The sequence below is a fragment of the Apium graveolens genome, chromosome 5 (assembly GCF_009905375.1).
Source record: "Apium graveolens cultivar Ventura chromosome 5, ASM990537v1, whole genome shotgun sequence".
Taxonomy (NCBI): Eukaryota; Viridiplantae; Streptophyta; class Magnoliopsida; order Apiales; family Apiaceae; genus Apium; species Apium graveolens.
This window is the reverse complement of record NC_133651.1, coordinates 189,848,387-189,920,475: the sequence shown is the minus strand read 5'-3', so window position 1 is coordinate 189,920,475 and position 72,089 is coordinate 189,848,387. Positions and strand designations below refer to the sequence as shown.

General features: G+C 36.4%; 1 non-coding gene across 1 annotated transcript; it reads left to right on the top strand.

The window, feature by feature from the left end:
* The first annotated feature begins 40,061 nt into the window (after nucleotides 1-40,061).
* On the top strand, nucleotides 40,062-40,168 carry LOC141663241 (small nucleolar RNA R71). Its single transcript, XR_012551319.1, has one exon. It is a non-coding gene; the product is annotated as a small nucleolar RNA R71 (small nucleolar RNA).
* Nucleotides 40,169-72,089: the final 31,921 nt, after the last annotated feature.

Here is a 72,089-nt window from a genome sequence, read left to right as displayed (position 1 = left end):
TCTCCTTCTGTTCGGTTAGTCTGGCCTATGATCATTTTCTGATCATATTCGAGAATCTTTAATCAATCTCTTGAACTTTCCGTCCGTCTGCGCCCGATATACTGAGTTCATGGCGTTTGATGCTTCGAAATGTCCTAAATCTATTCAAAAACTAAAAATTAAAGGAAAATCTCGGCAGTTGCATTTAACTCACCACTTTGTAGTATATCTCAATTTCTTTTCAATCACTATCAAGTATATTCATCAAGTGAGAATCTTTTACTATTTGAAGGGAAATATATTAATTTGGAACGGAATGAATCAGAACTTTATTCAAACCCGAACTCTTGGTATAATAATCATTTTGTTGTCATATCAAATTAGATATCAGTATGAACTTTGATGCTCACAACATTCCATACGGAAGTCAACATCAATCATCTATATTAATACCACCTTTGATATCCAACAACAAAGTAAGTATCAGTATAATCCAGAAGTCGGATCAAAACCTGTTCTCAATTTCTAACTTTTCCAATTTCTTTATCCATTTCCTAGCAATCTTAGTGACATTCACTCTTTTTCTTCTACTCTAGACATCTGTCTCTAAATGGATCTTGCTTGGTTGGTAATTAACTATACTTCCGTAGCTCATAATCTATTATGACCAGAGTTCGCACCTTTAAAACTTCTAACGCAGTTGCTACTTTTCAACCCTCCACAGGCATATGTTCCGACATTTAACTTGGTCTTCCTTAGTCCTTGAATGGGCGAGGATGTTATCAATAGATACAATTACACTATCCAACTATTCCTGATACACTATGTTCATTGAATCCCCAGACTTACCACTTCTGATAATCAATGCATAACTTCATACCTCTATTCTCTTTTTCCCATGATCACTTTTGTGCATAGCCTGAAACACTTCTTATTTTATTATTCCTTCATTCTACATTCCTGGAGTTTCTTTAACTCGCCCAATTATCCTTATTGGGTCATATGATACAGGGCTTTTGACACCAGCTCCATTCTGCGCAATAACCAACAAGATTTTTTTTCCTACATTCCTTGAGGTAACCTTGGTAAATCATTTGTTCGAACCTTCGGGAGTTCACTTTAATTCTAAAGAATTCTGACATGAGATTCATTGTAACGTTCTTCTCTAACAGTTTATCAATAATATCTTTGTTTAATCTTCTCTGTTTACACGCATTCTTGAATGAAATTCCCATCTTCAATTATCGGCGTCTCACTTCATTCTCCCATCAGTTCTGGCACAGGTGACATTCACAACTAGCTTATATCCTGGATCATTTTATAAAATTTCTTTATCATCCTTTTGATTCCATTTCTTTTCTTAATTAGTTCTCCATTCTCAGTATTTATTATCTCTTTTAAACATAAGGGATCTCTTTTTATTGACGATATTAATCTGTTCATTATTAAATAAGCCATTTCCGGAGTTCACACTGGAATGCAGGCTTTTATTTATAATATTTAAATTCTTACTAACAGAATTATCAAAATTCATCGGTAGTTATTTTCTTAACCTCACTTAAATCGTCATTGATCGCATATTTGGATTTTCCCCAATTGATTAACATTTCTTTTTCTTGAGTTCACATACGGACTTCGTCAGTCCCTATCTTACATCGGGTACTTGGATTTGCGAGTTTCCCAGTATTTCACAGCATCTTCCATTAAATCATAATTCAATATGGATGTACATTCACGTCCTTCATGGAGTATTATTACAGATGATGACATTCCTTTGCTCTATTTTGGATCTTCAGTTCTTGGAAACGTTTTCTCCACGAATTTACAGTAGCTTCCATTAAATCGTCATTCGATATGGGTATCCTTCCAAGTCCTTCCCGGGACGCTATTACAAATGACAAAATCTCTTTGTTTTTGTCTTACATCTTCGGTTCTTGAAAATACTCTTCTTGTTTATCGCAAAGGTCTATTTATCTAGATAAAGCCTCACACATGTCTGCAGTAACGTCTCGCTAATTCTGCTGAACTCTCAATTTCTGCTAATGCCATCACTTTCTCCAAATTGCTAATTGCTTTGATTTCGGTTCTGAAAATAATGTTAGAGTTTGACTCAATCTAATTGGAATCGATCTCCATTTAACTAACCATTAGTTGGTGAAGTTGATCAATTAATTCTTTTAACTAATCGCAAATATTCGGAGTACCGATGAAAACGACAATATACTTCATTATCCTTAAATGTGGGGTAATTTCTAAAAATTTGGGCAGCACTTCCCCTATATCATCGACTACTAGTCGGACTCAAGCCGATACCATCAATCAATCAAAGCATCCACAATCATACCCATCCACTCTCATCAACCAAATTCATCAATTCACCATACTTCAAATTATATCATTTTGATCAGCATCTGACTGTGATAGCATATATCTTTTGAAATGGGACTAAGGTCTTAAACTAACAATGATTAACATAGCCATGATTTCCTCAGTTTTTTTACAATATTACAAAATATTATTAGTGAACTTAAAATTTATCTCGTTGTTTCTCCAAAATTTCATTTCGCGAGTATTTTTAACTTATTTCTTATCATTACTTATTTCTTGTCATTACTAATTATGTACAGTTAGTTTTAAAAATTATACTGCATCCTTCCACTAATCATATTAATCCTCTATTGTTGACGATACACCCTCAATTTCATTAACTAATTTGTTTATCTCTTGATAACCACGCATGGTTTTCGTTATTATCATCGCAATTTGGTGGAAACTCAATCATCAGATCATTATTTCTTAAAAGGTTCTACAGTTGAGTCACCATTGCCCTATCTCGACTTATGTTCCCGTATCAAACTTTCGTCACTAGTCCGGTCATGAGTATTAAATCCACCATAACCTATTTACTCAAGTTAGGGAACTTCACAATTTATTGAAGAACACGTTCGAAATTTGGTTGCAATTAAGATTCCTTCTATCTTGAATCTTCACGACAAATATCTTCCCGCGACGAAAGAATGCTTCACGTATTAATCGCATGTCTGAGTCATTGTTCAGAATTCCCTTGATCTTCGATTGTCATCCCGACACTCGTTCGCTTTGTCTGATGCATACCACCTTACTTCCTTATTTTATAACTAATTTATTTGTTACGGTTTTCTAACCATTCATTTCATGTTGAAATCCTCTGATTTGAAGTGCATCGCGTTAACGTAATCTACCATACTGATGAGATCCTCGTAATATGAACAACTTTCTGATTTGATATCTTTTTCACGACCACGTTGTCGGTGTATCCATTCTTCCTTGCTCGCAAATGTCCACCATTTATCAACTTACAATCGTACCTATGTTCATTATATGATTCCATGTGCCACACTATTCCATTCCTTTTGAAATCGCCAGAGAACATATTCTACGCAAGAGGAGAATTTTCGAATATGACTTTGATTGAAAACCGAATAAGGAATAACAATGCCACAAACGATTGGGAGAATTCGTAAATCAGGAAATTGAAGGAAGAAAAATGAGTGAAGAATGAGACAACCATATTCGTACTCAAGATGACCAGTCTCTCATACTATATGGAATAAGGCACATGATTAGATGGCATCCCACCAGACTCTTCATCATTTCGACAAAGCATCACATCACACACTATTTGTCTCAATCAAGAATCAATATTTTGAGAAGAGAAATAATTCAGAAGGAATACAATAAATTTTCTTTCATTTTCGCCTCCTACGATTTATCAATAGAAGAAGCTCATACATATTCAAGAATCAAGAAAAATATATACTATTGTATTTGTAAAAGAATGACATTGTAGATCACCGTTGGTCACCATCCACGCTTCATTTATGTATGCTCTCAGGAATTGTTCGAATGAGATATTCACAGTTTCGGTCATATTACAACTTCGGAATATCGTCTGGAAATACCTTTACATCCAATATTTTAATGATTCGACCATACGCGCATCCATATGAAATTTATAATTATTACTTCTGACTTCATCTATGTCGCGTAGAATAACAATCGATCCCGCAACGTCTTAACTTCGTCGATAGGAACATTATTATTCTCCAATCATCTGGAAGATTCTTTCATTTCCTTCAATCATTTGCTGTCCGTTCGAATTACGAGTCTCGTTAAATTTTAATAATCTTATAAATTGGGTAATTAATGTTTTAACATGTTAATTCAGTTATTTATATTGTTAAACAAAATTTTATGTTCGTCTTTCACAGAAAACTTTTAAACTTTCTCCCTGCTGGTTGGTCTACTTGGTTCTTCGAACTAACGTGCTGAGTCGAGATCCATTATCCTTTTAGGTCATTTCCTATTTATAATAACAAGAACTTAAGTAGTAATTCGACAAACAAATTGTAAAACTCATTTCATGCAAAAATCTTCCGAAAGTTGATTAAGAAAATCTTTTTCGAAAGTTTCATTTTAAAATTTTGAAAATCAAATGTTTGGTCGTCATTACTATTTAAGTCACTTGCTATTCTTATAATCCATTAATTAGATATCTAATTAAAGGAATGCCCATGTACGGGTCTTTCCACTTCGGTATGCTCTCTACTTCTCTTTGAATTCTGTTCGTATTTATTAGTCAACGAAACTTTGAGTTACCATTGTATACCATTTTATTCATAACTCCAATCCGATGTTGACGTTTGCCACTGTCTTTGACATTCTCGACGCCATCCTTGACGTTGTACTTACAACCAACCAATGCAATTCCATGTTCCGTCTGTAGATAAGGTCGCATCTTCATACTAGTCTTATCTATACCTAGAAAGGTAGATATCATTCCTCGCGCAGCGCCTGATATGTGCTAAGAATCTTCTCGCACCGGTGGTGCCTTTGTAGCTTGCAGCTTTGACTCTTCATCAGCTTCCATCAACTTGTTGCCTTCGACGTGGAGCTCGTCCTATTACCTAATTCTAAGTTAAATCATACCAATACGCACCTAGCTTCCCTTGCACAAAGTTCTCACAAGAATCAATCGCATTTTCTTTAAAACCACATGAAAAGTAGGGTAACATACCCAATCTCCGTCAAGCTGTCGATTCCTCATTACTATAGGATCTGAGAACTCAATATATCTACAGCGTTGCTATATTCGCCTCAACTTTTCTCGACAATCCTATCTTATTATTTCCATATCGTATCTGCTAAGCCTAATTCACACACAACTCAACTTAACCTGAGCATGCCTAGCTCTTTCCTATCTTATATGGCCTATCACTCCTATCTTACTCTCACCTATTCTTATTTCAGTGACCAATAACCTGTAGCTCTGATGCCAACTTGTAACAACCCAAATCCGGGGTCAAGATTTGGTGTCACTAAACAATCTTTACAAAAAATAAAAGAATATTCAATTAACTCCTTGAATCCGGATCGTTTACAGGTTATGGTATGAAATAATAATCTAACCTTCTACAATTCACAACAACTACAATACAAGTATAAATACCTTTATACTAACGTCCTTGTCATATTTTTCTAACATCTTCATCCTCTCGCAGCAGAGATCTCTCTAACTTTTGCTGTCTAACGAAAGCTATTCACTTTTATCCTTATCTGCTTCTGGAAGAAATAAGAATTTACATAGCAAGAGTGAGCCAAAAATGCCCAGCAAGTATATAATTTGAGTTTCAAGCATTAATTTTAAAGGAAAATTTCCGGACAAAATCTTTAAACAATTTTAAACAATTCTATTTAATTGAATGAGTTGAGCGAATAAACGTTGGCTGTCACCAGCCTTTAATTATAAATCCAAAAGTGACAAGCGATTCCCCGATTCATCTCCTGAATTAGGGTTTTTTCCAGTTTTGGAATCATAAACCTTTCGAGAGAGAATGCCATTAATGGAAATCAACAACAAATTAGACTGGACACTAGTTTGCACCTATATCCTGCTGATCAGCCAGGATAAAGTGCAGATCTATACCTACATATAGAGATTCAGTCGGGTACCCAGGCTCCACGGCCCATCTCAAGGATCCAGTTATGTCCTGGTCCTTAGGATTAAGAACACTTAATCCCACAGATCATCATCATCCAGCCCGTGGAGTATTTTGATGTCAAATCATTTTGAATTCAAAACATCCCAATTCAGGGTTCGCAAATAATCCGAAAGAATGGGTATTTACTCAAGAGAGCAATCGAATTATAGGAACAATAATGAAAAGAACATGCATAATAAGAGTGATTGCAGCGAAATGCAATTATGGTTTGCACCTTCAAAACTCGGTTCAGTATTTAATTTCGGAAAAATACGTAAATTCGTCATTTTGAAAATAGGGTAATCGATTATTCACAAAATATCTTGTCACGTCACGTAAGTAGGTTTCGTAAAATTTAATTATATATCCTCGTTCGACATCTTCGATAATTACAGGTTACGTTCTCGTATTTTCTGAATTAATTTTCCTGAAAATCGAGAAGCGTTTCCTTTATTTATCGGCCTACCCGTCGAATCATTTCGATGTCAATCACAAAAACAAACAATCGCAATCATCCAATTCACAACCAATTTCACCAATCCCCAATCACCGATACAACTTTAATTATTAATTATTGTTCATTTTCGTTGCATAATTAATACCACGAACTAATTTATTTAATTTATAAATGTAGGACTCAGATAAAATCATCACCGTCCATCGTCGGCTCGACGAAGGTCATCGCCAGCGGCGATAAAATTGGCGGGTTCCCGTTTATAACGGACGTCCAACATGAATTTTATCGATTAATTATGATAATCCCGCACAAATTTATTTATATCACAAAACCATAATTAAATATTTCCTGCAGCTAGATAAAATAAATTAATTAATTAACAATTAATATCGAATTACAACTGGACCAAACAGAACAACTGAAATCAAGAACACATAACATAATTCACGCGCCCCCACGTGCGCAACACACACATAAAAATACACACACACATTGTACATACACATACTTATATATATATATATGTATAGATACGAACAATAGAAGCCAGGACGGGGTAATCTCTGGGAACAAACCGAAAATAAGGGCGGTGATCGGAAAAGAATTTGCAGCGGCGACGGTGTTACCACCGGAAAAAGGAAGCAACGGCGAAAAAACGACCGCCTGGAACAGTAGTAGAAACGAGAAAGAAAATGGGGGGGAGAGATAGAGAAAGATTAAAAGAGAGAGAAGAGAGAGTTAGGAGGGAGAGATGATAGAGAAAGAGCAGAGAGAGATCAATGTAGAGAGATGGAGGAGGCGAGAGACAACAGGGGGAAACTTAGAGGTAGAATTAGGTTTTTTTTCTTCTTCTTTTCTTTCTTCATTTTACTTCCTTTTTTATTTCGTTTTATTAATTTCTGACTCGTTTTTCGCAAATTAACGAAGTAACTGTGTGCCCAAAATTTGTCGAAAAAATTTACAATTATATTCCAGAAATATCAGAATATTCAAAAGTTATCAAAAATAAATTTTTCATAATTTTCTTTTTAAATAAATTTGGAACGCGCATCACCCGCATTTAACGAATTAACGAACAAATGCGCGGGTGAATAAAAGCCAAAAAATTCCCGAAACATTTTTAAAATTCTCGAAATATTTAAAAGTTAATAAAATAAAATTTTCATGATTTTTGAAGCATTTCTGAATTTAATATTGATTTTATAATTAGATGAAATCAGAAAATCATTTAAAGATAAATAATCAATAAAATATTAATTTCTACATTTTATAAATTCCTAAAATAATAAATAAAATTATAAAAGAATAAAAATTATTTTAGAAACAATTCTAGCATTTATAAGAATAAATATTCAATAAAATTACTTTAAAAATTAATTAAATTCATACAGCTCGATAATTAATTATAAAATTAACCTTCACATCCAACAAATCACAAACAATTAATAATACAGAAACACATAACTGGCATAACCATCACATATTTTATATATTTAATAATTCGATAATTATATTTACATATCAGATCCGAAAATAGGTTAGTTAGCCGCTAAGTAATTATATAACGATACCATTTTAATACCAGACATGGATAATTATCAAAACAGAGCTTCGTATAAAACACTTTATAGGAAAATAAGGTGATAATATTCCGCCTTTTAAGAATAAGGATTTTTATCGATAAATAAAAGGATTAACGTATCGAAAATTTCACGCCGGGACTGGTACGGGTCAAACCGTATCCCGGATCGAAAAAGTCAAAACACGAAAAATGTTCAGAATTATCATATTAGGTTAGGAAGGAGTTTTTGTAAGAGTTCTGGGTTGTAAAAACGTAAAACGGTTGAAGTGGGACGATTTCTGATTCTAAAAAGTAATTTTATAATTACGTGAAAATAATCATTATTAATTCTATAAATCCTTATAAAATCATAGAATAATCCAAAAATTACCAGATAAATACCAAAACTATATATATTTAATTCTGGAAACATCCTAATTTTATCAGATATCACACCCAAATATTAATATTAATCATCACATAATTCACCAAAATTTACATAATAATCACATAATAATTATATACTGATAAAAATAATTATATAATATTTCCCAGACGTTACACTGGGTTTTGTGATAGGGCCATAATTTCATACATATTGTAACATTTTCTAAGGCAACACTATATAATAACGTGCAAATAGGTCATTTATGGCTTAGTGTTACTATTCACTACTATTCATCATCATCTTTGATGAATTAATTAGCTAAGAAAACCATGGAATCTTCATCTTAAACTCATGATATAACTAAGTTATGAAATATATGATCTAAATGAACAAACCTTGTAATTTTTCATGACCTAGAGCTTGAGTTTTGAATTTCTAATTCTCCATTTTTTGAAAAGGTCGAATGGAAGAAGAAGGAAATGGGGGAGAGCTTTTGCTTGCTCGTCTTGTCTTGATCTTTATGCAAAGAATGCTTAGTTGTGGTTAATTGTTGGCTAAATATCTTAATAAAGTGATGACATCACTTGGATGACCTCACTTCCAAGCCATATGTCTCATTCTTTTGGTGTGAGGGTGTCTTCACTTCTAACCACATGTTTTAGCTTCTCTTGGAAACTTCCTTCCCATGCTACTTGCATGTGCTTTCCCCTTGGTCGTTTATTTATTTTACGGTTCGCTTAACTCTCGTTCTCGTTGATCGTTTGAGGGATCATATCCGGGATCTTATTACTTGGGTTTCCCTAAGCCTTTCTTAATATCTTATATTCCTTTAATAATCCTCTGTTATAATCCTTGAATTTAATTCCTTTTAATCATGTTACCTTATACCTAATTCCTTCGGTATCTGATGTATTTTCGGGAAAAATCAAAGTTTCGAATTCGAATTCTAACGATCTTTACATACACTCATTTACTTTATGGAATACTAATACGATCTCAGAATTTCCATATATACTCCTATTAGTGCGGCCTGATAATTTTCCTTAATTAGCAAAATAAAAAAAGTTACTAATCATCAGGGTTTCAAAAATTGGGGTTATTACACATACCCTCTACCTCAAACACTACACCACAACCCTCTCACCTCATCTCTCAATGGATGAAAGATGCTCAAGCCCAACCAACAACTGTTAATGATCTTTTGGTTGAGAAACTTGTAGGCCTAGCAAATATCACCCAACATGTAATGACTGAGAAATTATGACTGTTTTATGTCATAATAAATGTGTCTTATGTGTTTTATTATATCATTAAGTGTTTTCGGTCGTAAAGTATTAGCTGTTATGTGTTGTTATGTGCTGTATGTGTTCCGTGTAGTTCGAGATATTTTTCGGAAATTTTATTGCAAGTTAAATGCTTTTATATTAAAAGTTATACAGCCCAGACTTCGTTTTAATAGCTGGTGTTTCATATAAAATAATTGGCCTTATTTTGCATAGTATGGCTTATACCATATCGATATTCTAAACATCCAGTTAATTTAGAAAATTTCTCATTTCACGAAAAATGACTTTTCTGGGCCCCTACGGGTGCTAAAAACCCCACAAAAATCATATTTCTATTTTTATAAAATCACGGGACTTTCAAATATTTCATTTCTTAGCATTTTTGAATTATTCACAATTTTTGAGAAATTTTGGCATATATTTTGTAATTATTTGATATTAAAAATTTAAAAATTATTCCCCATAAATTATTAAATAAGGCCTATTAATTTGATTAAGAGATATAATTAGGGCCTTAATTTTAATTGGGGGTATTAATTTGTAATTATAAATAGCCTAATTTTTATTAATTAATTATATAATAATCATTAAAAATCAGAAAAATCACCAAAATTCTCTACAATTAGGGTTCTTGGCAATCGAAGATCAAAGCTTGATTTCACAGTGATTCTGTTGTCCAAATCGATCATGTGAGTAACTGTTGTACACGACATGCCTGTATTATAACAAGACTAAGTCAAATTGACAACCCTGAGTAAGTTGTATGATAATATAAATTTGCATTTTGTATTGTATCACTTAAGTCTGTAAAAGTGTAAATATATTAGACTATAGTATTTTTCTGTAAACAGTCTCAAGCCTAAGAATAAACTCTGAAAGAAGATCATGAAGATCATGCCTTAGAGACAATGTGAAGAAGCTTGGAGTTGAACAAATCTGTTTTTGGAAAAACATTTTATGTCAAGAAATCTACAAGTCACAGATTAAGTCTTATAGATAAATCATTCAAGAACTCCAGAATGACTTATCGAGAAGTCAAGAACAGCTTATATTGAAGTCTCAGAGATATCGACAAGCCAAAAAGAAGGCATGAAGATTGGAGATATCGACAAGTCAAAATATCACTAGAGAACTCACAGATATCGATAAGTCAAAATGTCACTTGAGATCTCTGAGATATCGATAAGTCTAATTATCACTAGAGATCTATGAGATATCGATAAGTCATTTCTTCACAAGAGAACTCAAAAATATCGATAAGCCAAAATGAAGACATGAAGATTAGAGACCTCGACAAGCCAAATTCTCTTATAGAGAACTCAGAGACTTCGATAAGTCAAAAAAACTATAGAGTAATAAGAGATCTCGATAAGCCATTTCACTTATCAAGATGTCGAGTTCTCTATATAACAAACTGGAGATCTCGATGTAAAACTCAAGTACAAAATGCATATCAGTTAAATATCCAAGATTATTAATCAACAAACAAATCAATCACTGATTTCAAAATCTACAAAAAGCAGCTTGAAGTGTACAAGATCAGAGGCCAAGATTAACGGGCAAAGAAAAGTCATACACATGCACAATTTGCAAAGATACACTAAGACATAAATAAAAAGTTTTAGTTAACTTAAAGTAGGGTTTAATACATCTTTTTGCATGCTGTGTAAAACCTGTGTTTACTGTTCTATAATGTAAACACTGGATATTTTGTCTTAGGTGTAACAAATAGATCTAGAAATCTTGTAACTCTTAAGAGAGAAGCTGAGTTCTTTATCAACAAAGAACCCATAAATTTTGTAGCAAGACATACTTGATTTTAATATAAAAATTAAGTGAGTTTTGAAAGATAGTGTGTTCATGTGCATGTTTTATTATTCCTGTTAGAGCATATTATCTCTACAAGATAAATTACTTTGTTCACCTTTCATAAAAGTTCAAAAAGCAGGTAAATAACCTAAAACACATTCACCCCCACCCTATGTGTTGTATTCATTACCTAACAAGTGATATCAGAGCCAAATCTGAAAGAAAACAGATTAAAGATCTTGGAAGAATGAATACACAGAAGCTGAGCAGTATCAAAATCCCCACATTTGACAGATCTAACTACACATTATGGAAGAAGAAAATGCTGCTGTTTATCAGGAGGGTCAATCCATTATACATTCAGATTCTCAAGAATGGGCCTTTCACTCCCATGGTATGAGTTGAGGAATCTACAGATGGGGACATGGTCATTCCAACACATTATGCTCCTAAAGATCCTTCAGAATACAATGAAAATAAAAAATAAAAAGTCTCTCTGGATAGTGGCTTGTAGCTGATCTTAATAGAGTCAATTGACAATGTAATGTACAACAACATTGTCAAATGTGACACAGCCAAGCAGATCTGGGAGAAAATAATGATCTTATGTAAAGGAATATAGGAGGTTAGGTCAAACCAAAGGAGGATTCTGGTTTTTCAGTATGAAGGGTTTATGGCTAAACCAAAAGAAGGAATCACTGAAGTTTTTGAAAGGTTCAATAAATTGATAAATGACTTGCAGCTACATGATAAATATTATGAAGCTGTGGAGGTTAACCTAAAGTTCCCGCTAGCTCTTCCTGACCATCTTGAACATAAAATATCAGCTTTTAGAATCCCATGGTAAGAGTTGAGGAATCTACAGATGGGGACATGGTCATTCCAGCATATTATGCTCCTAAAGATCCTTCAGAAGATAATGAAACTGAAAAAGAAAAAGTCTCTCTGGATAGTGGCTTGCAGCTGATCTTAATAGAGTCACTTGACAATATAGTGTACAACAACATTGTCAACTCTGACACATCCAAACAAATCTGGGAGAAGATAGAGATCTTACATGAAGGAACAAAAGAGTTTAGGTCAAACCAAAGGAGGATTCTGGTTTCTCAGTATGAAGGATGTTAGGACGAAAACACGCGCTAATATTCACGCAAGTATACACGATCGCAAGTAATATATAATTATTTCTAGTTCATTCCTACAGAGACAAGTTTAGGTTAATTTTAATCAATGCACTTAGGCAACAATGGTATGGTTATTATTCAATGCTAAGACGATTAACAAATTGAGATTGTTTTTAACTATAATTAACTAAGAGATTATATTAAAGAACATTAACTAAGAGATTATAAGGAGTGAATAACTAAATGACACAAACATGGAATTCTAACTTCATTACTACTTCATTCAATAGCCTCTTTGTTCTTAACCTTAGCATGCAATGGTGATGACACTAATCAGATAACACGAAACTAGTAAATGCCAACTTTCATTGTACGATTACCATACTACCAGACATCCATAAAAGAGATAGAAGCTGAATAGACACCAATTATATTGGGACCCTATATGCCTATATAATTTGACAACATAACGGTTTAGTGCAAAAGTTATCTATCATGCTTACATAGGGCAAGTAAGATGGCTATAATTACCTACGAATCATGCATAATAAATACATGAACCTATGCTAGCATGGCAAGTTCTAAACTCCTAAATTCATTATCACTTCAATAGAGATTAACACGCTATCGTATAAGTTCGCGATGCTCATAAGACGAATAAGCTCAACCAACACTAGGTTATCATATAATCTCCACACACTAAGGTATCAAAACAAATTAACTAAATAAATCCATAAGTAAATCCGCTAGAACCCCACGATAACGATTAGCCCATAATCGGACTCATCATCAACGTGGGTTCCGATGAAAGCATGGTATAATAAATGTAGTCTTTATACTGAAATAAATAATAAACCAAGTACATAAAACAAGAGTATAAGTTCAACAAATAAGAAAAATAGTATCCAAGATTACAACTTAGAATAAAGAATCACAAGAATAAACTAATTCTTCTTCGCCTTTGTTGAATTGTGCTATACGGTCTTCTTATGCCTTCTCCTTAAGCTCTGGTACGTCTTCTTCTTGAAAAATGACCTTAAGTTGTCATTATATAGTAGCCCATGCAGATCAGAAGTCCAGCAGATCAAAATTGTAGTGAAAATAGGATTCATGGAAATCGACCCGGTGTGGGCGCGCGCCTCACCGGCGCGGGCGCGCTTTACCGGCGCGGGCGCGCTGCAATTCTGTACTTCGGCGCGGCCACGCGCTTCTATAGCGCAGGCGCGCTGACCTTCTGTAAAATCTTTATTTTCTTGTTTTCTTGTCTGGTTTGAGTTGGAAATCCTCGAGCAATCTTCCTGAGCACCATCCTAACACCAATTTAGCAACAAAATAATGCTAAATCTCCCGATTCATTTATTTATGCCTGAAATGCAAAAACACTATTAAAACACATCAAATACACAAATAACCTGAGTACAAAGCGTCAATTCAAGACTTTATAGAGCATTCTAAGTGGACATAAATACCAATGAACATACCCCCAAACTTGAACCGATGCTTGTCCTCAAGCATAAACAGACTCAAGAACAAGAAATAAAAATGCATGAATGCAAACTATATGAATGTAACGATCCTCATATAATAACTAACCAACCGACAAGCAACATCTCAACAAATGCAGTTATTCGCACAGGTTCATTTAAATCTCACAAATCAATTCACAAACCAGAAGCGTGCGTGTGAGAAAATGTTTACAGATAAACTATCGCAACTAGATCAATATTCATGACTCACTACTCATCAAGGAAATCACAAAGTTATAAATAGAATAAAAAGCTTAACTCAAAATGACTTATAACACTTCAATTCTTATATCAGATTTATTATATGGATTCATGCTTTTATTCACAACACATAATTAATACAAATATGCTTATTTGATCATGCAATGAGTGAGGTCTACAAAAGACTTATACAATAATACCCATGTAGCGAATGTTAGGTTAGCGGATCCCAGACTATGAAAAGCCTTAGGTCACTAGGCACAAAGTTCCCTAAGAACTTAATAACTCGAGTATTAAAGATCTCACCCTTGATCAATTATACTTAAACACATATATTTTTCTTTTTTTTTCTTTTTTTTTCAATGATTTCTGAATGAGTGTGTTTCGCTCCATCTCATTCAACCCTAGACTACTCATAAATTATGAGCCAGCTACTAGCCATTTGACACCTAGCCACAATAACTAGCACTGAAATCCATTTTTTTTTTAATTTTTAAATATCAATGTTATTTTATCATTAAGAGAATATCCTAAATTCTAAATATAAACATGTGATTAAACCTCGACAAACAAATAAACCATGATCATGATCTAGCACACAAGCAACCTATAAGACTTAGTGAAATTTATTGCTTCTAGCATGCAAATCAACTCGATAAGACTCAACATCCCTAAATACGACATCACCACACTAGCATCAATATCACAAATCAATCGGAAAAATCATCTAAGGGATCATGTTATAATGCAAATGCATGAACTATATGCAACAAACTATAAAAATTAAAAACCACTACATGACAAAAATACAACTATATGAACTAAACTATCATCAATATGCAAACTATATGCAACTCACACATAGCATACAATCCCTAACTACTACCCCAAACTTAAAATATTCACTTTTCTCAATGAAGGTAATAGTAAGGAATCAGGCATACCTACTCAGAATCAGGGTCATCACCCTCGACGGGTGGAGTGTCTGGAGGTGGGTACACAGAGTCCTCACTGAATACTGGTCACTGAATATCAACTCCTGTGGCTCTAAATGCAGTCCCCAACGCCTGGGTAAGGTCATGTGCAAACCGACTATGGATGTCATGCATAGTATCCATCCTCCTCATCAAGCGCCTATACTGCACTGAACTGATACCAGCACTGTCCTGTGCCTCCTGCTGCTGCTGCTGCTGTGACTGCTGCTGTTGCGAAGGACCAGCCGCACCCAACTCAGCTCTCCAAGCTGCTCTACTCGCCTGAATTGTACCACCAGCATATGTCTGAGGAGCTGGCCTTCCACCTGGCAGATGATCATAAGAATAACCAAGCCCCTTAGGATCGGGCTTACTACCGTACCACTCCTGCATAGTCTGTAATGTCGAACTATTAATCGGGGCACTCAGAAGCTGCAACTGCTCATGAGCGGGCCAATAAACTCCAACCGCCACACACAACTTCATAAAAATGGATCCATAGGGTATAGAACCCGTAGTACTCCCTCACAAAAACCTCAGAATACCCTGATGAATCCCCATCCCGAGGTCCACATAGTCTCCCTAAAGAATCCCCCACAATAACCGTGCACGCTCCACAGTAACATCATGCACGTGAGAAGATGGCATGTTGTTAGTACAAATAAACGAATTCCATGCATGTGCGAACTTGTTCATGCATGAGGCAGGGAAAGTGGCATACTCTTTCGTGCCCTTCTTGAACTTCCAGTGAGTCTCAGGCACACACATTGTAACAATGATCAAATCCAAGTTAAAATCATCCCCCGTCTTCCCATTCCAGTTATCCTGATCTGGCCTCCTCTCAGGCTACTCAATCACCCTATGAATCACCTCAGCACTATACTCCACCGTCAACCCCCTAACCACCATAAAACCGTTCTTTTCTACCTTTGCATTCGTGTAAAACTCGCGAACCACACTCATGGGCATAGTAACGGGAGTCTTGAAAAAAGCAACCTAGCCCATCTCCAAAATCATCTCCAGCAACTTACCATCCCTCCCCGATGGTAGAAAACCTCGCTCCCTGGCTATGGGATTCCAAAGCAGCCTCGTGTACTCCACCTCAGCCTCCGAAGTTGAAAACCTAGGCCTCACACCACCCAAACTCGAAGAATCAGTAGTGCTGCTGCTAACTTGGGTTCGTTGTCTTTTGGGTGCCATTAAAAGTGAATAAGTTTGAGAGAATAGATAAGTGTATAAGAGAGATTTGTGTTTGAGAATTTGAGAAGTGATGGAGAAGTTTTTGTATAAGTGTGTGTATATATAGGAATTTGGGAGAGAATTAGTTATGGAAAAGAAGTGGGAATTGATTAAGGGAATAATGGGAGTAATATGTTGATTGAAATTGATTTGGAGAGGGAAAATATGGAATTGGGAGAGTAAAATTCGAGTTTGAATTGATTTTGTATTAATCCCCCTGAAATTATGTTTCTTTTCTGTCTTTTTTTTTCTAATACAGTGATGCAGCACGGCTGCCCTGCCTGGCAGCGCGGGCACGCCGTGCTACTGGAGTTTCAGCGCGGGCGCCCGCGCATAGTTGGCACTTCATTTTTTTGTTTTTCTGATTTTTTTTTGTGTTTTTCTTCTTGTTTTCTTCTTCCTCTACCTACTAATGTAGAACAAACTTGGGTTACCTCCCAAGAAGCGATTACTTTACGTCGTTAGCTTGACGTAGAAACTGGAGATCAAGTAGACAACAAAACGGCACTAACCACCTCACAGTTTACCGTATCCCCATAGTAATGCTTCAACCTCTGTCCATTCACCTTGAATGCTTGGCCTGGATCATTCTCAAAAATCTCCACCACTCCATGTGGAAACACAGTTTTGATAACAAACGGCCCTGACCACCTCAAATTCAACTTTCCCAAAAAAAGACGGAGACGAGAGTTGAACAAAAGAACTTGTTATCCCGGCATAAATGATTTGGGCACTAGACCCCTATCGTGCCACCTCTTGACTTTTTCCTTGTACATTTTGTTGTTTTTATACGCTTGAAGCCGAAACTCGTCGAGTTCATTCAATTAAAGCATTCTTTTCTTACCAGCTGCATCTAAATCAAGGTTCAACTTCTTCTAAGCCCAATATGCTTTATGCTCGAGCTCCACAGGCAAATGACATCCTATCCCATAAACCAACTGAAACGGCGACATGCCAGGAGGAGTCTTGTATGCTGTCCTATACACCGAAACAGCTTTATCCAGCTTTAAAGACCAATCCTTCCTTGATGGACACAGAAATTTCTCTAAAATGCGCTTGATCTCTCTGTTAGATACCTCAGCTTGACCATTAGTCTGAGGATGGTAGGCTGTAGTAATGCGATGATTCACATTATACCACTGCATCAAAGCAGTGAACTTGCGATTGCAGAAATGCGATCTCTCGTTACTGATTATGACTATTGGAGTCCCAAATCTTGTGAATATCTGTTTATGAAGAAAATTAAGCACTACCTACGCATCATTAGTCGACAAAGCCTTGATCAACCCATTTTGAGATATAATCAACCGCCAACAAGATATATTGATTATTGCAAGATGAGACAAATGGCCCCATGAAGTAAATCCCCCAAACATCGAAGACTTTAACTTCGAGAAGCACATTAAAAGGCATCTCATCCCTTTTAGACATATTACCCACACGCTGGCATCGATCACACTTTAAAATAAACTGATGAGCATCTTTAAACAATAGAGAATCCTACTTGAAGGATACAAGCTGCTGTCTTTTCTCAACCATAGTGTCCTCCATAAGTAGTCGAATGAAAATCTCGCAGGATCCCCCCGTTTCGCTATACATAATACATCTCCTGATGATTTGGTCAGCTCCTAGCCGAAACAAGTATGGCTCACCCTCATGTACCACTTCACCTCATGAAGAAACTTCTTCCTTTGAGCAGAAGACAAGCCTGGATGCATAATGTTGCTCACAAGGTAGTTCACAATGTCTACGAACCACGGTTCTTCTTTTTGCACACCAAACAACTGCTCATCGGGAAAAGACTCATTCAGTAATGTCTTATCCTATGAAGTTGCACTTGGATCTTCTAAACGAGAGAGATGATCAGCGACTTGATTCTCAGTACCTCTCCTGCCCTTGATCTCTAACTCAAATTCCTGAAGTAAAAGAACCCATCAAATCAGTCTAGGCTTCGAGTCCTTCTTCGAGACGAGATAGCAAATCGTAACATGATCGGTGAAAACTGTCACCTTTGTCCCAAGAAAATAAGATCGGAACATCTCAAAACCATAGACAATGGCTAAGAGCTCTTTTTCAGTAGTAGTATAATTCATTTGAACACCATTGAGGGTCTTACTAGCATAGTAGACCACATGAAATATGTTGTTCTTTCTCTGCCCAAGAACTGCTCCAACTGCATAGTCACTTGCATCGCACATCAATTCAAGAGGTTCATTCCAATTAGGTGTAGTTATGACAGGTGCCGTAATCAAATTCTTCTTTAAGATCTCAAAAGCAACAAGGCATTCATCATCAAACTTGAAAGGGACATCTTTCTCTAAAAGATTGCACAACGGTTTAGATATTTTTAAGAAGTCCTTGATGAATCGCCGATAGAAACCCGCATGACCAAGAAAGCTGTGAACTCCCTTAACATAAATTGGTGGATGAAGGTTTTCGATAACCCCCACCTTGGCTTTGTCCACCTCAAGACCTTTACTAAAGACCTTGTGCCCAAGAATAATGCCCTATCGCACCATAAAATGACATTTTTCTGAGTTGAAAACCAGATTGGTCTCAACACACCTTTTAAGAACAGCACCGAGATTCTGCGAGAACTCGTCAAAGGAATCACCAAACACAGAGAAATCATCCATGAACACCTCCACGTTCTAACCAATCATGTCAGAAAAGATGGCCATCATGCATCTTCAAAATGTGGCAGGTGCACCACACAACCCAAAAGAAACTCTTCTGAAGGAAAAAGTACCAAATGGACAAGTGAAGGTAGTCTTTTCCTGATCTTCTGGAGCAATGCAAATCTGATTATAACCCGAATAGCCATCCAGAAGACAATAGTACTCATACCCAGCCAACCTATCAAGCATCTGATCAATAAAAGGAAGAAGGAAGTGATCCTTCTTTATGGCCTTGTTCAGCTTCCTGTAATCTATTAAAACTCTCCACCCCTTGACTGTTCGAGTAGGAATGAGCTCATTTTTTCATTAGCAACAACTGTGATACCTCATTTCTTCAGCACACACTGAACCGAACTCACCCAAGAACTGTCAGAAATGCGATAGATGATCCCTGCATCTAGCCATTTGAGGATTTCTTTCTTCACAACTTATTTCATAATCGGATTAAGCCTTCTCAGCTCAACAGTAGGCTTGCTACCATCCTCTAGCAGAATTTTATGCATACAATAAGAAGGCCTGATTCCCTTGATATCTTCTATAGTCCATGCAATTGCCGACTTGAATTCTTTCAGAATTCTCAAAAGCTCTTCCTCATCAGTACCTAAAAGGTCAGATGCAATGATAACATGCAAAGTAGACGCATCACCTAAAAAAGCATACCTTAAGTGTTCAGGCAATAGTTTAAGCTCAAATGTAGGAGCTTCCTCAATAGATGGCCTGAGGCGCTTTGGATATTTGTTCAACTCTTCCAATCCAAGAGATTCAAAAGGCATATCCAGCCTTCGTTTCCAAGGAGAAGCAGTCAAAAACTGCAATTACTCATCACCTTCATCATCTTCACTATCTGAATTCCCCAACAAGGCCTTCTCCAAGGCATTAGACCTTAACATTTGATCAAGTTCTGAAGTAATTAAAGAATCGACCAACTCCACTTTTAAGCACTCCTCGTTTTCACTCGGGAATTTCATGGCATTAAAAACATTGAACATCACATCCTGATCCAGCACTCGCATAGTAAGCTCACCCTTCTGTACATCAATCAAGGTTCGGCCCGTAGCCAAGAATGGTCTTCCCAAGATTATAGGAATCTTCTTATCCTCATTGAAATGAAGAATTACAAAATCAGCAGGAAAGATGAGTTTATCCACCTTGACCAAGACATCATCCACAATGCCTCACAGATATGTAATAGAACGATCGACTAATTGCAAGGTCATATAAGTAGGCTTTGGTTCAGGTAAGTCCAACTTCTTGAAGATTAAAAAGGGCATCAGATTGATGCTAGCTCCCAAGTCACATAAGCATTTGTCAAATGACACCTTTCCAATGGTGCAAGGAATAGTGAAGCTTCCAGGATCTTTAAGCTTCGGAGGCAACTTCTGTTGCAGCATAACACTGCATTCCTCCGTAAGTGCAACTGTCTCTAAGTCATCAAGCTTCACTTTCCGAGAGAGAATACCTTTCATAAACTTCACATAACTAGACATCTGTTCAAGAGCTTCAGCAAAAGGTATATTCATATATGAAGTTTCTTGAACACCTCCAGAAAATTCTCAAACTGCTTATCCAGCTTTTTCTTTTGCAGCCTCTTAGGAAAAGGGGGTGGAGGATAGAACTTTTTCTACCCTGTATTACCCTCAGGAGGAGTGTATTCCACAGTAGTCTTCCTCGGTTCCACTTCTGCTTCCTTCTGCACTTATTCCTCAGTTACAGCTTCATCTCCCAAAATTTGAGATTTTTCGGGATTTGCAACCTTCCCAGACCTCAATGTAATTTCCTTAACATGCTCCTTAGCTTCCTTCCTGCCTGGAACTTCAGTGTCACTAGGGAGTGTACCAGGTTGGCAATTTAGCAAGAAATTGGCAATTTTCCCAATTTGATTCTTCAAGGTCTTGATCGATGTAAACGCCCCCAAATCCGGGGTCCCCAAATCCGGGGTCAAGGGATTTGGTCGTCACTATGAAACCTCAATCCAAATTAACCTGTTTAATCAATAAAAAAATGCCAGCGGAAGATATTTAGCATAAATGACCCCAAACTAATCCAAGATCTTTTAAGGTTACAGTTCTAGAAACAAGATATCCAAAATCCACAAACAAATTTTTCACTTTCTTTTAAAACTCTTTTCAACAATTCTCAATCTCAAAACTTAACCTGCTAGTATAACTTCGAAAAGAAGTATACTAGGCCCAACTATAAAATACACAACTATAATATAATATAATAAAAACAACTTTATACAATAAAACTTACACTAGTCCGCAAACTCTGGACCAACCACCTTCCAAAAGCTTCTTCTTTGCTTCCTCGAATTACGCGGCTAAACAACGCAAGTTAATCCTCACTGGAGGTTAAATTTGAAAATAAGTAAGTATGAGTGAAAGAAATGGTCAGCAAGTTCATTATAGCATATATATGGTCGTTTTGATATAAAACCGACATCTGCATTAGTGTATAACATTTTAAAATCATAATTGCTGAAACATAAAATTTAATAAAGAATCGGATAATTGTTTCTCACTGTATTGAAAACTCTTTTTGATATTTTTGAGTGAAATGCTTCAACAATACTTTGAATCTTGACGAGAATAAAACTCGTAAAATAGTGTTTACGAAAATATCGTAAACAACAATAATATGAAATAATGATTATGGATTGAATCGTAAAATTTATTCAAAACCGAACTCCTGAAATTAATACTTATTTTGTTGTCCTATCAAATTAGATATCAATACGAACTTTGATGCTCACAACATCCCATACTGAAGTCAACATCAATCATCTATACTAATACCACCTTTGATATTTGACAACAACCTAAATATCCACATCAAGCAGAAACTGAATCAAAACTGCATTTCACCTTTAATCCAAAACAGAAACAGTTGATAAACCATTTATTTTATGATTATCAAACCAATATCATAATTTAGATTGGAATCCTCGAACGACGATGTGTTGCTGCCGGTGATCAGCCGCGGAGCAACACCGGTATGCCGAAGCATATCCAACTAAATAAAGGGGTACCCAAGGCACATATCGGCCTAACAAGGTGTTATATCCTGTATAACACATAGCTCACACTGGACCGCCGCCACGGCCTCTTACGCAACCATCCAATCTTAAAAATATTTTATTGAAAGGGGTCATAATACTCGACACCCTTATAAACTTTTATTCCCCCATTTACTTGGGCAGGAATACTCGCAAAACCAACTCATTTTTCTCAAAACCCAAACATTTATAAATTCATTCATTTGATAAGTAAAATCACTTAGCTATTCTGAACATAGAATAACAGAAGAGTACTTGCATAAATAGAATCATTTAATTAGGCGTTATGTAAAACTGTTAGGTCCCAATTTGTTTGTAGAAGGGGGGGTTGAATGCAAACAATACCGTTTAGTCGAATAAAATGCGGAATAAAATTGTGAAACAAAATTCAAGTTAAATAAAACTTTTATTAAACTTGAAAGGTGTTACAACTACGGTATCAGTTACAAGGGATTAATCTCAAATCAATTATTACAAATTTAGAATAAATTCGACATGAACTTTTTCTATTTTTGTAATTAAAAGATCAAATGCTAAAAGCGATTTGAGATTAAGTTCTAGGGATTTTGATCCGCTAGATTGTTACACAAGAACAAGAGAGTGATTTCTAGTTGATTGGATTTAACTTTACAAGCTAGAAATTATGATCTTGAATTAGCAGATAAGATGAAATATTTGGCTGCTTTTTCTCTGTTTTGTTCTTGGCTTCTGTTTGATTGCTTTTTCAATGTTAGTAGTAAATTGGATGCTTCTGCTTCTTTTTAATCAACACAGCCGAGATCAATGAACTGGTATGACAATCCCTTGTCCAATAATACTTTCGGTGTGACAATCTTTTAGAGCTAGCAAGACAATTAAAATGAACTAGCAAGACTTTCGGTATGACTATTGATTGTCATACCGATTGTCATATTAGTTCAAATGAAATTGTTTTACTGAATTAATAAGTGATTTTAATCTAAACAATAATTCTATCAAGACAATCAACTGAATTAGCATGACTTTCGGTATGACTAACAATTGTCATACCGATTGTCATACTAGTACAATCAGTTGTCTTTTTAGAATTAAAACAGATTTTAACCAATTAAAATTATGAAAAACCTTAATATTAATTCAGAATTAATTAATCAATTAATTTAATTAATCAAATAAATTAATCTTTGCAGATATAAATTATTTTCATAATTAAAATTTTATGACTTAATTAATTAATAGAGAATTAATACTAACCCTGAGCAGCATCCATTCTTCTGACAATCTTCTGAAAGTCACTGAGACTTATGAATCAATTCCGCCACTTCAATGCTGACACTCGATGTACTGTCTGGTTCATGAGTGACTAACTTTCGTGACGTTTCTTCATGTCTTGACTTTGTTGTTCTGATTGAATCCTTGTAATAAATGATACCCTGACGAGATCTCTGTCACTTGATTAAATCCACGATCTTGATTTATATCACTGAGGCATGATCAAATTCTTGAACTTCTTCCAGTGAATCACCAAGTCTGCAGATGAACAATGTTTCTTTATTCTTTGACAGATGTTACTTTGTGAGATCTCTCTGATGATTGATCCACTATTTACTTATTACATTCTTATTTGAGTTGAGTTAAATACTCGAATAAACGAGTAGGCTATGACATATGCCTTTCAATCTCCCCCTATTTGCTTGTTAGAAAATAACAACAAATACCTAGAGGATAACTCAACTAACAAATAAGAAAAAGATATAAACAGTAATGTAAAGTAAATAGCAGAAAAGTTCTGGATTATATTTAACATTTTCCAGATTCCAAATGAAATTTACAAGTGAATACAAGATAGATGTTCCTCTAGCCTGAACATATAACTACATTAGACTATCTTGATTCATAAAGCTCTAATCATATTACATTGAGTTTTGAGCTAATTGACTTCAGTTGTCTTCTCTTCTGACTTCACCTTCTTCTAAATCTTGAAGCAATTCCTTGTCAAAGACACGATCCCTTTCTGAAGTAAAGCTTGATGGTCTGACTGGTTGAACTCCAACTGACTTCAGCTTATTCTTGAGTTGAGTGTACCTTTTAACATTCTTTTCACAATAAGCTTGAATCAAGTCAGCAGCTTGAGTCTTCAACATGGATGAATATCCAGCAGTTCTCAAATGATGTTCCATCCAGACCAGATGCTTAGCTGAGTAGTCTTTAAGAGATTGTACATCTAGCTGACAGATTTGAAGACAATCAGACTTAAAGAATCTCACCTGATGAGGATTGTTGACCACTTGAGGACTAGCCCTGCTGGCAAACTCTTTAAGCCTTTCTCGAAGAACTTCATTCAATTCTGAGCTTCTTTTGACTTTGTTTAAAAGAACCCAAATCTCTGACAAAGAACGATTCTCAAATAGATGAAGTGACACCTTGAATGATCCTTCACTCTGACAATATACAAAAATGCTCATCTCATTTAGGGATCTATCAAAAGCAGCTGTGATCCTTGAGACTTTAGTCTTGATAGCATTCATGTACATGTCATTGTTAGGATTTGAGATTTCCAGCTTGTCAAGAAGATGTAAGAACTGCCTATCATTGTTAGTGCTCAGCTGAGGCATATCAAGTACTCTCCTAGCTTCATCCCATTTTTCACCAATCTTTAGTCTGACATCTCTTCTCCTTTCTTGAGCCTTAATGTCATGAAGACGTTGCTTTTGAAGAGTTTCTGTTCTTTGTATGTCTTTCCTCCTGCCAATGATCTGAGAGACCTTCTTGAGTTCAGCTTCTTTTCTTTTCATCTATGACTGCTCCTTCTGAAATTCTTTCTCAAACATAGGATCCACTGTATCTTCCTCTTCCCAATCTTCAAAATCACTTTCCTCTTCAGCTTCAAATAACCCATCTTTATCTTCCTGAACTGGTTCAGTGGGAATGTCAAAAATATCAAAGTCATCCTGTTCTCCACTGTAGTAGACATCATCAGCCTTTCCTTTGTTTCCAGCAGAGGTATCTTTTTCTTTCCCTTTGGCACTACTCCCTTTCTTCTCCCCCTTAGTTGAGGGATCCTCTACTGATCTTCCTTTGGAACCTCCATCACCTCCAGAGCCTGATCCTCCACCAGACGGTCCTTCAAAATAAGCTCTTTGTTCTTCATTAGGGCAATGAGAATTCTTGATCATGTAATATAGGTGCTTCATCCCTTCATTGAGATGTTCCATGACCGTCTCTATCTTTAGAAATCTTGAGGAGTCCAGTGAATGATTCATCTCAACGAGGTCTTCAAGAGAAGTCATTCTTGTATGTAGAGAGCAGAAGTTGGATATGTCATCAGCTGATAAATTTGGAGTGTCCTGAATAGAATTGAGCTTTGGTATTACAGTGGTCTTTAGATCTGAGATGTCATTCCTTATGATTGCAAGCTGATTGTTGACAGAGGTGGAAGAAGAAGACCGTTCAACCACTTGTGCTTTGAATGCTTGAGCTTCAGCTTGGCTTTTAGCAAGTTCTTCTTTTAGGGCAGCAATCTGAGCTAACAGGTTTACAGTATCAGTGTCTGTGTGTGCTCTCACCTGAATTTCACTCGTGTTTGGTTCACTCATCTCACGTGCATGTGTTTCTCTCAATATAATTGCTCGTGAGGAGTCTTCCAGTTGCTGTTCTTCTGTACCTGCATTAAAAATCACCCTAGCCTCTTCAAGAGAGGTCAGTGGTGGTGCAATGGGAATTCGCGAGTCCCGATCCTCAGTCAAACCTATCAAATCTTTTGGAATAGATGTCTGAATTGCTTCAGGGATAGATTGACCGAGTTGCCCTCCACTTTCTCCAGATAAATCTGCGAGTGGAGAATCCCATAAGGGAGCCAGAGGTGTTGGATCTGGGAGGGGAGAAAATGACTCTATTAAAGATGGCGGAGAGTCAGATTTTCCCTCTGAAGCATGTGACTGCTCTTCTGCCGTAACTATGGCAGGCACTGTAACCGACTCTACGTGCACTCCTCGCTGTGTGTCCTGAGTATGATCTGGGGAAGTGTATGGTTCCATTGTGAGTAATGGAATTGTGCTTGACTCAGTACAAGATGCCATGGCCCTATGGCGAATTTTAATAGATGCATCCTGTTGAGAGAATGCCTCTAGTAACTGTTCATTGGCCATTTCAAAGTCCATGTCCTGTTGGGAGGAAAAGGATGGGCTTTCAGATGCCTCAGAATATGTTCTTCTTTTCTTAGGAGGAGGCAGAGCTGAGGGTTCACTCATATTTAACAATGTACTACTTCCTAGTAATCTCCTGGGTAACATTTTAGACAGTGGGGGAGAGGTTGAGATAGTATGAGACTCTGAGTTTGGCTCTATGACCTGGGATTGAAGCTGTGGTTCTACAACTTCATGGTCAGCCCTATCAACCACTGGGGGTCTTTCAACAGAAGTAGGAAGAGAGTGAGAGTGAGGAATTACTACCTGTAATGGAAGAGCCTGGGTGGCTTGTACCACTGGAGGTTGAGGTTGCTGTTCATGGCCGGGAAGATTGAAAATAGGTAAGGGAATATAATTGGCCATGAAAGCAGATACAAGTACTGGAACTTGCATAAATTTGAAGGTTGTGTCTTGGCGAGTGTAAATATTTTTGCTAACTGGAGGGGGTTCGGTTACAGCAGAGTTAGCAAAAAGGGCTTTGTGTTCAGGGGTGAGTAGATGATCTGCTATAAGCATGAGAAAATGAGCATAGTAACATGATACCCTACGATTTGTAGAATGATCACGTAAAGCAGAAGTTAGACGTCTCAAGAGAATGGGAAAAAGTAGTTTGCCAAAATTGATCCTTTGATTGAAAACAACCGCAAGACCAATATACTGCAGAGTGGAAGTGATGTTATGAAAATTGGATTTTGTGCAGTTGGCAAACACTTTGGAAAGTGTATCGAAGAAAATATCCCATTCAGACACCAAATTTGATTTAGAAAGTTTGGTTAAATTGATCACCCCTTGATAGTGAATAGCATTGAAAAAATTTGTGATATCATTTTCAGAGGGTAAATTACAGAAATTGTTTAGTGGAAAATTTAACGCACGATTGACGACTGTTTCATCAACTACATACTGTGTGTTTGCGACGGTGAATGAAAAAGATTTTGAATCATCGGCCACAGTAGAAGTTGTGCAAATCAATCTAAGTAGATCGACGTTTAAAATCACATTTGATTTAATAGCAGAGCTAACAATCGAATGGTCATTTAAAAATCTAATCCATGGCTTAAATTTTTCAACATCATATTTTTCCGGATTAAAATAACCAACCTGATTATGCGCGACAATTTGGAAATTGAGAGCCATTTTAAATAATAATAAGACACACGCTTTTTAGAATTTTAAGAATAATATTAAGAAAATTCGAATTAATTAAATTAATTTAATAATTTGAATTAAATTAATTATAATCGAAAAATTTAGACAGAAATGTATCTCGTTAAAATTCCTAACTCACAAACACAGTTTTGACAAACCAAAAGACACAAATCAGAAATTGAAAATAAAAAAAATAAAAAGTTCAACAGCACCTCTGTATATATATACTTGTATGTATATATCACAAAGTGATAAATTAGTTTGCTGAGTAAAAACTCGAGCAAGGAAGGAATCAGATTGATGGTTTAAGTTCGAAGAGAGAGAAGAGAGAAAATGAGGAAGAAACTGTTCAAAATTTTTGAAAGAAATGAAACTGTTGTGATGGTTTAAAACAAAACAACAAACGCCTTTATATAACAGCTGGTATGACAATCCGGGATTGTCATACCGATTGTCATACCAGGCAAAAGAAGGAAAAGAAATAACAGAATAAATACTAAAATTATAACTGGTATGACAATCTAATAGTCATACCGATTGTCATACCAGTATAATAATAAAATGAAATATATATATATAATGTTTATAACTGGCAAGACAATCGATAGTCATACCGATTGTCTTGCCAGTATAAACTATACCGACATATTCAAACATATACAAACATATACTGAAATGACTTTCAGCAAGACAATTCAATTGTCTTGCCGATTATCATTGCAGTAGAAAATAAAATAAAAGGAACAGACTACTATATATGTACTGAAACTATATTACAAAATAGTAAAACTGAAATAAAAACTTATAATTTTTACAGAAACAAAGACAATATATCAGAATTTATTATTTTTATTCCAAAAATAGATTTCTATTGAATTTTAGCAAATAAAATTCATAGAAAAATATTTTTAGAGGAAATAAAATATTCTGAGGTATTTTAAATTAACAAGTAGGGAAAATAAAAATAGATAAGATAATATATATTACATAGAAATAAGCAAGAAATATGATAAAATGATAAAATAAATTTGCAAATGAATTTTTCATTTATGAAAAATTCATTTGTAAATTCATTCAAGAACAGATCCCAGATATTAACTAAATTAATCACTAAAACTATTCAACATGCCCAATTTACCAACTAATCTGGTAAATGTGGATTCGTCAAGTGGTTTAGTGAAAATATCTGCTATTTGTTCTTCTGTTGGAACAAAAAATAGTTCAACAGTACCATTCATGACGTGCTCTCTAATAAAATGATACCTGATGTCAATGTGCTTTGTCCTCGAGTGCTGCACAGGGTTGTTGGTGATGGCTATTGCACTTGTGTTGTCACATAAAATAGGAATCTTGTTCAATACAGAGCCATAGTCTCGTAGTTGGTTCCTAATCCACAAGATCTGAGCACAGCAGCTTCCAGCAGCAATATATTCAGCTTCGGCCGTTGAGTTGGAAACTGTTTACTGTTTCTTGCTGTACCATGAGACTAGCCTGCTTCCTAGGAATTGACAACTTCCTGAGGTGCTTTTCCTATCAACAACACTTCCTGCATAATCTGAATCTGTATATCCGACAAGGTTAAAACCAGATTCTTTAGGGTACCAAATACCTAGATTTGGTGTTCCCTTAAGATATCTTAAGATTCGTTTAATAGCAACGAGATGAATATCTCTAGGATCTGCTTGGAACCTTGCACATAAACATGTAGCATACATAATATCTGGTCTACTTGCAGTAAGATAGAGTAACGAGCCAATCATACCTCTGTAGCTTGTGACATCTACCTTAATGGAGTTTTCACATGGTCCAAGCTTGACAGCTGTAGTTGATGGAGTCCTTGCTGATGCAGAATCCTCTAGATTGTACTTTTTGAGGAGTTCCTTGAGATACTTGGATTGACAAATAAATGTTCCATCTAACCTTTGATTTACTTGTAATCCAAGAAAGAACTTCAGCTCTCCCATCATGCTCATTTCAAACTTGCTGTGCATTAACTTAGCAAATCTCTTACAGAGATTATCATTAGTAGACCCAAATATTATATCATCCACATAGACTTGGACTAATATAGTATCATTCTTATGTTTTTTAGAAAAGAGAGTTTTGTCTATGACACCTCTAATAAAGCTATTTTCAATAAGAAATTCAGAGAGAGTGTCATACCATTTTCTTGGAGACTGTTTTAGCCCATAGATAGCCTTGAAAAGAAAGAAGACAAAATCCAAATGATCTGGATCTTCAAAACCAGGAGGTTGCTCTACATATACCTCTTCATCCAGCTTTCCATTCAGAAAGGCGCTCTTGACATCCATTTGATAAACTTTAAAGTTTGAAAATGCTGCGAATGCCAGAAATATTCTGATGGCCTCAAGTCTAGCCACTGGAGCATAGGTTTCATCATAATCAATACCTTCAGCTTGAGAATACCCTTTAGCTACCAGTCTTGCCTTGTTTCTTGTAACCACACCATCTTCATCTAGTTTATTCCTGAATACCCACCTAGTACCAACAGCTTTCTTGTGTACAGGCCTAGGTACCAGTTTCCAGACTTGTTGACTTTCAAACTGATTGAGTTCATCTTGCATAGCAATCACCCAATCTGGATCAGTCAGTGCTTCTTCAATTTTCTTAGGTTCCATCTCAGAAAGAAATCCTGAGAACAGACACTCATTTTGAGTAGCACGTCTAGTTCTGACTCCAACATCTGGATCACCAATAATCAACTCAAAAGGGTGAGCTTTATTCTAGACTGTCTGTCTTGGAAGATGTGATCTTGATGATTCGCCTTGAAATTCATTGTGATGTTGTGTCCTACTAGATGATCCTTCAGCATCTCCCCCTGAGTTGTTGCCATGTTGACTTGAAGATTCTCCGTCAGTAGCAGTGGTATCTCCATTGTTGCCAAAGTTTCCATCACTATTACCTTGAGTATCATCAGGATTAACAGGTTCTTCACCAGCAACAACCTCAGGTTCTTGACCATGTTCTGATTCTGAATCTGACGTATCATCAAACTTCAGTTTCTCAGAAGGATCTTCAGTTTGGATACTAGGGAGTTTAGTGTCATCAAATGTAACATTGACACTTTCAGTTACTTTGTGTTGATCAATGATATACACTCTATATGATCTTCTTCCATATCCAACAAAAATACCCTCATATGCCTTTGCCTCGAACTTACCACGACGATCATCTCCATCCTTGAGCACGAAGCATCTGGCACCAAATACATGAAAGTATTTGATAGAAGGTTTCTATTCATTCAAAATCTCATAAGGAGTTTTCATGAAGTCTTTGTTGATTAGAGTTCGATTCTGAGTATAACATGCAGTATTGACAGCTTCAGCCCAAAAGTACATTGGAAGACCTGATTCATTTAACATCGTTCTTGCAGCTTCAATCAATGTACGATTCTTCCTTTCTACCACTCCATTTTGCTGAGGGGTTCTAGGAGCTGAAAATTGTCTGGTAATCCCTTTGTCTGTACAGAATCCATTGAGAAGTGTATTTTTGAATTCTGTCCCATTATCTGACCTTATTGCTCTAACAGGGACGTTAGAATCTAACTCAATCATCTTGATATGATCAATCACAACTTGTGGTTTCATCCTTAGAGTGAAGAAATAAAACCCACGTATACTTGGAATAGTCATCAACTATCACAAGACAGTAACACTTCTTTGACATAGAAAGGATATTAACTGGACCAAAAAATCCATGTGCAATAATTGCAGAACACCAGTTATGGAAGATGTGTCAGTGCCTTTGTGACTTGCTTTCTTTGACTTTCCTTTCTGGCAAGCCTCACATAGTCCTTCTGGAGAGAATTCCAGCTGAGGCAAACCTCTTACCAATTCTCTTTTGACAAGAGAATTCATTGTTTTGAAATTGAGATGGGAAAGTCTCTTGTGCCATAGCCAACTCTCATCTGACGATGCCTTTGCATAGAAACAATTGACTTCAAGATTGCTTCCAGAGTTCATGTCAGCTACGAACAGATTTCCTTTCCGGATTCCCATTAAGGAGGGTTTTTCACTTTTCTTGTGCAGAATCTGACACTTCAGCTTGTCGAATAAAACATTGTAGCCGTTGTCACAGAACTGACTAATGCTAAGCAGATTGTGTTCAAGTCCTTGCACAACATATACATTTTCAATGATAACATTTCCAGCTTGCAAACAGCCATATCCCTCCGTTAAACCTTTGCTGTTATCTCCAAAGGTAACCACTGGGCCAGCTTTCTCAACCACATTTGATAGCAGGGCTCTATCTCCGGTCATATGTCTTGACGATCCGCTGTCAAGAATCCACACTACCGGTTGTACCTGTTTAATGCCCTGCAATACAAATGGATTAGAACTTCTTCGGAACCCAAGCTTGGCTGGGTCCGGCATACTTGTAAAATTGGCCTTTATCAGGCAAAACAACATTCTTAATTTCACTATTCTCAACATTCTCAATGACTGAACATTTGACCTTTAAAACAGCCTTATCAAATTTCTGTTTAGGCTTAGGTACAAATGTCTCCTTTCTAGCTTTAGGAGGACTAGCAGTCTTAGACCTATCATGCTTTCTATTATTCACATGCTGACGAGGAGTAGTCTTATCATTAGAAACATGCTTACCATTAAAATAAGCAAACAACAGATTAAAAGCACAAGACATACAATCAGGAACACCACATGCTTTATGAGAAGGATTAACAATAGGCAACTTATGCATGGTAGACATGGCATTTGTGTTATCCAACTCATGTGTGTCTGAGTTAGTCTCAGTTGCTTTCACAACCTTGACTGGAACTTTTGACACACTTGACTTGGAGACAGCTTTCCCATTAGCATTATCTTCAGCACGGATTTCTTCTTGAATAATAAAAGAGGTCTCATTAAATGGTTCAGCAATTGATTCTTTATAGAGGGGTTCATCAACACCCTTAAGCACATGTGGTACTTCCCTGCCTTTAGCACATACATGAGGAGGGGAGTTTATGCCTAATTTTCCAATAGCAGCATTGTAATCATAACCTATTCCATGTGTTTGATTAACAGCTTGATTATTGTAAAACTCTTTGGACTTCGAACAAGAATTAAAGTAAGCTTTAACCTTAGCCTCAAGACCGGTGATCTTATCTTTGAGAATAGTTTCGAGTTGTCTATAACAGTCAACTCTATTCTCTAGAAAAGATACTTGTTCTTTAAGTTTATCTTGATTAATGTGCACAAGTCTTAATTCATTGACCTCTTTCTCAAGGTCTTTGATTTGTTGATTTAACAATTCATTATCACGACGAGCACAATCTAAGTTACCTCTTAGATGATAAACCATTTCAGCATCAGAAAGTTTTACCTCTTTTCTTGACGATGAGGTGCTTGCATTACTAGCCATGAGAGCAAGATTCCCGACTTCTTCATCTTCACTGTCAGTATCATCCCAGCTTCTTCCCTTTGCCAGGTACGCCCTTTCAGATTTACTCTTCTGATTAGAATCGTAAGAGTTCTTCCTAGCTTGTTTTGGCTTCCTGCATTCTGTGGCAAAGTGTCCCAACTCATTACAGTTGAAGCATCGAATGGTGCTTCGATCAACCATCCCTGTTTTATACCCACCACTGCTGGTGTTAGAGGATGAAGATCCACCTTTCTGGAATCTGTTGTAGTTGGACTTGTACTTGAACTTGGGATTCCTTTTGAATCTGACATTTGAGAATCTCTTGACAATCAGGGCCATTGACTCATCCTCCAATTGCTCCAGTTCTTCCAAGGAATAATAATCATCTCCTGATTGATTTGTAGTAGGAGAATCAAATTCTGCTACTATCACATTATCTTCAACCTTGGAAGACTGTACCATTCTTTCTGACTGTTGAGATTGTTGTTGATATTGTGGTTGTTGTTGTTGTTCATCAGCTACTAGAGCAGTAGACGTGCTGACCACTCTTCCTTTCCCGTAAACTTCCTTCTGCTGAATCTGCTCCAACTCATAAGTCTTCAACACACCATAGAGCCTTTCCAAAGAAATCTCACTCAGATCTCTTGCTTCTCTTATGGCAGTGATTCTATGTTCGAGATGAGTTGGCAGTGTTAAAAGGAACTTTTTGTTGACCTCCCTGATGGAATAGTATTTACCATTAATGTTCAGGTTGTTGATCAATGCATTGTACCTCTCAAACACTTCAGTGATTCCTTCTCCTGGATTTGATTTGAAATATTCATATTCAGAGGTTAGGATTTCTAGTTTGTTCTCCCTAACTTCCTCTGTGCCTTCATTAATAATCTCAATAGTTTCCCAGATATGTTTGGAATCTTTACAATTCATCACATGTCTATTCATCAGGGGATTAAGGGAATCTACTAAGATTAATTGAAGGCTAGCATCCAGGGAAGCTTCTTCTATTTCAGCAGGAGAGAAGTCCTCAGGATCCTTCACATAAGTTCTCGCTTTGGTGATCACCACATCATTTTCTATTACCTCTGGTTCCATAACCATAGGAATTTTTGGACCCTTCTTCAACACTTGCAAATATTTGGGATTAGCAACCTGTAAAAACAGTAGCATCTTCTTCTTCCACATAACATAATTTTCTTTATCGAAAAGTGGAATTTTAACGGTTCCAACTTTTTGTGTAGTCATTATGAATTTTTTGAGTGAATAAAAAAAATTCAAGAAGTGAAAGAAACACAAAAGTCTAGGATCTAGATTTGTACGTTAATCAGAAGGCTCTGATACCAATTGTTAGGTCCCAATTTGTTTGTAGAAGGGGGGGTTGAATGCAAACAATACCGTTTAGTCGAATAAAATGCGGAATAAAATTGTGAAACAAAATTCAAGTTAAATAAAACTTTTATTAAACTTGAAAGGTGTTACAACTACGGTATCGGTTACAAGGTATTAATCTCAAATCAATTATTACAAATTTAGAATAAATTCGACATGAACTTTTTCTATTTTTGTAATTAAAATATCAAATGCTAAAAGCGATTTGAGATTAAGTTCTAGGGATTTTGATCCGCTAGATTGTTACACAAGAACAAGAGAGTGATTTCTAGTTGATTGGATTTAACTTTACAAGCTAGAAATTGTGATCTTGAATTAGCAGATAAGATGAAATATTTGGCTGCTTTTTCTCTGTTTTGTTCTTGGCTTCTATTTGATTGCTTTTTCAATGTTAGTAGTAAATTGGATGCTTCTGCTTCTTTTTAATCAACACAGCCGAGATCAATGAACTGGTATGACAATCCTTTGTCCAATAATACTTTCGGTGTGACAATCTTTTAGAGCTAGCAAGACAATTAAAATGAACTAGCAAGACTTTCGGTATGACTATTGATTGTCATACCGATTGTCATATTAGTTCAAATGAAATTGTTTTACTGAATTAATAAGTGATTTTAATCTAAATAATAATTCTATCAAGACAATCAACTGAATTAGCATGACTTTCGGTATGACTAACAATTGTCATACCGATTGTCATACTAGTACAATCAGTTGTCTTTTTAGAATTAAAACAGATTTTAACCAATTAAAATTCTGAAAAACCTTAATATTAATTCAGAATTAATTAATCAATTAATTTAATTAATCAAATAAATTAATCTTTGTAGATATAAATTATTTTCATAATTAAAATTATATGACTTAATTAATTAATAGAGAATTAATACTAACCCTGAGCAGCATCCATTCTTCTGACAATCTTCTGAAAGTCACTGAGACTTATGAATCAATTCCGCCACTTCAATGCTGACACTCGATGTACTGTCTGGTTCATGAGTGACTAACTTTCGTGACGTTTCTTCATGTCTTGACTTTGTTGTTCTGATTGAATCCTTGTAATAAATGATACCCTGACGAGATCTCTGTCACTTGATTAAATCCACGATCTTGATTTATATCACTGAGGCATGATCAAATTCTTGAACTTCTTCCAGTGAATCACCAAGTCTGCAGATGAACAATGTTTCTTTATTCTTTGACAGATGTTACTTTGTGAGATCTCTCTGATGATTGATCCACTATTTACTTATTACATTCTTATTTGAGTTGAGTTAAATACTCGAATAAACGAGTAGGCTATGACATATGCCTTTCAAAAACATTTATCTATTTCGACTGAGAATAGGGAAAGCAATACTTGTATAAGAAGATTTAAAATAAATATCACTTGAACAGTAAGTGATGATAGGGTTACTTTCCTTTGGGATTTAGCAGTTAGTCACACTCGCAATGACACATCTACGCTGACATTCTGTCTCAAGACATCATCGTCTTTATTCTACTACTCATTTGACCTGTTGCTCATGTTGTGCTACAAACCCAGTATTTCATACTATTTAACTCTACTCTTCATCCATTTCGTCTGGTCCTGATTGTCCCGACCGACTCGTATCTATAATTAGAAAATAATACTTTAATCGTCTAAACTATAATTACTCGATAAACTGTGCGCCAAAACCCTATCGTCTACCCATACGATAGCTCTTACATAAGAAAAACAGTCAAACACAAGAATTTTGACTCACATACGCCTGTAATTTATACAACATATAAACACATAACACGTAGGCATGTTTCAATGATATGAACACTAACGATCTATTTATATAAACACTTATTCATATCCAATAAACGGATAGGAAATCTACCGAAAATTTGGCAGCATTTCCTCTATTTATCGGACTATCCACCTGTTTCCAATCTCAACCAACAACCCAATATATGGTAAAAAAATAGCCTTGACTTGCTGTAAACACATAAGAAAATCTGCCTTGACTTGTAGTAAACAAATAAGAAAATATGCCTTGACGTGCAGTAAACACATAAAAAAATCTGCCTTGACTTGTAGTAAAGACATAAGAAAATCTGCCTTGACTTGCAGTAAACACATAAGAAAATCTGCCTTGACTTGCACTAAACACATAAGAAAATCTGCCTTGACTTGCAGTAAATACATAAGAAAATCTTTCAGATATATTATTAAGTTGCCTCATCTTAATCACATTATATTAACAACTCATCAAGTAGAGGCTCACATATAATCACCCGACAATTAAGTGCACCTAACCAAGTGTTTAATAGCATTTAACCATATAGCATTATACACCCATATTTAATCATATAAATGCAAGTGAACAAATGTCCAACTTCATTCTCAAGTATTCATGTTCATATACAGGATCAATACAAACAAATAATTAAGTATTTATATTCACATACAGGAAGTACAAGTGAGTGTAAACAATCATTGAACTGTATATATTATAGCTTAACACATTGGATTACATACTAGCTCAACTAGCAGACATTTAGCACTTATGACTTTATTTAAAACCTAAGCATACATAAACATGACTGACATTTCTAAATCCTTAATCCATTTCTTATCAAATTCTCATTCTTCATTAAAAAAAAATTAATTAACAATTTGTGATTCAATCCAAAATCTAATTATATCAATAAATCTGAAATATTATTTACTTAAATTTTCACCATGTTGTCCATGAATACACATAATCATATTATACTCACCACACATAAACCATTTAGTTCAAGTCAAATAGTTTGGAGCCAACAATGATCCTCTAATTCTATACCAAATGCAATTGATGTTATTTTCTTATAAGTCAGTCCCACTCTACGATCTTTAGTAATTTGAAAAAAAGGTCTGTTTAGTTGAAATTTGGTGGAGACTTAGCTGCCTCACATACCTAGCTACCATAAAAATTTCAGATGAAAGCAAGGTGTTTAGAGCCCCTGAACAAAGTGGTCAATATGGCAAACAGACCCTGTCCAGAAATTCTGCGCACCTTGCACTAAATAAATTGTATCTCAATTCGTACTAGTCTGGTAGTAACCAAATTTTGTATACATATAATTCAGACATAAACCAATAATTATTATGTTTTAACCATCAAGCAATTAGGTCTCTAAACGTCTCAAAACAGTCATCCAAAACAGGATAATTTCCTGGAAAATGCTGAATTTTCTGCACTTAAACTTTAGCAACAACTTTAATCAATTCTTAGCAATTAATTAAACCCATAATCTCTATTAATCAAATCATTAAACACTTAGCATGAAAATCATATAATCAAATATCAATATCTCAACATTTGACACTGTAACATTATATTTTTTTTAATCCTACCGAAAATTCGGCATGATATATTCGAATATATACTATCCAATTAATCCACAATAACAACAACCATTACTCAAATTTTCAATTCTCAACTATGGTTTAAAGAAAATATAAACACAATATCTACCAACAAACTAATAACACAACTAGTAACATCATGACTCAGTTAAAAGTCATCACCAATGAATCCAAAAACTTATATTTAACGGACTTTCATTCTCAAACGAATCCAAATTCTTTGAAAGAGAAATAAAACTCTATAAACCATAAATTTAAAAATCTGAAATTTAATAATTCAAGCATCCACGTTCACCGAATAACCACATAACAAAAAAAAATTCATAGAATTATATCAAATTCGAACAAGAAAAACTTAAGTAAAACCACATACATATTCTAATTTAAGCAAGGACCTATCACAATTTCATCAAAACCGAAGCAACTCGCAAATCGAATCCGACCCGAAATAGAATCTTCAAAATTGGGACTTTAGATACACCTATAAACACATACCATCAAAAACCTAGAAGAAGAAGACCAAAGGAGGCTCGAATCGAGACATTAGTCGAAGAAAATGAAGAGGATGATGGTAATGGTGTAAAACCGAGAGAGAAAAAGGAGAAGAGAGAGAATCCGAGAAGGATCGAGAAAGATTGAAGCTACCAGCAGTGAAAAAGAAAACAAAACAGGCCTGCTGGGTTTGATTTATAAATCCCAGGGGTATTTTAGTCTTTTTAGCAGTTAAAAATTAAATTTTCCTTATATATATTTAATCCTGAAAATCCTGTATAATGAACTTGTAAATTATAAAGCTACCCTAAAATCTTTAGGAGGAATTCGAATTTTATTTTTAAAATATAGAATATGAAATTACCTTTCTTCTCATATTTTTAAAATATTTTTTGAGCATACGATTCATTTTATACGAATTTTACAAGATAGTGCTCAAAAATAGATATAAAGCTTATTAAATCATTTTAAAATATTCCCACCTCAAAATAAATCCAACTATCATTTTTAAAATGTCTCTAAGGGTATTTTAGAGGTAATAAAATAAGTTTCATGATTCAATCATATACCGATGATTTAATAAAAAAAATTTATTAAACCCCATTTTTCACATAATAAATCATTAATATATATAAAAAAAAATTTGACCACAAAGTCACTCATTTATGAATCAAATAACATATAATCACATCTCTCAATTAATAAAATCTCATACTCACCAATTTTCTATTTAATCCTTTATTTACAATTCCTTTTGTATAATCACTGATCACACTTCAAATCTTATACTGACTCGCCAAACCGGAATAATTTATTTTTAAATATTTACTCACTAATTCACATAAATGTCATAAAATTCAAATAACTCATATAATATTATTCATTTAACATGTACCAAAATAGTCATTATATACTATTTCTAAATATTTTCACAATTCACCCGCTACGAGGAAGAATCTAGATAAAACTAAATATGTTTTTGAAAATAGTATAAGTAATTAAATACTCTCACAATAATGACATAGTCGATACTACAATTATCAGTTAACACATTAATCATCTAAAAACACGAATTCATAAAAGAGGAATAAAATATCCACAACTTTATTCTCTCCCAATTTTAAACTATCACATAAAATCATCCAGATATTAATAATAATAATTCCTAACATTACGAGATATCACAATGGACACCGCTCTTACACATGAGCCTCAACTCCTCCAATTCAGATTTTTCATTAGATTGTTGCAGTTGGAGTTGTTATCTTGGTGCATATTACGTTTGCTGAAAACTAGGAGGGTTGTATTGCTTTGCTACATACTGCTAATAAGGCTGCTGAACCGCATTCTGAGTGTTGCTCCAGCTGAAGTTAGGATGATTGAGGTTGTTGGGAAGATAGGTGGCTGGAACAAACTGCTATGACCTCTGAAAATTGCTCACAAATTGAGCCGATTCACTAAAAATAGCACACTGCTATGTTTCATGGGCACCAGTACAAAGCTCACATACACTAGTGATCTGATTAACTCCATAATTAGCCAAAGAATCCACCTTCATCGACAAAGCCTTAAGCTAAGCAGCTATAGTAGTAGATGCATCTTCCTTCATAATTCCTGCTACCTTGCCTTGAGGTAGTCCTAAGTTGGGTTCTGGTATTCATTGGCAGCCATTAGTTCAATCAATTCATAAACTTCATCATAACTTTTAGCCCATAAGGTTCCTCCTGATGCTGCATCAAGCATGGGTCTAGAAGTAGCACATAATCCATTATAAAAGTAGTTAATGATCATCCAGTCTGGCATCCCATGGTGAGGACACTTTCTAAGCATCTCTTTGTAGTGATCCCAAGCCTCACATAAAGATTCTCCAGATTGCTGAGAAAATTGAGTAAGTGCGTTTCTGATTGTAGCAGTCTTCACCATATGAAAAAATTTAGTTAAGGACTTTTGAGCAAGATCCTCCCATTTGGTGATAGATCCTGGTGGTCGAGAATGTAACCAACACTTAGCTTTATCCCGCAGAGAGAATGGGAAAAGCCTCAACTTAATAGCATCTTCTGAAACTCCATTAAACTTGAAAGTGTCACAGATCTCGATAAAATCTCTGATGTGCATATTGGGGTCTTCTGTCGTAGAACCCCTAACCTGAATTGAGTTCTGTATCATCTGAATCGTGCTCGACTTGATCTCAAAGGTGTAGCCGAGATGGATGGTCAGACAATGCTAGACTAAATATCATTAATCTTTGGTTAAGAGTAATCCATCAAAGCCTTCGTATTCGCTTCTGGTTCTCCCATTGCAAGTAAGAGCTTCTTCTTCAACTTTCTCCTCAACAAGAACTTATTCAAAAACTTCCTTAGCTACTACAACTTCTTCCTCAGCTTGATCCAGAGTTCTCTTACGAGACCGAGAACGCGTATGCATACACGCTCGCTAGAGTACCTGAAACACGACAAGGAAACAAGTAAGTAACAATGTCTGAGTCAATGAACTTTAATGACCACTGATGAAAAACACCTAAACTAAAAATTAAAACCGAGTCCCCGGCAGCGGCGCCAAAAACTTGTTAGGGCGAAAACACGCGCTAAAATTCACACAAGTATATGCGATCGCAAGTAATATAGAATTATTTCTAGTTCGTTCCCACAGAGACTGGTTTAGGTTAATTTTAATCAATGCACATATGCAACAATGGTATGGTTATTATTCAATGCTAAGATGATTAACAAATTGAGATTATTTTTAAATATGATTAACTAAGAGATTATATTAAAGAATATTAACTAAAAGATTAAAAGGAGTGATTAACTATATGACACAAACATGGGATTCTAACTTCATTACTACTTCATACAATAGCCTCTTTGTTCTTAACTTTAGCATGCAATGGTGATGATACTAATCAGATAACACGAAACTAGTAAACGCCAAGTTTCGTTGTACGACTACCATATTACCAGACATCCACAAAAAAGATAGAAGCTGAATAGACACCAATTATATTGAGACCCTATATGTCTATAGAATTTGACAACATAACAGTTTCATGCACAAGTTATCTATCATGATTACATAGGGCAAGTAAGATGGTTAAAATTACCTAAGAATCATGCATAACAAATACATGAACCTATGCTAGCATGGCAAATTCTAAACCTCTAAATTAACTAGTCGCTTCAATAGAGATTAACACGCTATCTTATAAGTTCGTTACGCTCATAAGATGAATAAGCACAACCAATACTAGGTTATCATACACTAACTACACACTTAGGTATCAAAATAAATTAACTAAAGAAATCCATAAGTAAATCCTCTAGAACCCCACGATAACGATTAGCCCATATTCGGACTCATCATCAACATGGGTTCCGATGAAAGCATGGTATAATAAACGTAGTCTTTATACTAAAATAAATAATAAACCAAGTATGTAAAACAAGAGTATAGGTTTAACAAATAAGAAAACTAGCATCCAAGATTACAACTTAGAACAAAGAATCACAAGAATAAACTAATTCTTCTTTTCCTTTGTTGAATTGTGCTATACGGTCTTCTTATGCCTTCTCCTTAAGCTCTGGTACGTCTTCTTCTTGAAAAATGACCTTTAAGTTATCATTATATAGCAGCCCATGCAGATTAGAAGTCTAGCAGATCAAAATTGTAGTAGAAACAGGATTCCTGGAAATCGACCCGGCGTGGCCACGCGCTTCACCAGAGCGGGCACACTATAATTCTGTACTTCGGCGCGGCCGCGCGCTACTACAGTGCGGGCGCACTGACCTTCTTGAAAATCTTTACTTTCTTGTTTTCTTGTCTGGTTTGAGTTGGAAATCCTCGAGCAATCTTCCTGAGCACCATTCTAACACCAATTTAGTACCAAAATAATGCTAAATCTCCTGATTCTTTTATATATGCCTGAAATGCGAAAACACTACAAAAACACATCAAATACACAAATAACCTGAGTACAAAACGTCAATTCAAGCCTTTATAGAGCATTCTAAGTGGACATAAATGCCACTTAAGAAAGGGTTTATGGCTAAACCAAAAGAAGGAATCACTGAAGTTTTGAAAGGTTCAATAAATTGATAAATGACTTGTAGCTACATGATAAATATTATGAAGCTGAGGAGGTTAACCTAAAGTTCCTGCTAGCTCTTCCTAACCATCTTGAACAAAAAATATCAGCTATTAGAGAAGGAAGAGATTTAAGCAGAATAACTTTTGAAGTTCTATATGGAATCTTGAAAACTTATGAACTTGAAATGCTGCAAAGGAAGTAATTGAAAGCATACCATGGTCATGTTATTGTTCAAGTGCTTTGATTGTGAATGACAGAGAAGAAAGTGAAGATGAGCAAGATGATCAAGTTCTAGTTGTTCAAGCTATGGAACAGAAGAATAAAGGGCCGCAGAAGCAAGTTGTGTTGGAGTTGGAGAAAGATGAATATTACACTCTGGATGAGCTAGATGAGTTGGATCAATCCATGGCTTACTTGGCTAGGAAATTTTCTAACATAAGTGTCAAGAAGCCAAGATTCTTGAAAAGTAAATGACAATATTCCAACAGCAACAATTGGAAACCAAAAGCTCATTATAATTCTGCTAGCAAAGGTGGCTACAAAACAGGATCTGTGGATAGAAGGATAAAGCTTACTTGGAACTGGAAGCAAAGTATGAAGCTCTCTTGAAGAAGCAGTCTGGAAAAGCTTATATTGCAGAAGGAAAGAGTTGGGATGATACTGATGTTGATGATGAGGATGAAGAGGTTGAAAACAATGCACCTATGGATTTTAAGCATGAAGAAGCATCTACTTCAAAATCAAAGGTACCAACTCTAACCACCATTGATTTAAATGCTAGTCAATATAAGGAGACTATGGAAAAGATGAGTGTGGAGATATTTCATATACACACTAGCTTAGTAGCAGCTACTGAGAAAGTCAGTAGGCTAACAAAAGCTAATGAGAAGCTTGAGAGTGAGAAGTAAAAGATGGATCTACTGCTTGTGGAGCTTGAATCAGTCAAGCAAGAAAATGAATATGATAAAAATAAGTTGAACTGTGCAAGTGAGATTGAATACATGTTAAGAGAAAAGATTGAGAAGAATGAGGTGAAACTGAAATTATTCAGAAATGCATCTGAGTTAGTTGGTCAGTACCATGAGAAGAACAAGCCATGTGCTAACATAGCTATTGGTCTTGATTATGATACTTTGAATAACAACAAGAAAGCTGTAGGTGATAAAGGAAAAACAACAAAAAATGAAGATGGCCCAGCTATGCTGAGAAAGGTTCGTTCACCTATGTTCAAAGCATGTCAAGTGGATTTCAGTGAGGAAGACCCGATCATAAAGCAAGAAATTGTTGATGAAGATAATGAGAAGAAAAATGCAGAAACAACTCCAACTTCCAAAGCTGAAAAGAAGCCCATGGTCAACCAAGATTCCAAGACACCTGTCAAGGAAATAAAAATTGAAGATGCAAGAAAGAAGAAGAAGAATAGAAATGGAAAGATTGGGATAAACAAGAGCAATAATTTTTCTTATGTTGCAGATGCTCCAAGAAAACAATGTCAGTAATGTGGCTCTGTTAATCATCAAACTTACCTTTGCAAAAAGGTTGTTAGTAAGCCAGGAGTGGGAGCATGCAAGTACAATGAAGCAAAAGCTGAAGATCCCTACTCATTCTGTGATAAGTTTGATTGCATACCTTGCAACATGAAAGTAATGACAAATTGCCATAAGCGGAGGGTTGATCTTAAGGAAATCAATATTGAATCTTCAGCTAAAAAGAACAATGTACATCACTCAATGAACTCTATTCTTTCTGAATCATCAAACTCTACATCTATCAAATCTATTAACAAGAAGAAAGTACCCAACACTGCTTGGGTTGCTAAACACACTTAAACTTATTGTGTGCAGCGAAGAAAGAAGAAAGTCATATGGATCATAGATAGTGGATGCTCAAGACATATGACAGGTGATATGGCCCTGCTATCACAGTTTGGGGAGAAGGTTGGCCCATTAGTGACTTTTGGAGACAACAACAAAGGTTTTACAATGGGATATGGCAAGTTGATTTCTGGAAATGTTGTCATTGAAGATGTAGCACTGGTAGTTGGTCTTGAAGTGAATCTTCTTAGTGTTAGTCAATTTGTAGACGAAGGTTTCAAAGTTTTATTTAACAAAAAATAATGCACTTATATCATCAAGAAAACTGGTGAAGTTGCTCTGAAAGGAGCAAGGAAAAGAAGCTTATTTGTTGCAGACTTGGACTCAGTAAATGAGGATTGAATTTGTTGCTTCTACACCAAGGCATCTATAGAGCAAAAGAAACTATGGCATAAGAAGCTGTCTCACTTGAATTTCAAGGCAATCAATACTCTAGTAAAAAAAGGAGTTAGTGAGAGACATGCCCAATCTGGAGTTTTCTCAAGATGAAGTTTTTGATGCTTGTCAAAAGGGAAATATGAAAAGATCAATTCACAAGAGTAAAACTGTGAATTTTATAAGTGTACCTTTGTACCTTATTCACATGGATTTATTTGGACCAGTTAATGTCCAGTCAATTTCAAGAAAAAGATATGCACTGGTGATGGTGGATGACTACTCAAGATATACATGGGTAGAAATTATACACTCTAAAGACTAGACCCCGCACATCATAATTGAGTACATCAAGAAGATTGAGAAGCAGGCTGAATATCAGAATTATGTGAAAAGATTTAGGAGTGATAATGGAACAGAATTCAGGAATGCAACCTTAACTGAATTCTGTAAAGACAAAGGCATTGTTCAAGAATTCTCAGCTGCTAGAACACCTCAACAAAATGGGGTAGTTGAGAGAAATAATAGAATACTAGTAGAGGCTGCTAGAATAATGTTGCAAGATGCAAAGTTGCCAACTAGTTTTTGGGAAGAAGCTGTGAACACTGCATGCTATACCCAAAACAGATATCTCATCAACAAGAATCTTGGAAAATCACCCTACTCAATCTTGTCTAAAACAAAGCTTACTGTGAAACATCTTCATGTGTTTGGAAGCAAGTGCTATATTTTGAAGGACAACTCTGAATATGTGGGAAAATTTGACTCTGTAGTTTTTGATGCAATTTTTCTTGGATATTCATTAGAAAGAACTGCCTATAAGGTCTATGTTCTTGAACAAAAGAAAATTATAGAAAGTACAGATATTACTTTTGATGATGACAAGTGTCCATGCTTTGAATGCCTTGATGAAAATGAAGCAGAAGCCCTAGAGTTTGAAAATCTCAACATTGATAATGATTCTGATGATGAAGCTGAAGTCTACACATATTACAGAATAGATGAATAGTCAACTGAACAAGTGAATCATGAGAATGGAAGCTCATCTCATGAACCTGAATTTGATAGCACAAACTCAGGGGGAGAAAGAGATGAAGGTTCTGCAAGTCATGCCAATGGTGAAGAAAACACAGAAAACTCTAGTCAACAAACTCATACTAGAAAGTGGGATAGAAGTCACACTAGAGAAGCAATTATTGGTTATCTAACTTCTGGAGTGAGGAATAGAAGTGCAACTGTAAATGAATGCCTTCATGCATGTGACGCCCTCAATCTCGGGGTTAGGAAATGAGGACTCACACACCTCTAATCTAGTAATTAAATAAGCATAAACCCCAATTAACTACTAACAGGATCAACAGGATAAAGTATGAGACAAGATTACAACTATCAATTATAAAATATAACTTACAGCCCAAAATATTATTAAATAAACAATATCGATTCCGGCTGGGAACCGACATATAACCCATTGTATCTTTAAACATTTCCTTCTAGGTGCGAGCTCACTCTTAATTACCACTACCTGCTCTGGCAACCGGAAGCCCTCAACACGGTAGGGACCACCAGGTACGCTCTTACGAGCAGTGCGCCTAAGCCTGGCCATCTTCTTGCTTAACTGCCATGGTTAGATTAAAATAAAATAAATGAGTATAAAACTCAGCAAGTAACTATATAGCAGTTCTATAATATCAATTCACAATGTGCTTTACCAAACTCAGGGCATTCTACTTTATTTGTTCTAGGTGGCAGATTTCGAGCTTTTGGGTCAAAGAAAGGTTTTTAAGGATAATGTGGGGCTTTCAAGGAACAAGGCTCAAAGCAGGACGAAAGCCGACATTCATCACAAATCATTAAAGGATCAGAATAGATCTTTCAAAAGAGGAAAGCAACAATATTTCAATATATGGAATCAATCATATGATCAACAAATTCAAGAATCAGGGTTCTCGAGCTTTAAACTTCACAATAACATAATCAACTCTTTTCAAAGCAATATAAACCATTTTCATTTTCAAGAATCAATTTACTGAAGAGAAAGTTTCAGTTCCCTTTTTAAATAATCATTTAGGACCCTTGATTGGATCACTTTATCTTTCCATTTCATTATATACAGGTGATCAGCCCGTACCGACCTCCATTCCGGTCTTTAAGGTACCAATCGGCATAATTTCAGCCTTCAGTTGGACTAGCCCCGTTAGCCTCTTACCATGACTGGACTAGTCCCACTAGCCTCTTACGTCCCAATCCAATCCATCAGGAATTCATTTGGAAAACCTTGAGTTGGAAAAACAAATAGGTTTTCTAAAACTCATTCTATCATTACCAAGAACTTGAAATCATTCGGACTCTTTCAAGTCGAAACTCATTCTTAATTCAAATTTTAAGGAAACAAAGTTCAGGGAGTAATTCAAAGATAAACAAGGAACAATTCATAAGGATTCTGTATCAAGGATAACAAGGCACTTAGGTTAGAAGGATCAACATCTGTTTAGGGATCAATAGGGTGATCAGGAAAACAGGGTATCATTAAACAGGGTTAACAAGGACAATCAGAGGGTTCAATATGATCCATGGCTTAATAAATAAATTGAACAGAAAGAACAGATTATCAAAGGGTTGAATCATTAAGCTTATCAATAACTATTTATCAAGAACAAAGGCAGGAATCTCAAATCAATATCAAGGTTTCATAATTAAACAGTTCAATACTCTACATGGTATGAACAACATTCTCTTTATAACCATTTATACAAGTAATCAGAGTTACTTGCCTGAATTTGCTTTCCTGAAGGTTGAACTACTGCCACCTAGTATATCCTTTCCTTTCCTAGCCTGAATGCCCTCACGCTCTGAATCTACAATAAAACCAAAACCTTAATCAGTTTCTCAACTCTCGTTCCCGGAATGATCACACAATACGATAACTCGATTATATCCTTGACTCGAGTATACGATTATAGCTTATACACATAAGCACATAGCACATAGCATATAGCATATCCCTTTCTCGTAACTTTTATATCTTTATATACTTAACAATCAAAGCATACTTGCTTATCCTTATTATCACAAATCACACTAATATAATTCTTACGAGTACATGATTTATTTACAACTAAACCTTTACGACCATAATTATCACTTATGGTTTTCAAAATCAATCAATCTCCACTTAGCTCACATAAACATATAACATAATCAAAAATCTTTAAAAAGAATCATTTTCTTCTCTTTTAACATCAAAATTCGAAGCCAAACAATCATATAAATCACATAATCTCTAAAATTACTCATGCATTGACTTAGCATCAATTCAATTCCTTTTATTCCTATATTCAATTCGACTATATCCACAAAACACAATTTCAAGGGTCGAACATTGACATGCAAGCATTAGATTTGCTTAAAAAATTGAGATTATTCAAACACTCATCCTTTTTAGATTATTTTTAACTTGACATTTACATGCAAGGCTATACTTTAACATGCATCACTAATTCTTCTTGCAAATCAACATGCAAATCTCGAGACTAGCTAATTAACCAAGAATCAAGTTACAAAATTTTAACTCCCTTTTTTATTAGTACAAAACTCGGACCAAAACTTAGCATGCAACAATAATTTCACTCCTTTTAACCATTAACCCTTCTAACAACAATCCCTAATTATTTTATTCAACAAGAAAAATCAAATTAATCACTCCAAGGATCAAAACCATTCAGGTTTTTCAAGAAAACAACACATGCAAAAGATTCCTCTTAATCCTTCAATCACAAATCAATCCATAATCAATTCATCACTTATTTCTAATAAACATTTATCAATTTAACTTTTAGAAATCCAAAACCCTTTTTGAAATTTCAACGATCCAAGCATGCAAACATCAAAATCAAATTTTATGGTATTAGAGTTCAGTTTTTCACATCACAACTCACCACCGGTTCACCGGAGTTCATCACCGGTGGCGGTGGTTTCTCGGTGGTGCCCCATTTCGGGGTTTCCAACCTTGAAACCTCCGATTTATGTACACACAAGGCACATGCAAGACTCACTTGGCTTTGAAAATCATTTTTCAATCATAAAATCACCTCCTTAAGCACATATTAGACCATATACACACACACGTACACACGCATCAAGCATGAACACACACACACACACATCGAGCTTGCATGCAACAAGATATTCATACATGCACACTCCAATAAGCACTTATGTATGTTTAACAAGAGATTTTGAGAAGGATTGGTGAGAGTTATCAAAGAAACAAGTGGTTTACCAAGAGAAAAGAAGAAGAATCGACAGAGAGAGAGAGAGAGAGAGAGAGAGAGAGAGAGAGAGAATAGCCGAGAGAGAGAGAGTGTGAGAAAGAAAGAGAGAAGAGAGATTGATGTGCTCGGGAAAAAAAAGAAAGAAAAGGGGGGAGAGAATGAGTTTTATACTCAATCAAAATCAAGGGCATTTTAGTATATTACTAATTCCCCTTTTATTCTTATTTGTTCCTTCCTTTTTACTTAAATGAAACAAGAATTAAATATAAAATAAATCTCTCTCGGAAAGTCGAGAATTATTGAAAATGACAATTTTAATACGTAGATCTCGAAATTAGCTTTTTAACCATTACTTATAATAAGATTTTGAGCGGACGGTTGATTTTATATGAATTTCGCAATCTTGCCTTATTAATATCATTTTTCCACATAAAATCAATTTAAAAATGCAAAGACCACCAAATAAATCCACTCATCATTTTTAAAAAGTCTCTAGGACGATTACGAAGATAACAAAACAAATCCCATGTTTTTATCTTACTCGGATGATTTTATAAAAATGCACGAAGATTATATAAATCCTTACATAATTCTCTTAATTCCATAAAAATGTCACAGAGCACATAGTCATGCACACAGTCAATCAATCACACATATACAATCATATAACGACTCAGGTCTGATCATAGAATTTATCCCTCTTTAATCTTTTATCCTTTTACGCGTATCGGGTCACGTTCAGCCTGACGGCCCGACGCTCAGTGTTTCGATTACGCTTCTCATTATCATTATCAATCGACACGTCATTTAGGACGAAATACTTTATTTAAACATTCATTTCATTCAATCACACATAATTCACATTTTATATTCTTTAACTCCTTATTAGGACGGGTTCCGTTCTACCTGACGGCCCGCCACCACAGCTTAACTTCTAAGCTGACTCTTTAAATTGGAACGTTTTTATCTACGCTCCTATATTCTAATATACAGAAAAGACAATTAATCAGCATTTAGTCACATAATTATAATCACATCACATAATACATACTTTATTGACTTAATTACGTCACAAAATTCTCAGTCGTCACAATCTACCCTCCTTAAAAGGATTCTATCCCCAGAATCTAATCTAAGCAAATAGATGGGGATACTTTTCTTTCATTTCGCTTTCTAATTCCCAAGTCGATTCTTCGACTAATGGATTTCTCTATAACACTCTAACTAGAGGTACAACTTTATTTCTAAGCGTCCTTTCTTTTCGATCCAAAATTCGAACTGGCTGTTCCACATAGGACAAATCTGGTTGGATTTCCACTGGTTCCAACTCGATCACATAGCTCGCATCAGCAGTATACTTCTTTAGAAGAGATACATGAAATACATTGTGCAGATGTTGTATTTGCAGAGGTAGCGCCAATTCATATGCCACTTTCCCAACTCGACGTAATACTTCAAATGGTCCAATGTACCTTGGACTCAACTTTCCTTTCTTTCCGAATCGGGTTAAACCTTTCCAAGGAGATATCTTTAATAAGACTTTGTCTCCAGATTCGAATTGCACATCTTTACGTTCTTGATTTGCGTACTTTGCCTGTCGATCGTGAGCTGCAATCAATCTCTTTTGAATCATTTCGACCTTTTCCTTCATTTGTTGAACTAGCTCTACGCCAATTAAATTTGCGCTCACCAACTTCATCCCAATAAGTAGGGGACCTACACTTTCTTCCATACAACGCTTCATAAGGCGGCATGCCAATACTCGTGTGATAACTGTTGTTGTAGGAAAACTCAATTAAGGGCAAATGATCATCCCAATTTCCTTTGAAATCCATTGCACAGGTTCACAACATATCTTCAATCATCTGAATTGTCCTTTCACTTTGTCCGTCTGTCTGCGGATGATATTCCGTACTCATTTTCAACTCAGTTCCCAAATGATCATGGAATTGTCGCCAAAATCTCGAATTAAACCTCGGGTCTCTATCAGATACGATAGATACAGGAACTCCATGGCGCATCACAATTTCATCCAAATACAATTTGACCAACTTTTCCAACGAAAACCTTTCATTTATCGGCAAGAAATGTGTTGACTTTGTCAACCGATCGATTACCACTCAAATCGCATCATGATTTGACTTGGTTTTAGGTAGTCCTACCACGAAATCCATCGCTATATGCTCCCATTTCCATTCGGGTATGTCCAGTGGCTGAAGCAATCCGCTTGGCCTTTGATGTTCCGCTTTGACTCTTTGGCACATGTAACATTTACTTATCCATTCCGCAATTTCCTTTTTCATGTTTGGTCACCAATAACTTTCTTTTAAATCCTGGTACATCTTCGTACTTCCAGGGTGAATTGAAAATCTCGAGTTAAGCGCTTCTTGTAAAATCTCGTGCTTTAGTTCCACGACATTAGGTATCCAAATACGTGAGTTAACACGGTATAACCCTTTTCCATCCTTTTGAGCTTTAATTTCTTCTCCCGTCAACTTATCCTTTTCGCGATTCATCACTTGTTCTTGACAGCATCAAATTTATTCCAAAATCTCGGGTTGAAACAGCATTGCATATATAGCTTCACCTCCACATTCTGGAGTCTGCACCTCTATTTCCATCTTTTCAAAGTCCTTGATTAATTCTTCTGATGATGTTAACTTATTCAACCTTTCTTTTCGACTTAAAGCATCAGCTACCACATTTGCCTTTCCAGGATGATAGTTTATCGCACAATCATAATCTTTGATCAATTCCAACCACCTTCTTTGTCGCATATTCAATTCTTTCTGAGTAAAGATATACTTTAAACTTTTATGATCCGTATAAATCTCGCACTTTTCCCCGTAAAAATAATGCCTCCAAATCTTAAGGGCAAACACAATTGCTGCTAATTCCAAATCATGCGTTGGATACTTTTACTCGTGCGGCTTGAGTTGCCTTGACGCGTATGCTATTACCTTCCCGTGTTGCATTAACACGCATCCAAGTCCTTTATATAAAGCATCGCTGAATATCACAAATTCCCCTTTGTCATCTGGTAATACCAACACTGGGGCGGTTACCAACCTCTTCTTTAACTCTTGAAAACTTCCCTCGCACTTTTCTGTCCAAACGAACTTCTCGTTATTTCTCGTCAACTTTGTCAACGGAATGGCAATCTTAGAGAAATCTTGCACAAATCTCCTGTAATATCTGGCTAATCCCAGAAAACTTCTGACTTCTGTAGGAGTCTTGGGTCTTTCCCAATTCGTTACAGCTTCTATCTTGGCTGGGTCTACTTTGATTCCTTCTTTATTAACTACATGACCAAGAAATTGCACTTCCTTTAGCCAAAATTCGCACTTTGAAAACTTAGCATACAGCTTCTCTTTTCGCAAAATTTTCAAAGAAACCCTCAAATACTCCTTATGATCTTCTTCCGTCTTGGAGTAAATCAGTATATCATCGATAAACACAATAACGAACTTATCCAAATATTGCTTGAACACTCTGTTCATAAGATCCATAAATGCAGCTGGCGCATTCGTCAAGCCAAATGCCATTACCAAAAACTCATAATGTCCGTATCTCATTCAGAACGCTGTCTTGGGTATATCTTCTGCTTTGGTCTTTAACTGATGATACCCAGATCTTAAATCAATCTTGGAGAAACACGAAGCTCCTTTTAACTGGTCAAACAATTCATCGATCCGCGGTAGAGGGTACTTATTTTTTATTGTCAACTTATTCAGTTCGCGGTAGTCAATGCACAACCTCATACTTCCATCCTTTTTCTTTACAAATAACATTGGTGCGCCCTACGGGGATACACTCGGTCGGATCACTCCTTTGTCCAACAATTCTTGCAACTGAGCTGCCAATTCCTTCATCTCGACCGACGCCATGCGATAGGGATCTTTTGACACTGGTTCTGTTCCAGGAGCCAAATCAATCGTAAACTCAATCTCTCTGTCTGGAGGTAGTCCAGGCAATTCATCAGGAAATACATCCGGAAAATCGCTTACTACCGGAATATCCTTGATTCTTATAGATTCTTTCTCCACATCCATGACATGAGCCAAATAAACTTTGCATCCTTGACGTATTAATCTTCTTGCCTCAATAGCCGTTAGAAATTTCTTCTCTTGCCTCTTTCCTTTGAATATAACCTCTTCACCCTCCTTGGTTTTTAACTTTACCTTTTTACTTTTACATTCTATTTGCGCTTCATGGTTTGACAACCAATCCATTCCTAGTATGACCTCAAATTCTCCTAACTTAAAAGGAATTAAGTCAGCAGAAAAGTGTCGACCTTCTATAGTCACATCACATTCAGGACAAATCTTGCTAGCAATAACTTTCACTTGATTTGCTACCTCTATAATCAAATTAGGTTCTAGAGGGTACGCAACACAATTTAACTTATCAAGAATACTTTCAGAGATAAAAGATCTAGTTGCTCCAGAATCCATCAAAACTTTTACTTCTACTGAATTAACAACAAGCATACATGTTACCACGTCCACATCTTGCACCGCATCTTTCATCGTCATGTTAAAGGTCCTAGCTCTGGGTTGAGCTGATGGTGCTGGGAGAGACGGCGGTCCAGCAATCCTGAGAACATTAGCCTTCTGAACAGGCTCCTTGCAATTCCTGGCCATATGGCCCACTTTACCACACTTGAAACAAGCAAAATCAGGCTTCCTCGCTCCACTTGGGCATTCTGAAGAGTAATGCCCCTTCTAGTTGCACTTAAAACACGTTATGTCCAGCTTATTACACCATCCCGGGTGTCTCTTTCCATAATTCCTGCATTCTTGAATCTGGGGTCTGCTATCCTTTCCCGGTTGTCCAGTTTTCTTGAAGCGGTTCTTCTGAGCTCCGTTGCCGGGTTTAAACTTCTAGAACTTTTGGTTCTGACCTCCACCATTCTTTTCAAACCTTCCTCTAAACTTTGAGCTTCCTTACTCTTGCTCAGAGCTTTCAAACTTCCTTTTTCTTCCTTCATTTTCTCTTCTTGCAGCTTCTCGCTCACCTTCCACTATCATTGCTTTTTGAACCAAAGCAGCATAATTCTTGATCTCCAACATTGCTATTTGACTCCTAATCCACGGCATAAGTCCCTGTTGGAACCTCTTAGCCTTCTTCGCCTCTGTATTCACGTACTCAGGTACGAATCTGGACAATTCCGAAAACTTCACTTCATATTCCGTGACTGACATTTCCTCCCGTCTAAGATCCAGAAATTTCATTTCCAACTGGTCTTGCATATAGCTTGGCAAATACTTCTCCATAAATATCTCGGTGAACTTCTCCCAAGATAAGTCTTTGCCTTCCAAGAACGCCTTTGAAGACTCCCACCAGAAACTTGCCTCATCTTTCAGATAATAACTTGCATACTGAGCTTTTTTATCGTCCTTAACTTCTGCTAACTCAAAAGCTTTTTCCATTTCTCTCAACCACGACTGCGCTTTAATCGGGTCTGGCAAACCTAAGAACTCTGGGGGATGAATAGATTGAAAGTGCTTAAAGTTTCCAACTTTAGGGGTCACAGGTTGTTGCAAAAGCTGAGCAAGTCTGCTTATCATGGTGGTTTCTGGGTTTACCTCTGGGTCTTGGGTGGGAATTTCTTCTTCTTGATGATCTGGTGAGTTGGCCATTTCTTACAAACCTGATTGAGCAATTATTTAGCAATACGATGGCATGGCATATATATATAACAACAGTTTCTATGAAATCTCTTTTGTGGGTTTTAAGTTTTACCCAATTTGTACATGCAATCCTATTACTACATAATTCTCATATCAGTGTTGTTTTATCATGGCACAAAATAGGGTTTTATGAGCTTTAAACATGGTTATACAAAAACATGGTTGTATTAAAACATGGTATTGAGAACAGTTTATGAGATATTTAAGGTGCACAATGGAAAGCAAGACAATGGATTTATTTAAACAAAGGGTACATAAAGATAGTTCTGGCTATCACCGGTTCTGAAATAAGGTACAATAATATAGCAGGGTTAAAGATAGGAAAAACTGGAAAATATCCCCCTATCTACCCCTAACTTCCAACAACTACTATTACGATACAGCTGAAATACAACAAAATAAATAAAAAAGGGATCATGGCATCTGACCAAGTATCCCAAAACCTACTGGCGCTGAAAAACAACAATCTACGGACTCAACCAACAGTCCCGTCTAGTCATCTAGTATCTCTCTCAACACAACCAACATCTAGCGAATGATCTTATGCAGCCTCCGGGCCTCAGCATCAGCATCACTAGTGGATGGTCCCTCATCCAATCTCCTCCTGGCAACCTGCTCCACCAACTGAATCCTAGCTCTCCACCCTCCATCACTACTGAAGTCCTCTGCCTAGAATCTCGAATCAACCTATCCACCAAAGCTCCCAACTCAGGAATGCGGGAGTACACAAAGTCTCGATCCTGGGCTAACTTGCCACCAACACTGACAGATACAGTCTTAGGCATCTCGGACTCTGGCTCAAGGGCAGCGGTCTCTGAATCTGGCCTCAAGGGTGAAATCTGCATAGGGATCTCACTACTCTCAAAAGGGTCCTCCTCTGGGTCTGAACTAACATACACAGGCTCCTCTGGAGAGGGTGGAATGGGGTCCACAGGGGTACCGGTCAAACTAATCTCTGAGTCTGAGTCACTACCACTACTACGATCCTGAGAGAAAACACAAAACAGCAACCAAGAAACAATGTTAGGGTTAAATAAAGCTTCCAGCTAACTCACACCCTAACTCTAGTTTCTACTTCGCCAATAAACACTTTCCTTAGACTATACCTAATAGTCTAACTCAACTCTATATGAGTCGAACTCTCTCGCGATATAGATATATTCCCAAAATACCACTTTTAAATCCTAACTTGTCTCAGGGACTAGATCTTGTAGCTCTGATACCAACTTGTGACGCCCTCAATCTCGGGGTTAGAAAATGTGGACTCATACACCTCTAATCTAGTAATTAAATAAGCATAAACCCCGATTAACTACTAACAGGATCAACAGGATAAAGTATGAGACAAGATTACAACTACCAATCATAAAATATAACTTACAACCCAAAATATTATTAAATAAACAATATCAATTCCGGCTGGGAACCGACAGATAACCCATTGTATCTTTAAACATTTCCTTCTAGGCGCGAGCTCACTCTTAATTACCACTACCTGCTCTGGCAACCAGAAGCCCTCAACACGATAGGGACCACCAGGTACGCTCTTACGAGCAGTGCGCCTAAGCCTGGCCATCTTCTTGCTTAACTGTCATGGTTAGATTAAAACAAAACAAATGAGTATGAAACTCAGCAAGTAACTATATAGCAGTTCTACAATATCAATTCACAATGTGCTTTACCAAACTCAGGGCATTCTACTTTATTTGTTCTAGGTGGCAGATTTCCAGCTTTTGGGTTAAGGAAAGGTTTTGATGGATAATGTGGGGCTTTCAAGGAACAAGGCTCAAAGCAGGACGAAAGCCGACATTCATCACAAATCATTAAAGGATCAGAATAGATCTTTCAAAAGAGGAAAGCAACAGTATTTCAATATATGGAATCAATCATATGATCAAAAAATTCAAGAATCAGGGTTCTCGAGCTTTAAACTTCACAATAACATAATCAACTCTTTTCAAAGCAATATAAACCATTTTCATTTTCAAGAATCAATTTACTGAACAGAAAGTTTCAGTTCCCTTTTTAAATAATCATTTAGAACCCTTAATTGGATCACTTTATCTTTCCATATCATTATATACGGGGGATCAGCCCGTACCGACCTCCATTCCGGTCTTTAAGGTACCAATCGGCATAATTTCAGCCTTAAGTTGGACTAGCCCCGCTAGCCTCTTACCATGACTGGACTAGTCCCACTAGCCTCTTACATCCCAATCCAATCCATCAGGAATTCATTTGGAAAACCTTGAGTTGGAAAAACAAATAGGTTTTCTAAAACTCATTTTATCGTTACCAAGAACTTGAAATCATTCGGACTCTTTCAAGTCGAAACTCATTCTTAAGTCAGATTTTAAGGAAACAAAGTTCAGGGAGTAATTCAAAGATAAACAAGGAACAATTCATAAGGATTCTGTATTAAGGATAACAAGGCACTTAGATTAGAAGGATCAACATCTGTTTAGGGATCAATAGGGTGATCAGGAAAACATGGTATCATTAAACAGGGTTAACAAGAATAATCAGAGGGTTCAATATGATCCATAGCTTAATAAATAACTTGAACAGAAAGAACAGATTATCAAAGGGTTGAATCATTAAGCTTATCAATAACTGTTTATCAAGAACAAAGGCAGGAATCTCAAATCAATATCAAGGTTTCATAATTAAACAGTTCAATACTCTACAGGGTATGAACAACATTCTCTTTATAACCATTTATACAAGTAATCAGAGTTACTTGCCTGAATTTGCTTTCTTGAAGGTTGAACTACTGCCACCTAGTATATCATTTCCTTTCCTAGCCTGAATGCCCTCACACTCTGAATCTACAATAAAACCAAAACCTTAATCAGTTTCTCAACTCTCGTTCCCGGAACGATCACTCAATACGATAACTCGATTATATCCTTGACTCGAGTATATGATTATAGCTTATACACATAAGCACATAGCACATAGCATATAGCATATCCCTTTCTCGTAACTTTTATATCTTTATATACTTAACAATCAAAGCATACTTGCTTATCCTTATTTTCTCAAATCACACTAATATAATTCTTACGAGTACATGATTTATTTACAACTAAACCCTTATGACCATAATTATCACTTATGGTTTTCAAAATCAATCAATCTCCACTTAGCTTACATAAACATATAACATAATCAAAAATCTTTAAAAAGAATCATTTTCTTCTCTTTTAACATCAAAATTCGAACCCAAACAATCATATAAATCACATAATCTCTAAAATTACTCATGCATTGACTTAACATCAATTCAGTTCCTTTTATTCCTATATTCCATTCGACTATATCCACAAAACACAATTTCAAGGGTTGAACATTGACATGCAAGCATTAGATTTGCTTAAAAACTTGAGATTATTCAAACACTCATCCTTTTTAGCTTATTTTTAACTTGACATTTACATTCAAGGCTATACTTTAACATGAATCACTAATTCTTCTTGCAAATCAACATGCAAATCTCGAGACTAGCTAATTAACCAAGAATCAAGTTACAAAATTTTAACTCCCTTTTTCATTAGTACAAAACTCGGACCAAAACTTAGCATGCAACAACAATTTCACTCCTTTAAATCCATTAACCCTTCTAACAACAATCCCAAATTATTTTATTCAACAAGAAAAATCAAATTAATCACTCCAAGGATCAAAACAATTCAGGTTTTTCAAGAAAACAACACATGCAAAAGATTCCTCTTAATCCTTCAATCACAAATCAATCCATAATCAATTCATCACTTATTTCTAATAAACACTTATCAATTTAACTTTTAGAAATCCAAAAACCTTTTTGAAATTTCAACGATCCAAGCATGCAAACATCAAAATCAAATTTTATGGTATTAGAGTTCAGTTGTTCACATCACAACTCACCACCGGTTCACCGGAGTTCATCACCGGTGGTGGTGGTTTCTCGGTGGTGCCCCATTTCGGGGTTTCCAACCTTGAAACCTCCGATTTATGTACACACAAGGCACATGCAAGACTCACTTGGCTTTGAAAATCATTTTTAAATCATAAAATCACCTCCTTAAGCACATATTACACCATATACACACACGTACACACGCATCAAGCATGAACACACACACACATATCGAGCTTGCATGCAACAAGATATTCACACATGCACACTCCAATAACCACTTATGTATGTTTAACAAGGGATTTTGAGAAGGATTGGTGAGAGTTATCAAAGAAACAAGTAGTTTACCAAGAGAAAAGAAGAAGAACCGCGAGAGAGAGAGAGAGGATAGCTGAGAGAGAGAGTGTGAGAAAGAAAGAGAGAAGAGAGATTGATGTGCTCGGAAAAAAAAACAAAGAAAAGGGGGGAGAGAATGAGTTTTATACTCAATCAAAATCAAGGGCATTTTAGTACATTACTAATTCCCCTTTTATTCTTATTTGTCCCTTCCTTTTTACTCAAATGAGACAAGAATTAAATATAAAATATATATCTCTCGGAAAGTCGAGAATTATTGAAAATGACAATTTTAATACGTAGATCTCGAAATTAGCTTTTTAACCATTACTCATAATAAGATTTTGAGCGGATGGTTGATTTTATATGAATTTCGCAATCTCGCCTTAATAATATCATTTTTCCACATAAAATCAATTTAAAAATGCAAAGACCACCAAATAAATCCACTCATCATTTTTAAAAAGTCTCTAGGACCATTATGAAGATAAAAAACAAATCCCATGTTTTTATCTTACTCGAATGATTTTATAAAAATGCGCGAAGATTAAATAAATCCTTACATAATTCTCTTAATTCCATAAAAATGTCACAGAGCACATAATCATGCACACAGTCAATCAATCACACATATACAATCACATAACAACTCAGGTCTGATCATAGAATTTATCCCTCTTTAATCTTTTATCCTTTTTACGCGTACAGTGTCACGTTCATCCTGACGGTCCGACGCTCAGCGTTTGGATTGCGCTTCTCATTATCATTATCAATCGACACGTCACTTAGGATGAAATAATTTATTTAAACATTCATTTCATTCAATCACACATAATTCATATTTTATATTCTTTAACTCCTTAATAGGACGGGTTCCGTTCTACCTGACGGCCTGATACCACAACTTAACTTCTAAGCTGACTCTTTAAATTGGAACGTTTTTATCTACGCTCCTATATTCCAATATACAAGAAAGACAATTAATCAGCATTTAGTCACATAATTATAATCACATCACATAACACATACTTTATTGACTTAATTACGTCGCAAAATTCTCAGTCGTCATAATATGTAAGACCCCCAGATCCGGGGTCAGGGATCCGGGTCGTCACGGTCTTTCTTTCCTCAATATCACTTCACTTAATTAATAATAAATAACCTTATGCTGTGACCCCACACTAACACACACCACAACCCGTTATAGTCTTAGAGATGAAATTGAAATAAGTACAAGTCCTTGAATCCACAATTAAAAATTATTACAACCCAAAATGATTACTTGATAAATTTACAATTAATTGCCATTATCTGCCACAAGTTATAATTATACATAATTTGATTCTCAAAAGTAGAATGCCTGATCTACCAATAGATCTACCTCTGCAGCTATAGCAGCTACAACATCAACGGGAAGACGCGGGACGCTTCCCACGCGCTTGCGCTGGGTCTGCTGGAGTCTGGCCATCTTTCCTAACTGTTGTTGTGTGATGAAGAAATAAAGCAAGAGTGAGCCTTACAGCTCGCAAGATAATATATATTGATAACAATAATACAAGTATCTAAATGGATACTTACTAGAATCTTTTATCACGTGTAAGATAATTACTTACTAGATATAAGTAAAAACAAGGGATGAAGTTACCAAATACTTCACTATACTTATATCAATTATAAAGTTACTTGAACTACCACTGTTCAAAGTATAACCAGCTTTCAACAGTTCATCACATAGATGAGACTACAAGACAGATTTGAATAGATTAAATCTTTGAAGTAGTATTGAAGGAAATAAATTTATGATATACTTCATTAAGTTCCGATATATATATCCACATATACATCTTCCTTATACAGTCCCTGAAAACCTTTATCATGTAAAGTATGATTAGAGTTTGTAACATCCAATGAATTTTTGGAAGGGAAAAAGAATTGTGGCATAAACCCGATATCTTGCTGATCAGGCAAAGATACCAACAAGTAACCTTTTCTACTAGTTGATGGACGAATTCCCCACTGGTCATCACCCTGGTCGTAATAGGACCTTATGCTGGACTGCCACTCAGCCACTTATGCATTTGATGGACTCCCACTGAGCCACTTACACTATCATGGACGCCCACTGAGCCCATGTTGCTTATGCCGACTCGATAGATGGACTTACTTCCCGAACGTTGGGTAAGTAATCAATTCATTTACCAAAACTACACCCTTGTTGCGAATATAAAATACACCATAGAGCCGGATCCCTCAGGTTTTGAGCGAGTATTTAATTCCCCTTTTTAAAAGGAAGATCTTAAATATAAAAATGAGTTTTGGGATCCGCTCTAACTTTTAAAAATCATTTTGAAGACTCGAAAACACTTTAAAGAGTGTTTGGAGTAATGCTGATTTAATGAAGTAAATCAGTCCCAATATATTTAGAAAATGTCTGAATATTATTATTTAAATAATATTCCCATAAAGAATAATCTTTATACAAATAATTGAAGTAGAAGTTGTAAGACTTATACTTGAAATGAGTATTAAATAACCAAAGATATACTTATACGAAAGTACTATCTTTATTTGAATAATCGAAAATAAGTTTGATTATCGAAACATTATTCTTTAATAAAATAAAGAATATTATTAAATAACAAGCGGAGTCATAATACCTCGAATGAATATTATAAATAATATTCATTAAATAAAATAACGGAGTCATACATCCTCAAATGAATATTCAATTAATAATCATTAATAATATAACTGAGTCATAAGCCCTCGAATGAATATTCGAAATAATATTCAATAATAAAATAAAGGAGTCATAAGTCCTCGGATGAAAATTCGAAATAATATTCAATAATAAAATAAAGTTAAAGTTATCGAATAAACCTTATTCAATTAATAGTTTTGAAAACTATAACCATATATATATAAAAATATATATTATACTCGGGAACATCGACTCCCGTTTTAGAAATATGTTCACCTTTTGATCCCCTATACTAAGGGTAAACTCAATACCGCTTATCTCTAGCATAGGTATTATGCAACTGTAAGCATTTTAACCAACAGATATATAATCCAAGAATATGAAACAGGCATGCATATATACCATATCACATGCTACAATATATCGCAAGAACTTGCTAATAACAAATATGCATTTATCGCAAGATCATGCATATACGCATATACATCACAATAATAGTATAACGGGTAGAAAACTTGCCTGAGCGACTGGGGGTGATAAAAGGCTCGGGACGAGTCTGGTAACCTATAAACAACAAGTAAGTTTGAATTAAACCAAAGTCACTTGTAAATCTATACTTTAACTAACTTAGACTCTAACGCTTGCTTTGCGCTTACTGATTCTCTTAAGTCACTCGAGTACCCTCGGCTCCACCATTTTTAATAATTTAACCATTACGAGTTTTAAGGCGATTACTTCGCGAGTGTCTTCCAACTGCCTAGCACTCTTGCCATAATTGTTTCATACATTAATTAACCCTTTTTGGTCTTTAACCTATGTTTCAAAGTAAGGCGAGGGTAAATGTTTCGTTCGCGAAACGCCGTTACTTAAAACGGTCGTTTCTCCTAAACCGTGCATCGGAATCAAACGAACTACATATCAAAACGAAGCTCATAACATGAACTATCTAAACATGGCAATGGTCATAATCTAGCAGGGAGTTCTCGCGTCCAAATGTTATGAACAAAAGCAGTCTAAAGTAAATCGGATATTACGACGGCTATGTTTACGCGATTTCCCAAATTTAAACCATTCCAAAACCATCACAATTCAACCCCAATCCATTTATACAACCAAATTCCATCCTTTTTACATCATAAAATACCCAATAAGTTCAATATTAACATTTATACTTATGCTTAAGCTTGAATTTAACTATACTTAAGTTCTTTTAACCAAAACAACAAGATTCACCATTCCATTTCACTACCACTCCAACCCAAACTCTAAACTACAATCATTAAGCTACTATATCACCATAACAATCAAAATCATCTTATTATACAAAGGAATCTAGGGTTTGGAGATGATATACCTTCCTTGAAGTGGTGGGAGTAGCTAGGAAGCCTTAAGAAGCCTTGAGAAGTCTTAGGGATGCTTGAATCTTAAAGGAAAACAAGAAAAAATCAAGTTAAAAACTTTGAAATCACTATTCATTGTCTTCTTCATTGATTTCTTGAAGAAGATTGAGAAAGAATTGAAGGCTTAAACTCATAAGATAGCCATAAATATGCATAAGGATGACTAGGGAATTATCTTACCAATTTAGGAAGCCTTGATCTTGAGTTTTGAAATTCCTTTCTCTTGAAAATGGCAAAAGCCGAGAGCAAGCCTTGGTGATGAAGAATAAAATTTTGTTTTGATGAGAAATGATTTGTTTGGCTTGGTGGATGAAATTAGATTTGTTTTATTTTAGGTCAATTACCCATTTACCCTTGATTTTGTGTGGTTAATATTCCACCACATTTCCTTCCTTCCCATGTCATGCTTATGTCATGCTATGATGTCATCTTTCCCTCCTCGTCCTCTTCTCATTGGTTGGGTGACATCATCCTCTCTAATCCCTTTGATTAACTTCCTAATTGTTTGCCTAATGACCGCTGATCTGTTATACGGTTCGCTTAACTTTCATTTTCGTTTATCGTTTGAGGGATCATACCCGGGATCTTATTACTTAGGTTCCCTTAACCTTTCTCAATATATTATATTCCTTTTATGATCCTCTCTTATAATCCTTTAATTTAAATCTTTTTTATCCTGTTACCTTATACTCAATTCTTTCCGTATCTAGTGGATTTCCGGGAAAAGTCAAAGTGTTCGGAATTGGATTCTGACGATCTTTACATACACTTATATACCATATAGAGTACTAATAAAATCTCAGAATATCCATAACAGAATCCCTACATAGTGTGGCATGAAAAGTTTTCTCATTCAGCTAAAACACTATTCATAAGGGTTACAAAAAGTTGAAAATTTTGGGGTTATTACAGTCTCCCCTCCTTAAAAGGATTCCGTCCCGGAATCAAATAGAAAACAAATGGGGGTACTTTTCTACCATCGCACTCTCTAGTTCCCAAGTTGATTCTTCCACATTATAATTCTACCATAGCACTCTGACTAGCTTGATTACTTTGTTCCGAAGCACCTGCTCCTTCTTATCGATAATCCTTACTAGCTTCTCCACGTAAGTCAGATCTGGTTGCATATCCACTTGCTCGTACTCCACTATGTGTCTGGCATCCCGATGATACTTCCTTAGCATTGACACATGGAACACATTATGAACTTGTTGCAAGTTAGGGGGTAAGGCTAGCTCGTAAGCTAACTTTCCAATCCATCTTAATATCTCAAAAGGTCCAATATATCTTGGGCTTAGTTTTCCTTTCTTTCCGAACCTCATTAATCCCTTCCAAGGGGATACCTTTAGCAGTACTAAGTCCCCGACTTCATATTCCTTGTCCTTTCGGGCTAGGTCTGCATATTTCTTCTGTCTGTCTTGGGTTGCTACAAGCCGTCCTCTGATAAGATCCACTATGTCTTTGGTTCTTTGGACCACTTCGGGTCCGAGCATCTTCCGCTCTCCTACTTCATCCCAGTATAAGGGAGATCGACACCTTCTTCCATACAGGGCCTCATAAGGCGGCATTCCGATGCTAGCATGAAAGCTATTGTTATAAGAAAACTCGATCAACGGCAAGTGGTCATCCCAACTTCCTTTAAGGTCAATTGTACAGACTCTCAACATATCCTCTAGTGTCTGGATGGTCCTTTCACTCTGCCCATCCGTCTGAGGATGGTACGCGGTACTCATATTTAACTTGGTCCCCGCACATTCTTGAAAGCTCCTCCAAAATCTGGAATTGAACCTAGGGTCTCGGTCTGAGACAATGGATGCTGGGACTCCATGTCGCGTCACTATTTCCTTAAGGTAAATGTCCACCAGTCTATCGACTGTGTATCTCTCATTGATAGGAATGAAATGAGCTGACTTTGTCAGTCGGTCTATAATTACCCATATGGCGTCATGATTGGCTTTCTTCCTTGGCAAGCCTACAACAAAATCCATCGCTATCTGTTCCCATTTCCATTCGGGAATCTCCAGGGGTCGTAAAAGTCCACTGGGTCTCTGGTGCTCTGCCTTTACCCTTTGGTAAGTCAAACATTTGTTTACCCATTCTGCTACGTCCCTCTTCATGTTGGGCCACCAGTAATATTCCTTCAAATCCCTATACATCTTGGTACTTCCCGGGTGAATGGAATACCTTGAACTATGGCTTTCATCCAAAATCTCATCTTTAAGTTCTTGAACATTCGGAACCCAAATCCGGTAGGAGTACCTCATTATCCCTTTATCATCTTTCTCAGTATGGATCTCCTCTCCAGTCATTGACTCTCTGCCTTCATTCATTATTTTCTCTTGGCACAATCTGATCTTTTCCAATAACTCTGGCTGCATTGAGATCTCAAAAAGCTTTTCAGTTCCGGTTCCGGTTACCTTTACTTCTATTTCCATTCTCTCAAAATCCCTTATCAATTCTTCCGAAGTCGTTATCATTCTGAGTCTTTCCTTTCTACTAAGGGCATCAGCCACCACATTGGCTTTCCCCGGATGATAGAGAATCTCACAATCATAGTCCTTGATTAGTTCTAACCATCTCCTCTGGCGCAGGTTGAGCTCTTTCTACGTAAATATGTACTTGAGGCTCTTATGGTCTGTGAAAATCTCGCACTTCTCTCCATACAAGTAGTGCCTCCAAATTTTTAAGGCAAATACTATTGCCGCGAGCTCAAGGTTATGAGTAAGATATCTAATCTCGTATTCCTTCAGTTGTCTCGACGCATACGCAATCACTTTACCGTGCTGCATAAGCACACACCCTAATCCTTTGTGCGACGCGTCACTATATATCACAAAATCTCCTTTTCCGTCCGGCAATGCCAACACCGGGGCCGTTACCAACCTTTTCTTTAATTCCTGAAAACTGTTCTCGCATTTCTCCATCCATTCAAACTTCTCTGTCTTACGAGTAAGTCGTGTCAAAGGGGATGCGATCTTCACAAAGTCCTGTACAAATCTACGATAGTAGCCGGCCAATCCTATGAAACTCCTTACCTCTGTGGGTATGGTTGGCCTTTCCCAATTTGAGACCGCCTCTATCTTGGAGGGGTCGACCAATACTCCTTCTTTATTGATCACATGTCCTAAAAACTGTACTTCATTCCGCCAGAATTCACACTTCGAGAATTTGGCATATAACTGTTCCTCTCTGAGTATTCCTAGAGCTATCCTCAAATGCTCTGCATGTTCTTCCTCAGTCCTTGAGTAGATCAAAATATCATCGATAAAAACTATCACACACTTGTCCAAGTACTTCTTAAATACTCTATTCATTAAATCCATGAAAGTCGCTGGGGCGTTGGTTAATCCAAAGGACATTACCAAGAACTCATAATGCCCATATCTGGTACGGAATGCTGTCTTGGAAATATCTTCGGGTTTAATCTTTAGTTGGTGATATCCAGTTCTCAGGTCGATCTTGGAAAAATAAACAACATCCTTTAGCTGGTCGAACAGATCGTCTATTCTAGGTAATGGGTACCTGTTCTTTATGGTTAGCTTGTTCAACTCTCGATAGTCGATGCACAGCCTTATGCTCCCATCTTTCTTCTTAACAAATAAAACTGGTGCTCCCCACGGAGACACACTGGGTCTTATCATACCCTTATCCAAGAGTTCCTGCAATTGGATAGCTAATTCCTTCATTTCTAACGAGGCTAACCGGTAAGGTGCTTTTGAAACTGGCGCCGTCCCGGGGGCCACTTCAATAGGAAATTCAATCACTCTATCGGGTGGTAATCCCGGAAGGTCTTGTGGGAATACATCTTCAAATTCGTTGAATACTGGAATATCTTGTAAGTTAGGCACCTCCTTCTGCGTGTCCACCACATAGGCTAGGTGGGCCTCATTTCCTTTTCGTAGCATCCTTCTGGCCTGGGCCATAGTCAAAAATTTCTGCGTCTGCCTCTTTCCTCTAAATATAACTTCTTTCTTCCCTGGGATATTTAACTTAACTTTCTTCCCTTTACAGTCTATCTGAGCATCATTGCTAGATAGCCAGTCCATTCCCAAAATTACATCAAACTCCCATAATTTAAAAGGAATCAGATCAACACTAAAAGATTGCTCCCCTATGCCTATCTCACAGGCGGGGTGAATCTGGTTAACATGAATAATTTCATGATTGGCTATTTCTACTTGTAAGGGTTCTATCAAGGGTTCAGCTTTAAGTCTTAATTTACGCGCAAAGTCCCTTGATATAAAAGATTTAGTTGCTCCCGAATCAAATAAAACATTTTCACTGACTGAATTTAGAGAAAGGGTACCTGCTATCACATCTGAATCTTTCATAGCATCCTGGACTGTCATGTTGAAAGTCCTTGCAGTAGGTGGCTTATTGGAGGCAGCCCTGCTTGCTCCCGAAGCTGCTGGTTTGTTCATTGGGCATTCCCTCTTCCAATGACCCGGGCGTCCACACTGATGACAAGTGGTGGTTGGAATGACGACAGGGGTTGATGATGGGCACTTAGTTGAATAGTGACCTTCCCGACCGCACTTAAAGCAGGTTACTGGCTTTCCTTTACACTCCCCAGTATGCATCCTTCCACATGTGTTACAGGCTGGCAATGGGGGTCGAGACTGGTTGGAATAGGACATTCTTGACTTCTGGCCGCGCTGGCTCACACTCACGCTCATTGGCCGCTTAAACCCAGTGTTCTTTCCCGGTAGGGACACTGCCCCTCGATTAAATCTAGTTGGGAAGCTTCTTCCTGCGGAACCTCCACCCATGCTCATACTTTTCCTCTTTATTCCCTTCTTCTCTCTTTCCTTCTGCATCTGTTCACTTTCGGCTTCTACAATCGTTGCCTTTTGCACCAGAGTGGCATAATCCGTAAGCTCAAGGATTGCCACCCTATTCTGAATCCACGGTTTCAGTCCCTGCTGAAACCTCCTAGCTTTCTTTTCCTCGGTGCTCACAAACTCCGGCACAAACCTTGATAACTCAGTAAATTTTGCTTCGTACTCTTCTACTGATAAGTTATTCTGCTTTAGCTTGAAGAACTTGAGCTCCATCTGGTTTTCCATAAACCTCGGGAAATACTTTCCCAGAAACAACTGACTGAATCTCTCCCAGGTTATAATAGCATCTGTCTCCATGTTTTTCTTGGCCTCCCACCAATAGTTAGCCTCTCCTTTCAGAAGGTAGGTAGCAAATACAGTCTTCTGTGCCTCATCGATACTCAGAATCTCAAAGGATTTCTCCATTTCCTTTAACCATGACCTTGCCTCAACTGGGTCGGCTGATCCGTGGAACTCAGGGGGCTTAAGGGACTTAAAAGCCCTGAAAGAGTTTGCCACATCATTGTTATTTCCTTGAGGGGGTGGGTTGGGTTGACGTTCCAAGTTCTGCCTTAGAAGTTGCATGAACTGGCCCATGGGATCCATGCCTGGGTTTGGTACTGGTTGCTCAACCTCAGTTTCTCCTTCTTCAGCCTCTATCTCAAATCCCTCAACATCATAGGTTTCCTCTTCCACTTTATACAGGGAGTCATCCTATTCCACATAATCCTCATCTTCCTCTTCACTGTGTTCGCCCTAGTTTCAATCTTTCTTGGCGGCATGATACTGATAATAAAAAAAATTATTGGGAAAATCAACGTTAGGTCACAATCATACACAACATTGTGTCTTGCACAATTCTATAATGGGGATAATGTATCTCGCAATTTTATTATTTTATGACAGTTCTAATACGAAGTGCAGTAATAATAATGATAAAAACAGTGATCTCGTCACTAAGGAACTGAACCGAAAGGAAACAAATATATACATAATACGAGAAATATATAGTTTGATCTGGTCAAAAGTACAACAGTGCTACAGCCATCTGTCCCAAAAGTGATACACAAGAGTCTATCTGTCTAGTCAGAAAAAGGGATGCTATATACAAGTCAACTATCCCGAAAAATTGGCTCTTACTAAGGCCTCGGCTAACTAGACAACTAGACTATTCCATCGTCAATCCTGAATCACACACCGGAGTGGGTCAACTCCCATACCCTTTCCATCACACGACGGAAGATATAGTCGGCCTGCCGCCTGGAGATCCTACCATGCCTGTCCCCCTGGAGCGATCTGAGCCTCGCTCGGGACGTGAGCTCTATCCCCGTAAGCTCCCTCCTCAAGGATCGGGGTATAGAAGCCCTAGTCTCATAAGCTCGGGTACGCCTGCCCGCCCTCTCCGCATCCAACTCCCTCCTGGCCTCATCCAGTAGGGCCTCGGCAACAGCCACTCGGGTCCTCAGTACATCCTGAACATAGTCGTGGGCTAACGAAGACTGCCTGTGGGCAGGGTCAAGAGGTGGTTAATCCGGAGCCGCTGGGGGTGCCTCCTCAGTCTGCCTAGGCTCGGAAGTATGGGTCTCTGAGTTGTCATCATAAGGGATCCAAGATAGTGGTGGAGGGGTAGGAGCTCTGACCACCGGAAGTGTGGGTAAAGGGGTACCAGCATACACTACCATAGGTCCGACACGCTCCTCAGCTACTGGGACCTCATCCGGGTCCTCCTCATCTGGAATAGCAATGACCTCTATCTTTGACTCCTCTGAGGGGTCCTCCTCATCTGAAATAGCAATGACCTCCGTCTCTGACTCCTCTGAGGGGTCCTCCTCATCCTCCTCCATCTCAGGCTCCTCCTGATCCTCAACATCTAGCAGTGCCTCATCATGCTCACGCTCGAACATCTCAGGGACCTCTATCTCAGGCGCCTACACATTAAACGAGCTAAGTTACTGTCATGATACTTATAAGGGTTCCCGTAAGGGTTTTAACTGTCAGCACTACTTTAAGTAGTCCGACCATGAACTTGGCAAGAGTTCTTATTATCTTTGTGAGTTTGTTATTATATCGTCGCATCATCTCTGAGGTTATAACGCTTAGCTCTGATACCATTTCTGTAACACCCCTAGATCCGGGGTCAGGGATCCGGGTCGTCACGGTCTTTCTTTCCTCAATATCACTTCACTTAATTAATAATAAATAACCTTATGCTGTGACCCCACACTAACACACACCACAACCCGTTATAGTCTCAGAGATGAAATTGAAATAAGTACAAGTCCTTGAATCCACAATTAAAAATTATTACAACCCAAAATGATTACTTGATAAATTTACAGTTAATTGCCATTATCTGCCACAAGTTATAATTATACATAATTTGATTCTCAAAAGTAGAATGCCTGATCTACCAATAGATCTACCTCTGCAGCTATAGCAGCTACAACATCAACGGGAAGACGCGGGACGCTTCCCACACGCTTGCGCTGGGTCTGCTGGAGTCTGGCCATCTTTCCTAACTGTTGTTGTGTGATGAAGAAATAAAGCAAGAGTGAGCCTTACAGCTCGCAAGATAATATATAGTGATAACAATAATACAAGTATCTAAATGGATACTTACTAGAATCTTTTATCATGTGTAAGATAATTACTTACTAGATATAAGTAAAAACAAGGGATGAAGTTACCAAATACTTCACTATACTTATATCAATTATAAAGTTACTTGAACTACCACTGTTCAAAGTATAACGAGCTTTCAACAGTTCATCACATAGATGAGACTACAAGACAGATTTGAATAGATTAAATCTTTGAAGTAGTATTGAAGGAAATGAAGTTATGATATACTTCATTAAGTTCCGATATATATATCCACATATACATCTTCCTTATACAGTCCCTGAAAACCTCTGTCATGTAAAGTATGAACAGAGTTTGTAACATCCAATGAATTTTTGGAAGGGAAAAAGAATTGTGGCATAAACCCGATATCTTGCTGATCAGGCAAAGATACCAATAAGTAACCTTTTTTACTAGTAGATGGACGAATTCCCCACTGGTCATCACCCTGGTCGCAATAGGACCTTATGTTGGACTGCCACTCAGCCACTTATGCATTTGATGGACTCTCACTGAGCCACTTACACTATCATGGACGCCCACTGAGCCCATGTTGGTTATGCCGACTCGATAGATGGACTTACTTCCCGAACGTTGGGTAAGTAATCAATTCATTTACCAAAACTGCAACCTTGTTGCAAATATAAGATACACCATAGAACCGGATCCCTCAGGTTTTGAGCGAGTATTTAAATCCTCTTTTTAAAAGGAAGATCTTAAATATAAAAATGAGTTTTGGGGTCCGCTCTAACTTTTAAAAATCATTTTGAAGACTCGAAAATACTTTAAATATTGTTTGGAGTAATGCTGATTTAATGAAGTAAATCAGTCCCAATATATTTAGAAAATGTCTGAATATTATTATTTAAATAATATTCCCATAAAGAATAATCTTTATACAAATAATTGAAGTAGAAGTTGTAAGACTTATACTTGAAATGAGTATTAAATAACCAAAGATATACTTATACGAAAGTACTATCTTTATTTGAATAATCGAAAATAAGTTTGATTATCGAAACATTATTATTTAATAAAATAAAGAATATTATTAAATAACAAGCGGAGTCATAATACCTCGAATGAATATTATAAATAATATTCATTAAATAAAATAACGGAGTCATACATCCTCAAATGAATATTCAATTAATAATCATTAATAATATAACTGAGTCATAAGCCCTCGAATGAATATTCGAAATAATATTCAATAATAAAATAAAGGAGTCATAAGTCCTCGGATGAAAATTCGAAATAATATTCAATAATAAAATAAAGTTAAAGTTATCGAATAAACCTTATTCGATTAATAGTTTTGAAAACTATAACCATATATATATAAAAATATATATATTATACTCGGGAACATCGACTCCCGGTTTAGAAATATGTTCACCTTTTGATCCTCTATACTAAGGGTAAACTCAATACCGCTTATCTCTAACATAGGTATTATGCAACTGTAAGCATTTTAACCAACAGATATATAATCCAAGAATATGAAACAGGCATGCATATATACCATATCACATGCTACAATATATCGCAAAAACTTGCTAATAACAAATATGCATTTATCGCAAGATCATGCATATACGCATATACATCACAACAACAGTATAACGGGTAGAAAACTTGCCTGAGCGACTTGGGGTGATAAAAGGCTCGGGACGAGTCTGGTAACCTATAAACAACAAGTAAGTTGGAATTAAACCAAAGTCACTTGTAAATCTATACTTTAACTAA